The 72,089-nt window shown below is 36.6% G+C and overlaps 5 protein-coding genes across 6 annotated transcripts in view; 2 read left to right on the top strand and 3 right to left on the bottom strand.

Annotated features, from left to right (window-relative positions):
• Positions 1 to 13,063: 13,063 nt before the first annotated feature.
• On the bottom strand, positions 13,064 to 19,083 carry LOC104602908 (rust resistance kinase Lr10-like). The gene is made up of 3 exons (XM_010266770.2): positions 18,120 to 19,083; positions 15,298 to 15,338; positions 13,064 to 14,401 (listed from the first exon to the last, which is right to left on the bottom strand). The coding sequence occupies exons 1-3, from the start codon at positions 18,959 to 18,961 to the stop codon at positions 13,230 to 13,232; spliced, it is 2,055 nt and encodes a 684-aa protein (XP_010265072.1). The 5' UTR covers positions 18,962 to 19,083; the 3' UTR covers positions 13,064 to 13,229.
• Positions 19,084 to 29,340: 10,257 nt separating this feature from the next.
• Positions 29,341 to 38,131, top strand: LOC104602907 (plastidic glucose transporter 4). 2 transcript variants are annotated; one of them, XM_010266768.3, is made up of 15 exons: positions 29,341 to 29,490; positions 29,569 to 29,650; positions 30,176 to 30,437; positions 31,674 to 31,788; positions 31,992 to 32,059; positions 32,681 to 32,813; positions 32,905 to 33,004; positions 33,100 to 33,212; positions 34,613 to 34,706; positions 34,806 to 34,959; positions 35,712 to 35,858; positions 35,981 to 36,054; positions 37,304 to 37,392; positions 37,517 to 37,631; positions 37,713 to 38,131. In XM_010266768.3, the coding sequence occupies exons 3-15, from the start codon at positions 30,182 to 30,184 to the stop codon at positions 37,893 to 37,895; spliced, it is 1,641 nt and encodes a 546-aa protein (XP_010265070.1). In that variant the 5' UTR covers positions 29,341 to 29,490; positions 29,569 to 29,650; positions 30,176 to 30,181; the 3' UTR covers positions 37,896 to 38,131. The 2 variants fall into 2 exon arrangements, with proteins under 2 accessions (XP_010265070.1, XP_010265071.1); XM_010266769.2 differs by lacking the exon at positions 29,341 to 29,490 and having other exon boundaries at positions 29,497 to 29,650.
• A 1,300-nt stretch (positions 38,132 to 39,431) lies between these two features.
• LOC104602906 (uncharacterized) lies at positions 39,432 to 51,747 on the bottom strand. Its single transcript, XM_010266767.3, has 4 exons — positions 51,616 to 51,747; positions 40,612 to 40,672; positions 40,333 to 40,525; positions 39,432 to 40,075 (listed from the first exon to the last, which is right to left on the bottom strand). Exons 1-4 carry the CDS (start codon positions 51,727 to 51,729, stop codon positions 40,033 to 40,035), a joined length of 411 nt encoding a protein of 136 aa, XP_010265069.1. The 5' UTR covers positions 51,730 to 51,747; the 3' UTR covers positions 39,432 to 40,032.
• On the bottom strand, positions 46,664 to 47,623 carry LOC148792103 (uncharacterized). Its single transcript, XM_088903222.1, has 2 exons — positions 47,135 to 47,623; positions 46,664 to 46,832 (listed from the first exon to the last, which is right to left on the bottom strand). Exons 1-2 carry the CDS (start codon positions 47,490 to 47,492, stop codon positions 46,795 to 46,797), a joined length of 396 nt encoding a protein of 131 aa, XP_088759348.1. The 5' UTR covers positions 47,493 to 47,623; the 3' UTR covers positions 46,664 to 46,794.
• Positions 51,748 to 71,464: 19,717 nt separating the features above from the next.
• Positions 71,465 to 72,089, top strand: part of LOC104603102 (glycosyltransferase BC10-like) — a 4,777-nt gene continuing 4,152 nt past the window's right edge. The window contains exon 1 of the mRNA XM_010267050.3: positions 71,465 to 72,089. This exon is cut by the window's right edge and continues 106 nt beyond it. Within this exon, the coding sequence (XP_010265352.2) occupies positions 71,608 to 72,089 (482 nt within the window). The 5' untranslated portion in view covers positions 71,465 to 71,607.

Below are 72,089 nucleotides of genomic sequence, written 5' to 3' on the forward strand. Positions count from 1 at the left end.
CCATTTTCATTCTGCGAACTCAAGCACCGGCGGCTGGCGCCACCATATCTAGATCGTCTCTCTCTCCAACAGTGAGCTCTCTTTCTCTCTCTCTCTCTCTCTCTCTCTCTATCTGGCATTGTTGGTATCTTCTATCTTCTTACTTTCTCAGTTTCTATTTTCACTCTCAGACTCCTAGGTCGGACTTCGGGCTTTTTATGAGAACTGAGCTCAGGCTTAGACCTAAAAAATTTATATTAATGAAGAACAAAAACCCAGCCCGACCCATAAACATGTCTATAAGATAGTATCAATGACAAAATTTTTCAACAATATACAAGGTGGAGCATATGGCTCATAACTTGATATGAAATGTCGCGTTGATATGTAGTCAATTCAATGGGTCGTCTCCTAAGGACAATCTATTTGACTTGTGTAAAGAAGTCATTGTTTAACCCAACTAATGAACTTGTTTCTTACCACGTACAATAGGTTGCAAAAGGCAAGTATTACCTCCTTTTTTAATTTTTTTTAGGATTGTCCTTTCAATTCAGTAGTATAATTATTGAACCACCTTTATATGTTTGTCCATAAAATAAATAATTAATATATTACATATCACCTTATATGCTACATTAATGAAATTTCCGATTAAGTTTGTATTACAGTTATGTATTCAAAATAAATGTTATATTTGTTATTTTATAACATTTTCACATATTCCTAGTTTCTTCTTTAAACTCCATTTTCCATAACTTCCTACTTCGTTGTGATTTAACTATTATGTTATTAAAAAATAACAAAAAAAATGATTTACTGAATCCGGCATGTGTTTCATTTGAAGGGTTTAACTAATTGAGTGGTAGATGCATGAGGATAGAGAGAGGAGATCATGGTGAGAGAATGTCTATCTATCTATCTATCTATTTATCTGATGATGCACGATCCGGTCAGTCCTAGTTGTCGGTAACCTTGCCTCTGATAGAGCAGGAGATGCCTGAAACAGGGAGGAAACAAGAGATTCGGGGGAGGAACCCGGTGGGAATGCTCCGATGCTCAAGTTAGTACTTTTGAGAAGGCAAGGAGAATGAGAGATTCTGAGACCAGAAGGCACAAAAAAATCACTTACCTTTACTCTGGGGGAAAAGGGCCTTTTATAACCACTCTGGTGCACTCACTCCCAAGCCTTTGCCAGGTTAGGTATAACCGCCTCTGTGGGGGGCAGGCATAACCGCCACTGTCTTCTCCGTCAGGGCCGTCTTTGCAACAACTGAGATGGTAGTAGCAGGTGGCCGTTGGAGTGCAGTTGTCACTTGTCAAATCCCTGATCAGTTAGGTGCACTGCCTCAGAGTACGGGCTTCTTTGCCAGGTACGGTTTATTCAGTCACACGACCTGGAGCCGAGGTGTCGGAGTAGTGTACGATATGAAGTCTTGAGTCTAGATAGGAGTGTGGCCCGGACTGACCCGAGGTGGGTTAGTCCGGGCTTCGCCCTTTGCGGGGTTCCTTGCAAGGCTCGAGACTTCTAGGGAGAGCTTGGGTTCCACCTCTTGGGAAGCATGAGTTCCTTTCGGGGAGCTCAGGGGGCCTCTCCTTGGGGAGCTCGGGCTTCTTTTTGGGATATGGTTATGTCGTTGTGTCGAGCTGACGCTCCTGCCAGGTCATACCCGATTGCTTCCACGTGTCGCACAGCCAAGGGGTTGGGCCAAATCTACCTCCATCACTATCTATCTAACCAGGAGAGATACCGAACTGGGTGTGACCTCACGGTGCTCGGACTCAACCGGCCTGGGAGCACCGAGCTCACCCGAACTGGGGGCTTCGTGCTCAACCGAGCTAGGGACTTCGGAGCTGAATGTGCATTCTGCAACAAAATCCGCCAAGGCTTGGGCCTTGATAGCAGTTCGCGGCTTGAACTAGAGGCCGTACTCACTGAGCTCAATGGCCCACTTCGTCAATCGACCAGAGATCTCAAGCCTGAGTAACAGCTGCTTCAGGGGTTTGTCGGTGAGGACGATAATGGTATGGGTTTGGAAGTATGGGCGGAGCTTGCAGGCTGCAATGACCAATAAGTAGGCTAGTTTTTCTATCTTCGGGTATCTCGTCTCTGCTCCCTACAACACTTTACTAACATAGTAGATGGGTTATTGGACCCAATCTACTACCTTTATTAGTACCAAGCTGACCACTTCGTCACTTGCTGAGAGATACAGCTCTAGGACATTGCCCTCTTCGGGTCGGGTCAAAACTGGGATACTGGCAAGGTACCTTTTGAGCTCATCAAACGCGAGCTGGCAACCTGGGTTCCATTTGAACCCTTTGCTTTTCATTGCCTTAAAGAAAGGCAGGCAGCGGTCTGCCGATTTGGACATAAAACGACTTAGGGTGGCTATCCTACCGTTCAACCTCTAAACCTCTTTTACTTTTTGGGGTAGTCTCATATCTAAGATGGCCTTTATTTTGTCCGAGTTGGCCTCAATACCGTGCCGGTTGACGATGTACCCTAAGAATTTACCCGAGGTGACACCGAAGACACACTTGTTTGGGTTTAACTTCATGCTAAATTGGCGCAGAATTTGAAAGACATAATGCAAATCTTGTATTAACTCGTGTGAAAATTGGGTTTTGACAACCATGTCGTCTACATAGCATTCTATTTTACTGCTAATTAAGGGTTTAAACAGCTTATTCACAAGCCTTTGAAAGGTTACCTTAGCGTTTTTCAGTCCGAAGGGCATAACATTGTAGCAGTACAGGCCAAACTCGGTTATGAAGGCGGTTTTTTCCCCGTCGGTCGGGTTCATCCTGATTTGATTGTAGCTCGAGTAGGCATCCAGGAAACTTAGCAACTCGTGCCCTGAGGTCGCGTCTACTAGGCGATCGATCCTGGGGAGGGGGAAGCAATCTTTTGGGCAAGCTTGGTTCAGGTCGGTGTAGTCGACGCACATACGCCACTTGCCGTTGGCCTTTTTCACCAAAACGGGGTTGGTCACACAGCTCGGGTAATGAACTTCCCTTATGAAGTCTACTGCGTGGAACTTTCCGACCTCCTCGTCGACCGCCCTCCATCGTTCAGGGGCTAGGTTGCGTTTCTTCTGTCTAATGGGCCTAAATACAGGGTCAGTATTGAGTTTGTGAGTTATGAGGTCAGGGTCTATGCCGGGCATTTCTGCAATGGACCAAACAAAAATATCTAAGTTACTGAGTAAGAAGCGTATTAGTTTGGATCGCAAGGGCTCTTCCAAGGAAGCGCCGACCTGAAGTGTTCGGGTTGGGTCCTCTGCCGAGACAGAGATGGTGACGGTCTCCTCCGTGGGCGCAGCTCGCTCCTCGTTTGTTCCACGGGTCGCTCCAGCTCGAGGTCGCTGGCCACTTTGGCTTTTCCCTTGAGGGCGGCGACGTAGCATTTGCGGGACTCAAGTTGGTCGCCTCGCACTACCCCAATGCCGAAGTCCGTGGGGAACTTCATGGCTAAATGGTAGGTGGAGACCACAACCCTTAAAGCGTGGGTGATCGCCCGACCTACTATAGCATTGTATGGGGAGGGGGTCGCAACCACCAAGAAGTCATGTTCGAGCCTCACCGTGCTAGGCCACGTGCCGACTTCCACAGGTACTGTAACCTTTCCCAGGGGCCTCACTTCTTCTCCGCTGAAGCCGACCAGTGGGGTGTTCAGGGGCTTCAAATCTTCTTCTTGAAACTGGAGTTTGTCGAAAGCCGCTTTGAAAAGGATGTCAGCTGAACTGCCTGAATCAACGAGGACGCGCCGAACTTTGAAATCATTGATCTTTACCTTTATGACGAGTGCGTCATCGTGGGGGTAGTGAACTTCGCGCGCGTCATCCTCAGTGAAGAGTATGAGGTCTTCTGTCTTTGGTCGCTTTGGGGGATTCTGTTCTTCTCTGGCGGCCTCACGGGTTGATGCCCGAGCTGCTGCCGAAGTGCAACCTGCTACAATCGATCCTCCAACGATCATATGGATCATTCCTCGAACTAGCCTTTCCTCCGGGGGCTGCTTTCGTGACTGCTCTGCTGGGCAGTTATTGGACTCGGGAGCATCCCTACTGTGCTCCCTCTGCCGACCTGCCTTATTGTTATTATTATTATCATTATTCTATACAAAATTCCTTAGGTACCCGCGACGTATGAGTTCCTCTATTTCGTCACGGAGATTCTTACAGTGCTCGGTACTATGACCGTGGTCTCTGTGAAAGCTGTAATATAATTTTTTGTTCCTTTCATTTGGGTTCCCTTTCAGACGGGGTGGCCACTTTATGTACGGGGCATCCTTGATCGTCATCAGGATCCCGATCTGACGCGGGAGCTCGGAACGACTGACTTAGTTTCGCCCCCCGAGCTGAGTCTTTCTTCCTTCTCTTGGTTGGAAGGCTCCCTTTCCCTATTCCTTTTTTCAAACCCGCCCTTAGTTCTTTGATTGATTTCCTCTTCAGTTTTTATGAACCTATCTGCGAGCTTGAGAAACTCAGTTATGGTTGCGGGCTGGTTGACCACCATGTGCCATTTGCATTCCTTGTGCGTCACTCCCCTCTTGGCCGTTGCGAGCTGTACTGCGGGGTCTAGGCGTGGTATCTGTAAGCACGCATCGTTGAATCGCTTGATATAGCCCCAAATGGACTCCCCTTCCTTCTGGATTATACCGAGGACGCTCTCCTCAGTTCGGGGGCACCGTTTGCTGGTGACGAAGTGCGCGGTGAAGACTTGTACGAACTAGGTCCAGCTCCTTATCGACCCGGGAACCAGGTGCGAGCCACTCCCCGAAAGGTGGTAGTGAAGGCCACACACATGCAGGACTCGATGGCCCTCGCTAGGTGCATCTGGGACTGAAAAGCATCTACATGATCACTTTGGTCAAAGGAGCCATCATATTTGTCTAGCGGGGGGAGTTTGAAATCTTTGGGCATGGGGACAGCGAGGAGTTCTGATGACAGGGGGGAAGGGACTGAGAGAATTGGGGTAACCTTTACCTCGTATGAGCTTGCTTCCTCTTACCTCTAAACTCGGGTAGGATGCGGGTGGTAGTTCGGTGAGCTCGTCAGCGCCTCCGCGGCTGCTTGGAAGGCCCGGTGTTGGCACTGCTTGCTTCAGTGTTGCCGAGCTCAACGGCCCCAGGCTGCTGGTGGTAGTCCGCGGCTAAGGCGCCGAACTGGTTTTCCGCGAGCGGGAGCCCAAACTGAGAACGCCGAGCTGGCGCTGGCTTGATAGGTCGGGAGGTTCCCGATCTGTCGGCATGCTGCGAAGCGGGGGTAGTTGGTCTTTCCCTTCTGCCAGGGGATGAGGCTTGGCTTCTGGAGGGGTTCTGAGCCTGGAAAGCTTCTCCCTGGTGAAGGTGCCCGCCCTGAGGAGAGGGCTTGACTTGCTTGACAGCAGGGCGCCGAGGTGGGAGCTGTGGATGGCTCTGAGGCAGTTGGGGGAACTGCTATTGGTAGTGGTACTAAGAGACGTGATGTAGTACCTGTTGCTGGTAGAGTTGGTGTTGCTGAAGCTACTGCATTTGGGCTTGCGTGGCCCGCATGCATTGCATCAAATCATCAAGTTGGTTCTGGCTATTTTCCAGGGGGACAATGGTTGGTTCAGTGAAGGTTGTCTCGACAGAGGGGGGAAGGGGAACATTCACAAGCACCACTGTTCGTGGCACATTCATGCTAGGGATTCCGTCCACCGAGGGGGACGGTGAACTGCCTGATGTAGACAATGGGGGGCTGAGGGTGTTCCCCGACGACATTCAAGTCGGCATTACATCTATCACTGCCGGAAGAAGCCATGAATGCTAAGTTTTCTTTCTTTAGAAAAGAGCTAGAGGTTGGGGGAGGCTTTTTGAAGCGTTGGCACAGACGGCGCCAAATGATGATGCACGATCCGGTCGGTCCTAGCTGCCGGTAACCTTGCCTCTGACGGAGCAGGAGATGCTTGAAACAGGGAGGAAACAAGAGATTCCGGGGGAGGAACCCGATGGGAATGCTCCGATGCTCAAGTTAGTACTCTTGAGAAGGCAAGGAGAATGAGAGATTCTGAGACCAGAAGGCACAAAAATATCACTTACCTTTACTCTGGGGGAAGAGGGCCTTTTATAACCACCCTGGTGCACTCACTCCCAAGCCTCTGACAGGTCAGGTATAACCGCCTCTATGGGGGGTAGGCATAACCGCCATTGTCTTCTCTGTCAGGGCCGTGGCTGCAACAATTGAGATGGCGATAGCAGGTGGCCGTTGGAGTGCAGTTGTCACTTGTTAAATCCACGATCAGTTAGGCGCGCTGCCTCAGAGTACGGGCTTCTTTGTCAGGTACGGTTTATTCAGTCACGCGACCTGGAGCCGAGGTGTCGGAGTGGTGTACGAGATGAAGTCTTGAGTCCGGATAGGAGCGTGGCCCAGACTGTCCCAAGGTGCCGGGGTGTGGCCCGGACTAACCCGAGGTGGGTTAGTCCGGGCTTCGCCCTTTGCGGGGTTCCTTGCAAGGCTTGGGACATCTAGGGAGAGCTCGGGTTCCACCTCTTGGGAAGCGCGGGTTCCTTTTGGGGAGCTCGAGGGGCCTCTCCTTGGGGAGCTCGGGCTTCTTTTTGGGATATGGTTATGTCGTTGTGCCGAGCTGACGCTCCTGCCAGGTCATACCCGATTGCTTCCACGTGTCGCACAGCCAAGGGGTTGGGCCAAATCTATCTCCACCACTATCTATCTATCTATCTATATATATATAAAATTGGTACTATCGTGTTAGCAGTTCTTTTCTTGATTCAAACCCCTCTTCCTAATTTTCTGTTTTTTTTTTATTATTTTTTTATTTTTTTGAATTCCACATAATTACCCATTAAACCAATAAGAAAATCACAAATGTTTAATTATTTCTAACAACCATAAAGAAAGAGGGATTTGCTTTTCTAATGTTTAGCCAATTGGCACCACTTTTCCCCAGTTCCTCCTAAATTGTCTCCAATTCCTATTTATCTCGTAAATTACCTCTTACTCCTATTTATCTCTTAAATTATCTCTAATTTAGTAGAGAGATTCTCTCCTAAATTATCTCTAATTCCTATTTATCATCTCCCCTACTTTTTATCTATATCTATCTAAAGAAAGTTTCAATTAAAAAAAATTCAGAATTATTTAAATGTTATAACAAAATTATATATTAAATTTTAAATATTTATTCAAAACACAAAACATTAATAGATTTAATAATATTCAAATTATTAATAGTTCAATATTGTTACAAAATTCATCATGAAATTATGTAGTAACAATATAAATTATAATTTTATGAATTATTCAAGTTAAATGTTATCCAAATAATAAAAATTTAACATTAAAAAATAACAAATTATTTATATATTTCAATAAATAAAAATCTTAAATGAAAAACATTAAAAATAGCTAAATAATAAAACAAAATATTTAATATTATGTAATAACATTAAAATAAATAAAATTCAAATAATGAAAAATTTTAAATATTTTACATATTATTTAAATAACAAAATATTTAACATGACAAAATTTTAAATAGTTAAAATAACGAAATTATGTAATAAATTTAAAAAAAATTCTTAAAAGTAGAAAAATAATTATAATAGAATTCATAATATTCATATTAATAATAATTTAATATTTTACAAAATTAATAACGAATTATGTAATAAAAGTACAATTATAATTTTATGGATTATTAAATTCAATAAATAATTAATATTTTAAGAATTTAAATAACAATATTATTTCAGTAAATAAATAATATTGTGAATAACTAATTTCACTTATATCAATTAATAATTATAGAAAATAACTATCAACAAAATTTAATTTATTAGTAATAATTTTACAATAATAGTGTATATTAATTATATATTTATTATTTATTTTATTTTTAGTAATTATTTATTGTTTTTATAAATATGCTTTATATAATTATTTATAAATGTATTTTTATTTTTGTTATTTAATAGAAAATTATCAATAATTATTAGAGATTAAATAACTATTATTTAACTTTTGAAATTTAATTTATCACATTTATTATATTTTTGTTATAATTTTATTTTTAGTAATTATATATTTTTTATAATTTATAGATTAATACTTATTAGAGATTAAACTATTAATTAAGATTACACTATTTATTGACTAATTTAGTATATTTTCAGTATTTATTATATTTTTGTAATTATTGTATTTTTATTATAAACTTATTTTCAATGATTGTGTATGTTTGCTATAAATTTTCAATAATTATTAGAAATTAAACTATTATTATTTATTAGAAATTAGACTATAAATTTAGTTGAAATTAGGAGTGTTTAATGATTGATTCAGTTCAGTTGCAGGTTGTTTCGCCAACCAAATCGATCTAGTCAAGTCCTCAATTTGTCACTCGAAACTGATTGACCATTAGTGAAAACCCACGAACTCGGGTTGTATCGATTTGGGTCTATTGTTTAACTTTCGCTTAACAAAGCACAGGTCCCCATCACCATGCCTCTCCTTGCTCCATTATCTCCACCTTGCTTTCTCTTTGACTTTCTCTCCTCTCCCCTTCCCACCACTCCCATTAAGCCATGTCACCAACTACCTAAAAATATTCCTATAATCTATCTCCTAAGGTATTTCATTTAAACCAATAGGAAAGTATCATGTTGCCCCACTTCCTAATCAATTCTTAAAGTGTTATTTCCAAAAGTTAATAAATATGGTTAGTAAATTACCAAAAATTAATAAATATTGTTATTAACTAACTCATTAACAACATTTTATAGAAATTGAAAACTCTTTAACTAATTTCTATAAAATTGAGAATTATATTTAACAATTATCAAAAAGTATAAAATTTTAATTATTGTTATTATTATAATTAATAACCAAATACAATTGGGGGAACAAAATATTATAATGTTAGAAAATGAAATTATTAATTAATTTATATTGAAAGATAAAAGATAAATTAGTGTAATTTTGTTAGTAAACTACCAAATAAAAAATATATTTAATAACAATTTAAAATTTTTTTCAATAAATCCCCATAGTTACACAAATGTAATAAATTTTTCAAAAAGTTTCATAAAACTGCATTTTCATAAGATAACATTTTTGAAATTAAAAGATATAAAGTATTTGAAAGTTTATTTAAAATGCATTAAATAATTATTGAAAATTATTAAAATATTTTGGAAATTTTAAGAAAATTTATTACATTTGATAGATTTTGGAAAATCATTGAAAAATTATGTAATTTTCATTGCAAACTATTGAAAATTATTAAAGATAAATGACTATGGGAAATGGAAAGTTATTATTTGAACAAATAATTACACAAATTATTAAGATAAATTAGTATAATATTGGAAAAGGAAATTATTGGTTTGTTTATATAAGAAATTATAAGATAAATTAGTATAATTCTGTAACTAAACCACTTAAAAAGAAAATAAATTATTTAATAAAAAATTATATAAATTTTCCAAAATTTTTAAAATTACACAAGTACAATAAATTTTCCAAAATTTTTAAAATTACACAAGTACAATAAATTTTCCAAAATTTTTAGAAAATTACATTTTTGAATATTAAAAACAATTTAGTGTACTTTTAGAAATTTACCATGTTGTTGATACTCAATATATCCTTTTGATCATTTCTATCATAAAATTGAATATTGGGTTGACGGGGACTGTGTTTTCAAAACCGGATCAAACCAGATGGTTAGACTGGAAAAATTGGGAACCGGATACCGTTTCACCTTAAAACTATTTTTTGTCCAAAAATTGTTTATTTAGTTAGTGAACCGCTGACCTGGGTGGTTGAACCGTCAACCCAGACAACAGTTCTTGGCCTTTTTTTGTTTTTCTAATTTTTTTGTCAGAGCAGGTCATCCGTTCGGATTCAACAATCAGATTGTTTGACCCAAGAACGGTTCCCTATTCAATCCAATTTTAAAAACCTTGGACAGGGAGTGGGTGACTTGCCTTGAGCTCAGCTTGGTGTGTGGCATGGCTTGGCCCAAGGCCGAACCCATGGACCAGTTTGACCCACAGCACGGCACGGGCCCGTGCGGGCTCAAGCCATGGGCCATGCCGACCCCAAATTATCCTAGAGGAGGGAGGCATGGTCCAGGATGCCTCGTGGCCCAGCACAACACGACACACTTTGTGTGGGCCACATGCAGGTTGTGTCGTGCCGACCCAGTATGACCCAATTTATACCTCTAGTTGAACCCGCCCAATACTAGAGACGGGACAGGGAAATTCGAGGATTCTCCATCCTTGATGAGGAGTGAGGTGCCTTGCCCCTGAACTTGTCCGACATTGAGGAGTGGTTACCTTGCCCTGAATCTGCGTGACATTGGGGACGGGGTGGGGATGGGGTAGAGTGTCTTGACTATGGGGCAGGGAAAGGGATAGGGTGCCCTACCTTGAACCTGCGTGACATTGGGGACGGGGCAGGGATGGGGTAGAATGTCTTGACTATGGGTCAGGGAAAGGGATAGGGTACCCTGCCCTGAACCCACCCCGTTGTCATTCCTATATAATTGTTAATTATTAGTGGAATTAATAAAAATGTTAGATTTTAAAATTAATCAAAATTTCATTTAAAAATAATAAAAAGAATAAAAATTATTAAAATTACAACAAATTATTAAATCTTTCAGATTTTTCCGTGCATCGCACGGGTCCCTGCTAGTTTGAACATGAAGCCAAGGCAAAGTATGACATTAGGGGTGTGACGTGTTAGCAAGCCTAACCTATTCATGAGCTATTTGAACTATCTTGAAGTAGTCGTATTCAAGTCGAGATTGGTTCAAATCGGATTTGAGCTTCGCAATACCCATAATTCATGGAGCGGAGATTTCCTAATAGAGATATGAGTGCAATTCACGGCAGGTATAGAAATCCCATTTGTAACTCATGAGTCTAAAGCTTATAATAAAAGTGTAATTTTTAATATATTTGTATTTATAATACATGTTAAATTTTTAACATTAACTTAATTATAATATAAATAAATAAATTCATAATTGAGTTCCATATATTCAAGTTTCCTAATGTATTTTATTATATAGTACAATTAGTTTATTTATTATTTTTAAGACTAATTTATTTATAACCGGCTTGAGTCAAATTTGAGCTTGAAACCTGAAACTCGATCGAGCTCAATTCAAGTTTTGAGCTCTAAGATTTTGAGTCAAGCCCAAACTCGAACAGCCTGATACTCGGCTCGACTTGGCACGACTGCACCTCTAATCTACATTACATAATGAATATAAAAATAAAAGTAAATGTATATGTACAATATTATCACTTATCAGGTATTGAGTGAGTACCCGAGGCAGGGTATAAAACGTTAAAACCAAAGGTTGTATCCAACAGTACCCCATATTTGTGAAAACTTTGATCCATTTATTTTTCTTTGAAAAAAAGTAATGGTTCATGATCAGTGAATTTACAAATTCGATAAAGAGCGCTTCCAACTTGGTTTTGTTCAACACAATTAATTTTGAGGTCGAAGTAAGAAAAGAGAAAAGTCTACTTGACTCATCCAGCTTTCAAATTTGCCTTTTCTTTTTGTATTTTCTTATTATTAAGTATGTCAAGTTTAGGGTTTTAGTCAAATACGCGCATGGTGCATGCTTCCTTCCATAACTTGGAGATTTTTTATTCCACCACTTCATGGACCAGAAGAGATGAGATTATTTCGACTAAAAATCAACTAATCAACTTGGAGATTACTGCAATTTAATCTTGCAGTTTAGTGATTTGGCAGAGCAATCAGGTGAGCAACAGACTTGGTGGTGTTTGGCAGACCAATCAGGTGGGCAAATACAGGCGCTATGTGGTAAACCAGTGCCTCTCACATGCACCCTGCGCTCTGTCGCCACCACTGATTCGGATTAATTAGCTGAATGTTTTAGTTGTTCAGCGGATTAATTAGCTCCACCGTAAAAGATGGGGAATGATAAGGTTCTACGTCAATAATAAATTCATGAATTTCCACCGTAAAAAAATGCAGGTCTTATATATTTGAATGCTGACATGAAATTTTATCATTGATTCCACAGCCTGTTGAACAGTTAAAGCCTTGAGCTAAACCTTGCCCAGTGGTCTACTATGTAATACCAAGAAAAAAAGAAAAAAAAAATCTTAAACTGTGTTTTCTTTAACAGAAAATTAGAGTGAAGTAGAAATTTGAGAGAAAGTTTTCAAAGAATATAACAAATATAACCTTAAGAATAAGAAATAGAAATGCACTCAATAGAATGATTATGAAGCAACATACCTGAAATATAGGATGTGTTTGGCATAGTGGTGTTTTTGTTGCGTGTTGATTTGATCAATGCAAATTTGCCAAAGAGATCTTTTCTACTAGAAATATTTTGAGTTGATGAATACAAATAGCTATTTATACCTAAAATCCATATTTCTCACAAATTTGTTTGATCAACCCAAAACGCAATGGCAACACATTGCCACTCATGGTTTTTAAAACAGGACTGGACCGGAAAAACCAGGAACCGGTTAGGTGACTGGTTCCGTTTTACCCCAGAATTGTTATTTCCTCAAAACCGTTGATTTGGTCAGCAAACTGTTGACCTGGGCGGTTGAACTGTTCGAACCGTTTAATGGTTTGGCCAGTTTTTTTTTTTTTAATTTTTAATTTTTTTTTGTCAGAATGGGCCGTCCATTCAGTTCGAATGGTTGGACTGTTAGGCCCAGGAACCAGACCCCTGACCGATTCGTTGTTCGTGTCGGTTTTAAAAATCTTGTTGCCACTGTACCAAACACCCCAGTCTTTCTAGTTCCAAGGATATATGCATATTTTAGTTAGGCCACTAGGACTAAGCAAAATGGAAGTATAATTAAGTTCTCTTCTAACCAATCCCCGCTCCCTCCGTTGTGTTGCTGCTTTGAAAACTGCTTCTAATGAAAACAGAAAAAGCAATTTAAGAGAGGAATTGAATAAGGTGGCCCCAATATTTTTTGAAGGCATAGACAGTTGGCAGTCCCCCTCTTCCAAAACAAGGAATCCTCAGAAAATAGACCAAATCAGTACAAAAGATGATGGATTGACAAGGTTAGTTCTTCTTCTACAGAACTTGTAAACAAACTATATTAGTCAATTGTAATCCATACCAATCGCCATGTGTGTATGTTGCCAATTGTTTGATTGTTTACTTTTCTTCTCCCCTCTTTATTGACAAACTGTCATCAAACAAATCAATTTGCCTACAATGTAAATGTCTTGTATGTATCATAAACTGTTAGGTGTGAGTGGTAAGATGCTTATATCACTATGAAAGGAAGAAATTTCCTGTTCAGGCTGCAAACGAGGAGGAGAAAACAGGCAGGGTTTAGGAGGCAGTTCAATGGCTTCCATTCTGCCTGAAAGCATCTCTATAACTCTAGTCATGGAGGGACGATCCCTGGGATTGATCTGTATGCACCATAAACCAACCATAACCATCTTCCTTACAATGTATACTTCCTCTTCTACCACCATATCGATGAGATTCATGTCTTCCTCTTGAACAAGCTTATTATAAATCCAGCCAGGAAAATATGCTTCGCTAGAGGTTTTTATATCTGGGTGAACATTCTTCCTTCCACCAACCATCTCCAGCAGCAACATCCCATAGCTATAAACATCAGACTTGCGAGAAGCTCCACCAAGATTTTTAAGGAAAAGCTCAGGGGCAATATAACCCACAGTCCCTCTAGCCATTGTTAGAGGCACAACACTGTCACTTCGTGAGTATGTTTTTGCTAAGCCAAAGTCAGAAATCTTTGGCTGAAAGTTATGATCTAACAAGATGTTATGGGGTTTTATGTCAAGATGCAGGATTCTGAATTCACAGCCATTGTGCAAATACTCAATACCATGTGCAATGCCCATAGCGATTTGAAGCAGCTTTGCCCATCCTAAGGATCGACTCACCTCTTCCTTGCATATCAAGTCCCCGAGAGACCCATTGGGCATGAACTCATAGACAAGTGCCCTCCTCGTGCCCTCCCAATCCCAACAAAAGCCCAGGAGATTTATGACATTTACATGGTGAATAGTACCAATTGTTGCTACTTCATTAATAAAGTCTTGGCCATTGTCTCTGTATTTCTCCAACATCTTGACAGCAACCAATTGACCATTTGATAGCTTTCCCTTGAAGACACTGCCATAGCCTCCTTCACCTAATTTTTCTCTGAATCCATTGGTGATCTTCTTAATATCAGCATAAGAATATTTTGTAGTTAGGGTTGATTGGTAATTCTTGATAAACTGCTCGACATTCTGTCCACGCCCAAAGCTTCTTTTCCCTCTAAAATGGGATATCTTGAAGTTAACTAAGCCCTCCCTTTTGTACTTGAAAGTGATTACTATCATCATTGCCAGAACTAGCAGAAGGAAAACACTTCCAACAGTCACACCTACAGAGAATTAATCAATTAAAATCTTGTTGAGAAGTTGCATGCATAACAAAAAAAAATTGTATTTTCAGTTAATATATAATATGTAGTAGTTGAGCATTTCAAGCATGGTCATCCTAAAATCCATGGAATTTTCTGTGACTCTGGGATCTGATAGTGGAGTCATTTAGATTTCGTTTGGGTTGGGGATAGAAATGGAAGTGTGGGATGGAATTTCTAGAATGAATAGCCCTCCTAGTCATTCAAAAATCCATGGAAACACAAAATGTATCAGATCCGAACTCTTTCTCTGTATTTAACTCCAATCCAAAAACAGCCCTTGAAAAGAGATCAAACCACGAATTTTCTACATGGCGTTAGCATGGTTGGTGTCCAAATGGAGTCTTGTATCTAGTTATCCATCCTCAATCAATTGGGAGTTTTAACCCCAAAAGCAATTGATATGGGTTAAGCAATCAGATAGTTCAGTTCAGACACTCAACTTATACAAAAAGGGAAAAAAAGATAAGTTCTCAAAAAGGGGAAAAGGAATATGAAACATATAAAAGATCAAATAAAACACATGGGCAACTAAAGACATGCTTCCAAGTATTTTGTAGAAGTTTTAATGTATAATATTTCATATAAGTTAATTATATAGAGGAGCAGGCATTTGAGTCAAGACAGTTTTGGGCTGAGGTGGTCATCCTGCTTGGTCCAATCCTCACAACACTAATGTAAATACATGCATACATACACAAATATAAGTATAATTTTCAAGGTAACAATCAAATAGTAGAAAACAAGGGGAAAATATTTTACAGGAACCAAACCTTTGTTACAAACCAAAATGGATCCATAATTACATTTTTAATTAAACTTGTATGTTGTCTTTGTAAGAGCTTTGATTTACTTACCTAAAATGAGAATCCATCTTCTTGGGTTGTGCCGCTTGTGCCTGCAAGGTGATTGGGAAATGAGATTCTGTATTAGTCCTACTAAATAGTAGAGATAAAAAGGTATTTAAATAGGACAAGAGAAATTCGAACCTACTTGTAGGATGGGATAAGGGCTATAATCTTATTTCCACTACCCAAGTCATATGTGGCATCCACTTTTACCAAAGAAAGTTGTTGAAACCAGTTGCTATTGACTGCATTAATTGAGGGAAAAATTTTTCTTAATAAGGGAATTTGGTGAAATACATCCAAGCTCTCTGACACTTTGAAGGTTGCAAAAATACCTCGTATTATAACATTTTATAATAAGAAAGGAGCTGATGTGGACCACCCTTTTCTCTAAAGGAGGCTTGTTAATTACAAGTTGAAACTTGCCCAATGAATGAAGGTTGAGAGGAGTTAATATTTTGGGGGCGTTCCTTTTTTAAGATTTTGAGAATGAGAAAACTTGCCCATTAATCAAGAAATCCATGTTTTTTTTAAGATTTGTGGAGGGAGCAGGGAAAGTTTATTTTTCTGGGTGTCATTTATCTAAGTAAGTGACACCTATCTCCTACATGGGTAAATAAGTTTCTCACTTGGGGGAAAAGTTGTCAATACTTGAATGGATAAAAATGTCCCTTTAATATTGGATTTTTATGGTTAAAATGGTTATTGCCTTATTTACATGGGAAATAAAAGGACATGTGCAAATGCACTTACCCGAGTAAGTCTTTCCTGGGAAATACTTACCCAAATAAGTTCATTTACTTGGGTAAATAACTTACTAAAAAACGAATAGAGCCTTTGACTCATATGTGTATGAATGTTTCTCATATCCCACTAATCAAATGATCCCACGCAAAAGGTGGTGCATGCCAAATTGAGAAGAAGGTTTAACGAGTTCACATTGGTGCCCCATATATATGCACATCTCAGCATGCATTGGGAATATCTCCTGTACTTGTCATTGGGAGATGTTCACACAGGTAGGATGTTGTGGAGTGCTCATGGGTGCGCTCTATGGGGCATGCATGCGATTCAAGTTTAATTGTAACAAGAAATTGAATTTATCTATCAAAATAACAACAACAACAGCGTGTGTGTGTATGCAAACATGTATTTTATCAATAAATAATGCATAATTATGTTTTATATGTAATATATGAAATATTTTATTTTTAATTTATGTTTTTTAATTCAATTTTAAATTTTTTACATGTAAAAATATTAAAAATTATAATTTGAAGTCAAAAAAAGTTTTTTTTTTGGAAAAAAAGGGACAAGGCACCTTGGGATGCATAGATCTCAAAAAGTTGCCCAAAATAATAATAAAAAAAAAACTGAAGCTTGCATACATAGCTAACATGCGACCCATGACCCAGTCAATGGTCCAACGGTTTAGGTCAAACTGTTTTTTTTTACCTTATTCAGGTTTTACTCAATCGGACCTAGAATCTTGACTGAATGACGATTCAAATAATTCAGCCAACCAAGCTAATGGCGGGTTGAAAACGCTGACAATAACTACAACAATTATAAGAATAATAAATGAAACAAATTAAGTGGACCATCCTTTTATGTGGAATCATTTCATTAGTCAATATGAGGAAACACTCATAGAAGTATATGAGCCAATATCAACCTCATGTGGGGTGTGGTCGTTTTGGACCCTAAACTAATTAAATACCACATAGAAGATGATTCAACATGGTGCTTGTGTATGGTCCAGTGGATTAGAATAAACTAATAGCATACCAGACTCTACAAAACATTACTTATATGCAATGCCGTTGCATTTGTATCAGTATTAGTTCTACCAACTTGTAGCCTTAACATTCCTCTTAGGACAATGATTTTGAGACAGGGACAGGTTTCTTACAACTTGTACAGATACGGTATAAGTTAAACCCGACCCTCACTGATTCATATACTGAATGTCTGAATACCCATGGTGTTTATAATATTAGGTTGTAGTTGTGAGACATGAATTTATGTATTATGTATCAATTTAATAATATTTTGAATGTTATGTGGAAGATAATTGATGGTTTTACGTGCTTTAATCAAATAATTAGATATTTTGATGTTTATTTTATTGTTATATATATAATAGAAAAATTAGACATGGGTTCTGGACCCATCTGTCAATCCCACCTATGTTCATCCTTAAATATAAAGAGGGTTTTGCATTTTTATGTGTGGAAAAGGTTTGAATTCTAAAAATCCATCTCTCTAATCCGCCCCATTGTCCATCTTTAATATCCATTCATCAATTAAGAAGAGACTATTGATACTGAATGCACCACTTTGTATACCAATGCAACAAGCGAAGCCTCTAAATCTGCAACATGGCAGACCGGACTGGGCTGATAGGTTCCAGAGCCTGACCTGCTTTGGTATAAAATTGGCTGCCTCCATTAGCCCATGAAAAGTTGGCTTTTCAAGGGATTTGCAGTCCCCCATTCCAGACATTAATATATTTGGTGTCATGGCGTACCTAGGGCCCCATTTGGTTTGCAGGGGTTTAAAATTCCATTTTCAACTGTTTGGTTGAAGGAATCGGAATTTTAATTCCATTCTTTCCATTTTTATTCTTGTCTGAACCAAATAAATCATGGAAATGGACCATTCCCATTCATTCCAAAGAATTTTATATTCGATTCCAATTGCAAATCAAACGGACCCTAAATTTTTATCCACTCGTGGTCGTGATCGGTCCAACATGAATTGAGAGGATTCAGTATTCATGTATGCAAGAGAAAAACCATTCCAAGAGAGAAAATCTGAGCCGGACTTACTTGTGGTCTGTTTTCTTATCGCATCCTCCTCTACAGAAACAAACTATTCCTTTTGAGCTCTGGTTACCTTCCCTCAAGCTCGCGTCGTATCCGCAGCGTCCACCTGCCTGTTTGCAGTCGTCGCACTCCCCAAATTTGGGCCATAGCAACTGGAACCCATCAGACAATACCTGGAAGAGCGTCTCAGGGTGACTAGATGATTTGTTGAGAAGTTTACTTCTTGATAGGTTGGCTCCTGATACAGGGAACCTCACTAAAGTGCAAGGTTTGGGGATGTCTATGGGATTGCTTTGACGAGTAAAATTATAGTCAAACGTCGTGGTATCGTTAAAGAGATAAAGCATGGAATTCTCTCCGCAACTATAACTCAAAACTTGTTGTTCAAGAAACGCCTCTGGCAGGCCATTGATCCCACTTTGGCACTTAAAGAAGTTGAGCATGGGGCCCCATCCTGGAAACTCAAGCGGCTTAACATCAGCGACTGTGAAGTTTTGAAACGATTCACAGCTGCCGGAACGGAGATCGTTGACTAGTTGCTGGTCGGCAACCGTAATTAGATTATCTGAAGGGAAAATGGCCTTAACTTGGTAAGATCTCTTGGATAGCAAAAGACCTGCGGCATCTGACGAGTCGCATGTGAAAATGTAAGGAGGAAGGCCACAATCAAGCCGACTGTTGCCGAACTGCTTTTGAGAGGAGAAAGGGAAGGTGAACGTAATGTTCCCGCACCTATGTCTGTATGGAGCGCAGGATTCGTAGTAGAAGGAATCGTTCTGAGATCGACTGAAAATGGGGTTGAGGAGGAGTACTATACTACAGAGAAGGGCGATGGAAGACGCCATGACCGATCGATAAAGCTATAGCCGCCAGGACCCAGGAAAGTAAGGACCAGGAGTTAACTGTTTATGTTTCATTATTCATTGTGGCTTGCGCAGCGCCACACGAGATCAAATCAGCCCCCCCAACGTCCCAACCACATCTCCGTCGTGTATGGGGAACAACATACAATTTCAATCAATCACAAGACTTTTGAAGGATTGACTTCAAAATGGAAAAAACAGGGAGAATGACTGTTCAGTTCAGGTCAGAACTTTGTAGCCACACAGATGCATCCTGACCGTGAATTGATGTCAAATTCACGGGCAGTATGCGATTTATAGGGGGGGCTGTCATTCAGAATTTCTAAGATTAGATTGAACAGTTAAAACCCCAAAAAACCTCTCTTTTAGTTGATGTTATACGATGGACCACCATGAAAAAATCAAAGGACTCATGATCTCTAATAGTAATTACCAATCGGGATCCGTGCGATGCACAGGTTTGTTAATCAAAATTGAATCAGAATGAGCTTAATTATATTCTCAATTGAGCTCAGTTCATATCAATTCAAAGTCTGTTGAAAAGATTTTGGAAATTATAAAAGTTATTGCTAATTATGGCAACTTTTGGTATATTTTGATTATTTACTAATAATTAATTATTATAATTATAAATAATTTGGGACAAATTTTGATAATCCCTGGTTAATTCTGGTGAAATCTGGTTAATCCTAGTAATTTTTTAATTCCCATTAAGTTTTTGATAATTTACAATTAACATGGGAGTACAATACACAGATTAGCAAGTTTTAATGCCCGTTTTGGGAGGGCTGAAGTGATACTTTTGAATTTCTGAGGTGGGCCCCAATTTACAACTTATAAGCTATATTGGTGAAAACTCCAAAGAACCTAAAACATTTATCCATCAAGTTGTCCATTAGGCCTGTTCATGGGCCCGGCCAGGCTTTCTATATGTGTCAACACAATACATTCAGGCCTGAGCCCAAGCCCGGCCCTCATATAAAGCCCGAGTCTGACAAAAAATTTGAAAACAGATTTTTTTGTATTATTTGAAAAAAAAAGAATAAAGAAAAAATATTGTATATATATATATATATATATATATTATTTAACATATAGTATCAAGTCAGGCTCAGGCTCGGGCCAAGCATTTTTGAGAAAACCCGAACCTGGCCCGAAAAAAATCGGATTTAGTGCTGTAGGCCTAAGCCTGAACCCGCAGGCCTAAAATTATAACCAAATCCAACTTATAACGGGCTAGCCCATCAAACTACCCAACCCATGAACATGTCTATTGTCCACATTAAACTTCTTTAAACAACTTATTGGGAGTGTTTCAAAGTAGCTGAATCTAATTAGCCCTCCTATATAGGCCCTATATTTTACTATGTTAGTTGGGTCAGGTCGAAGGTAATTCTAGATCGAAGTCTTAAAGGTGCAAACCTCAAATTCAAATTCAAGTGTACTAATTAATTAATTTATTTATAATAGTTTCTGTTACTAGTAATACTAGCGAGGGGCAAGGGCAAATAACACCAAATGGTTGAGAGTAAAAGAATGAAGAAAAAGAATACAAATGATTAAAAAATTAAATGAATTTCTTTTATTACAAAAATCATGTTCATGCACAACTCTTCCCACATGAGAGATTTGACGATGGTTCTATAATCAACTTGTACATAGCCTTGGCTTGAAATAAAGTACATGAGAGAAATTTCTTATTATATAAGGAGGTATTTGATTTACTAAATTGGACTGGTAAACAATTTGATTCCCATATTGCTATTAAGTTCAGGTCATGCCCAATTTCTTCAATAATACTACAATGGGAATACATGGATGCAATCTTTAATGGATTAAAGATAAGGAATACCAAAGCGATATAAAAATATCAAAAAATTTAAGTGATATAGAATGGATACATATCTCACAAGGACGGGAGTTACAGGACATCATACATCACTTACTCCTCAGCTTCTATCTTGGGTTGAACCATTTGATTGTAGGTGCTTTTATCCAAATTTTGAAGGAGTGTTCTCCACCATTAACCACATGCAATTTATTAATGGATTTCATCTTCTTGCAAACCATAGACAACTTATCTAGTGGGCAGAGCCCATCTTTGTTACCCAAGGTTCAAAGTATTGGGATACACTTTGCATATGCATGGAAACGGATGAAAAATTAAGATACGCATGAAAACACATGGAAATGCTATAAATACTCTAATAAGTCATAAATAAACATCAATATCATTAAATATAAGACTCAAATGAGCTATTTATACATAAATATCACGCGTTTTAATGGGTTTTATGAAAAAACATATCATAATCAACAAACGGGAATAAAAACATACCATCTAATAAAGCACTTCATTCAGTTCCAATCTTCCAAGTTCCAACTTCAAATTTTAAATCTATTATAATTTACAAATTTAACATTTAAATCTCAATATGATGTTTACAACTTTACATGAATCACATAAAAATTCAATTATTATATAAATTATCCAATTATAAGTGTTAATGTGTTAGTAAACTAATTTTTAATTGTTATTATGAAATTTTTAATTTTTTAAAATATTTTTTCAATTATTATCTAATACAAATATCCAATTAAAAAATAATAATTGTTTTCATATTTTGAGGCCAAAATTATATTCACATTCAAATTATAGATTATCATGTGAAATATATCAATGCCTTTTATTTTGTATTTTTTTTAAACATTTAAAAAAATTAAATAATTATTTTGCATGTTTCATTCTAAAAAATAAATAATTATTTATTTCTATTCAAATAATAATTTTTCATGTTTTATTCGAAAATTTAAATTAAAATTAAAAAAAGTAAATATGTAACAGAAAAATTGAATGGATTTATGGACATAATAGATGAAATACTTATTTTGCATGTTTCATTCTAAAAACTAAATAATTATTTATTTTTATTCAAAATGATTATTTTGCATGTTTTATTCTAAAAACTAAACTAAAATTTTAAAAAGTAAATGTGTAATAAAAAAATTGAATGGGTTTATGGACATAATAGATCATCCATATATTTACTATAAATATTTATTATTAGAATTTAAATCATTGCAAAAAATTAGAGAAATAAATAACTATTTATAATCTAAAAATAAAAAAATTAAAACAAATTAAAATTTTCACATGATATTTCAATATATTGATGTTAGTCTTAGCTCTATAGCATACTCAACCTATAGGGTTAGATCACATAAAATTGAAGAAATTATCTATATATTATATACTGTTCCAAAAATAAAAAAAAATATTTAGAAGAAATTTCAATTGATCTATGAACATGGTAGATCATCCATAGATCTACAACATATCAATTTGTAGAGGTAGATCACAAGAAAAACAAAAAAAAATTTCATTTCTTTTAGATTTTTTAATATTCTGGAATTTTTTCAAATATTCACAAAGATCTACATATAGGAGCAAAATATGTGAGATTTTTTGCATAAGAATAGCACATCAACAGATGTTTCTAAGCATCCAAACTAAACACACACACACAAAAAGCATTGGCTGAGATTGTAAAAGAAATTGAAAAAACATACATATTTTTGCTCATTTTTTAACAATCTTGAAAAACTTGTTGGATCTTTCAAATGTGTGGATGTTTTGGTGGATTTTGGCTAGATTTCAGATTCTAGGAATGGTATGAAGGTTTCTAGAGGGTTTGGGGAAGAAAGAGGGCTTTTGAAATGGATTTAGAAGCCCTCTTTCAAGTGAAGTTTTTTTTTTTTTTTTTGGTTTCTTGCAACAGTAAAATCGCATTGTATGGGCTGTTACGGTACAGTAGCGTATAGGTCGATACAACACCGAAATAGGTCGATACTCACCAAAACATTACCAATACGGACACGATACACTTTTGACATGACGAAAAGGAATAGTACTAAGGATTTGGTACCATTCCCCATGTCGAAACCTCAAAGATATGATACGTATCGACTAATACAAGTCAATACATAACGAAACTTTGAACCTTGTTGCTACCCTCCATCAAACAAATACTTGTGTAAGAAGTAGGCAGAGAAGATTATGAAAATCCACCACCAAAAAAGAAACATTACATATCAATTGGTTGTCAAGATGACACACACCCATACTAGTTGGGGTTCAATGTTGCTCGACTGAATGTTATGTTCATTATGAAACGCATGAGTATTGTTGATATCTGACATCTCTTCGTCTACCAAAGATGTATGATTGCCTCACAGAACTATTATAAGCTGGTTCTTGAAGAGAATGAATAAAGAACAAAACTTTCCCTCGAAAAATAGAGTTCGGATCTCCTGCACATTCATCCCTACAAATTTTCTTGTATATTAAATTAGAAGGTACCATGTCAGTACTCTTTCATGTGTGAATCTAACATGTGCGAGTGCTATTAACAGACGTTTCAAACCTCCTCCCATCGATCCATCCCATTTTTTAATATATATATATATATATATATATATATATATATATATATATATATATATTAAACATTATAGTAAATTTTAAATCAAATAAAAAACAGGGGTTAAGGGGGGATAAAGCTTTAGACTTCAGAGAACCAAACACTTGAGACGATGATGATCACATCTTTTGCTTGATTGTTAAATATCAACGAAACACCACATGGATCAACAATCAAATATTGAATTGATCTTCTCTATGATTTCAATAAGTAGATAAGCAATAAAAATTTGAAAATATAGGGCATCTATCACCGCTCATAGTTTTTTTGTTAACCATGCTCAACAACCAATGGTTTTCACAATAAAGAAGAATAACAACTCAAATAAGCTATAGATGATCCTCTTAATGACTTTTTTTGGACCCTTATCCCCTATTTTTCTTTTTGGTAGGATTATTCAATTAGTTGGAGAAAGATTTTATGAAAGAGGAGAAGAATAAACCCTTAACCCCTTTTTCTATTTGATTTAAAATTTAATGTAATTTTTAATATATAAAAAATGGAATGGGAGGGCGTTTGAACTTTGAAACATCTGTTAATGGAGTTCACATCAGCACCGCACAAGGGGGGTGCCCCACAACACATCCCAACTATGTACTGGGAACATCTTTTGATTACAAGTATGGGAGATGATCCAAATACACGGCTGGGATGTATTGTGGGGCACTAATGTGAACATGTTAATATCACTCGCACATGCCAAATTCACAAATGAGAGGGTATTGACATGGCACCCTCTAATTTTTTGTACAGGAAAATCTACGAGGATGAATGTGCAGGAGATCTGGATCCTAAAAAATGAAGAGGCCAAATTTGAATGATGCAACCCGAAGTTTAAGCTTGAAGTAGTGTAAAATGTTAATTCGGGCCAAAGAGTTGCACCCCTAGTGGTATGCAACATTAGTCTACTATGCCACCATTTATAAGAATCTCGTCTTTCCTTATCTAGTAAACTCCTTAACTAGGGGTGGATTCGAGCCAAGCTGAGCTAAGCCGAATATCTGGCTATTTGAGCTCGACTGACTAATAAACAATCAAGTTCGAGCTCGGCTTGAGTTAAAAGCTCGGAAATTTGAGCTCAGCTTGACTGCCTCTTATTGCAAGTCTCCCTCATCCGCCGAAGTACACCCTATGTATCTATCTATACTACTTTGAAAAGCATGAATAGCCTCAGTAATATTTTTGGAATTTTTGAGGACAAAATTTATCCTTCCATGTTTAAATTTATTGATAAAAAATGAGGGCAAAAGGGTAATCGACTATTAATATTAAATGAGTTGAAAAGAGATAATTATAAGATACTCAATGCATTCAATTTCCTCTCATTAAATCCAACACGTAAGGTATTAATTTGCATTCACCTTCATTGAATCATATATTTGAGGAATTTTTATTTATTCTCATCATTAAACTCTATTAATTAAATCCATACATAGTAAATTAATAATTCCAATAACATAAAAACATACTTTTAAAATCTAACTGAAAAAAAATAGTGTTTTCATCTAGGCAGTGCTAAGAAATTAAACCATTTTGGGCTAAATGGGCCAATTCATGTTGTCACAATTAAATAATTAAATTGAAAAATAGATAAAATGCAAAAAATATAGAAATTAAAAAAATTGGGAGCATTTTTAACATTATATATTCGACATATTAAACAATAATAAGTATGATAAATAAGAAATTTTTATTAATGATGGAAATGGAATGTAAAATTTAAAACTAATTAGAAATAAAACTATTTTCCTATTCTCTCTCATTAAATCTCATATTAAGGTATATTCTCTTATTAAATCCATAAAATTAATTTTAGTATTATAAAAAATAAATATTTTAAAAAAACTATTTTCTTGCCTCCCAATTATGGGTAAGCAATTCAACCATTTTGGGTCAAATGGGTTAATAAATAATATCATAATTAAATAATAATAAATTAAAATATATAATACAAAAATAAAAAGGATTGGACATATATATAATATTGCATATCCATTATACTAAACAAAAATGCATATGAAATGTAAGAAGTAATTTTATTAATGATGAAAATGGAATGCCAAAGTTAAAATCAACTTATAAAGAAAATGATGTCATAGTCAAATAATAAAAATTTTAAAAATAGAAATATAAATAATAACAAAATAAAAATAGAAAAAAATTAGGAACATATCTAATGCTATATATTCATAAAAATAAATATTGGGTACATCTCTAATAATATACACTCATTATCAATGATGGAATGTAATATAAAATTTACTGTCAACCTAGAAATCAAATTATTTTCCTTTTTGGGTTGTGGATTAGTGGTTTGTGTCAAATGCATTAATCGATGATATGATAGTTAAATAATAAACCTTAAAAAAAATAAAAAAAGTATAAGTAATCAAAAGAATATATGAAAAATTATATATTAATTATGTCAAACAAAAATTAAGCATGGTAAGTAAAAATTATTTATATAATGTAGATGATACATAATTTAAAACAAATCCGAAAGTAAAGCTATTTTCTTATATAAATGGTGGATCAATGATCCGATTTTTCAAATAAACTCATGATGTCATAATTAAATAATAGATATTTAAAAAAATAGATAGAACACAAACAATGAAAAAGTAAAAAATTATCACATTTGGGAACATTTATAATGTTATATATTCATCATAACAAATTAAAATAATTGTTAAAATAAAATTTATTTTTATTTATGCAAAAATGGAATACAAATAATAATAATAATAATAATAATAATAATAATAATAATAATAATAATAATAATAATATTGTAATTTAAAATTTCCACATGCAATGCACGTGCACATTTACTATAAGCATTTGAGTTTATTTTTAATCATATTGTTACGTTTGTTAATTTTCAATTTTTATCTTAATTATGATATATCTAAAATTCAAGTAATTAATATGAAAAAAAAATTATCACGTAAGCATGTGCTTAATTATTAGTACTACTTTAAAAAGTACAAATAACGTCGAAAATATTTTTGGACAAAACTTACCCTTTTATATTTAAATTTATTGATAAAGAATGAGGGAAAATAGGGTAGTTGGTTATTGATATTAATTGAGTTGAAAAGAACTAATTTTAAGATATTCAATGCATTCAATTCTCTCTCATTAAATCAACATTTAAGGTATTAATTTGCATTCACCTTCATTGAATCATATATTTAAGGCTTTTTGTTTTTTCTCATCATTAAATTCTATAATTAAACCCATACATAATATTCAATAACATAAAAACTTATACTTTTAATATCTACGTAGAAAAAAATAGTTTTTTCATCTAGGTGGTGGTAAGAAATTAAACCATTTAGGTCAAACAACCAATCCATGTTACCACAATTAAATAATAAAATTCAAAAATATATAAAATGCAAAAATATAGAAATTAAAAAATGGGAATGTTTTTAACATCATATATTTGACATATTAAACAATAATCAGTATGATAAACAATGTTTTACAAATTGACTTAGAAGCCGACCAGCTTTTGCCTTCGGGTCATAGGTTACTGGTTTTACTATCAAAGTCAAACAAGTTAAACTACTCTACGTCAATACTATATGTGTATATGTAAAAATACATATTTTATCAATAAATAGTATAATTATGTTTTACATATATTATATGTAATATATGTATTATGTTACATTTATTTATGTTTTTAATTTTTTTATATATAAAATATTAAAATTTCAGTTTGGGGCCAAAAAAGGTGTTTTCGGGAAAATAGCAAGGCAAGGCACCTAAGGCTCTTGGGGCGTATAGATCTTGAAAAGTTACTCAAAAAAAAAAAAAGATAACCCCACTTGGACATCGAAGTGCAAGATTATGTTTTCCAAAAGTTTGCACATGATTAAATGTGCAACCTATAACCTAGTTATTGGATCGAATGGAGCAATGGTTGAACCACCCGAATTAAATGGTTTTTAACTAAAAGGGGGAGTTTCAACAAAACCAAAAAGGCCGAGTGACAGTTTGAATGGTTCAATCGGCAAGGTCAGCAACAGGTTGAAAACATTGATGATAAATAAGAAATGTTTTTTTTTTTTTTATTAATGATAGAAATGGAATGTAAAATTTAAAACCAATTGGAAGTAAAACTATTTTTCTATTATCTTTCATTAAATCTCATATCTAAAGTATATTCTCTTATTAAATCCTATATTTAAGATATATTTTTCTCATTATTAAATTCTACTAATTAAATCCACAACATTAATTTTAATAATATAAAAATTAATATTTTAAAAAAATATTAATATTTAGCTCCACTCTAGGGGTAGAATGAATGATGACCGTAGATTAATGTCTGATGGTGCGCGATCTGGTTACTCCTAGCTAGCAGGGGCTATGCTCCTAGCTGGTGCTGGATGAGGTATCTATAAGGAAGAAAGTAAAGGATTCCTGGGGAGCTCGCCCGGCGGGAACACTCCGATGCTTAAGTTAGAACTCGGCGAAAAACTGAGAGAGTTGCGAAGAAATAAATGCTAAGAGTGAAGATGCGCAATTTTTGATTACCCTTTTCCTTGGGAGTTGGAGTCCTTATATACTAATGCTTTGTCAAATCGGGTGTAACCGCCTCTGATTCTCTGCCGCAGCCGTTATTTGCCAGGGCTGAGCAGGTGGGCACAGGTAACTGTCACAGGGTACAGCCCTGTCAGTCGAAAGACGTTTTTGGAGCTGACAGGCACGACGCCGCTTGTTGAGAGACGTGGACGCAGTCCTCTGGATTGGCAGGTGCTGTGCCGTCAGACAAGGGACGTGGGAGTAGTCTGACGGGCACGGTCTTGTCAGATAAGAAGCTTCCCGAAACCCTCGGATCGCTCAATAGCGAACTACTTTGTAGCGAATTGCCTGGTTGCGAACTGCCTCATAGTGAGCTGCCTGGTAGCGAGTTGCCTCGTAGTGAACTACCTTGTAGCGAGCTGTTAAGCTGGGTTTTAGCGAGCTCGTTACGTCGAGTTGTAGCCAGACTATCATGTTGAGCTGTCACTTACGTTAAGTCATGTCCATGTGTCGCTTAGTCAACTAGCTAATAACTAAGAAGTGGCTGCAATTTTAGATTTCTGAGGGAAAGTATAGTCTACTTATCTCTAAAAAAATTCTTAACTATCCCTATGTCACAGTCTCACAGATGTCGTACTCTTGGATTTGGAATTCGGATTTGACCCAGGGATATCGATGGTTTGGGTTTGATACAGGTGGGCCTAACCTAAGCCTGATCCAACTTGATCTAATCCACCCCACCAACTGTTACAAGTTGGGTTGAGCATCTGAATGGATCCAACTTGTTGGGCTTGGGACAATATTAACCTAAGCCTGATCCGACTTGATAGGCTTGAGATAAGAGACACTACACGTGACATGTCAATTTTGGTGCGGACATCATAACCCAAGCCGAACCCGAACCTGGGACTGATCGACATTTCTGAATCCGAACCTGATTGGTTTCTTATCAAACCAAAACAAATGGCAAAACAAAGGGGATAGTTATTATAATAAAAAATCAATTAAGGTTTCTTTCGCAAATAATACAAATCGGAAGGGTGATTATTTAAATCACACACGAACATCGTCCATTCACGGTTCCGCTCACGTGGAGTGTGACATCTTCTAGTTCTACGCTTCCGAATCTCGTCCAAATCCAACTGGTTAGCTCTTTCCTCACTTATCTTATAAATCTCAGGGATATGATCTAGTAGTTACTACCTACTAATATCTACATCTAGTGCTGTAGATCGCCACAACATATTCGGATATCTTCTTCACACAATTTCGAATAGGATAATGGAAACTGGAAAGAACAACAAAATGGTTATAAAACGTTTCAAGGGTTCTAAACTGACGGTCGGGATCCAACTAGTACAGACCTCTCTATAGGCGACGTTCTGTTTAATCAGAGATTAAAACGACAAGAGAAAAACAAAAGGAAGAGAACACTGGAGTTGAGTTTGCTGCTGATGTGTTGGATGATAGTAACCAGCAGAGTCCATTAGGCAGGTAGGCAGGCTCTCGATTTTTCCTCCACAGCGGAATTGTCGAAGTTTCTCTGTTCTTATTATTGCTTCCTCTTTATAGAGTAGGAGAACCGAGACGTAGCGAAGAGAGAAAATTGCAGCAAATATCGGATTGTTGTTTTCTTGTTCGGATCTCGTTACAGGTTTGCTACTATTTTCTGTTTTTGGTGAATTCTGTTTTGTTCAACCGATGAATTTTCTGGTTTAGAGCTTTGAGTTTTTATGTTAATTTCTTTTTTTTTCCTTGCATTACGGTATAGATTTGAAGATCGATGTGATCTTCTGTGTTAACTGTTAAGAGCATTGTCTGTAATTCCAGTCTGACTGGTTTCTGTTTCTTCGTGTTCGTTTCCTGTTCCTATTTCTGCAATCCGGGCTATTCTGTTGGAACTCCTAGCTTTGAAGTTTAAATGCTCATATTGGATGTGTTTATAGTTGTTTCTTAAAGTCGTTGTGTTCAAATTGCATTTTTAATTTTAAGGTAATTTGATTTTTTTTGGTTATTAATGCTGAATTCTCTTGAAGTTGATGTTCAGTAAGATTGCTACAAAATTTCTCGAATTTGTGTTTTGTTTAAGGCAGAGTTGATAAGTTGTTTTATTCCGGCTTTGTTCAGTAGTGTTTTCTGGAATTTGAGTTTTTCTATTGCTAATTAGATTCTCTAGCAGGTAAAAATGCAGGCTTCAGCTTATGCATTTAAGGGGAGTCTAGGGTCCGAGTTTCAACAGCGTAGGGTCTTGTCTACTTTTGGTGGTTTTGGTGAAAGACGTTCATCTAGGAGGATTCTCCGCTTTCCAGATAGAGGATTTTACTGTGGATCACCCCTTGCTTCTGTCTCCGTGGGAGCAGAACTTAGTCGTGCAAGAACGAAAGTACAAACAATTTCAAGGTCATCAGCGAAGGCTAGATCAGTCAAGGCTCAAGCATCTGGTTCGTTAATCATCAGTTTAGTCTAATTTAGTGAATTGGTAAAAGTTGCTTGTTTGGATGCATTATTCCATTCGCTTTTTATTATTTGCATGCTTTGCTGCGCGCATTTTGATGATCTTGAAGGATAGGCCGACTAGTCTTAATTACTTCTGGAACAGCAGGTGTTTTCTCACCAAATATGTCTCACCAATTCATTTGCTTCCTTCATCTAACTATAACAACTTCTTTTAGGTTGAAGTCTGCAATCAATTTGTTGTTTTGACTGCTCATGTTTACATCTTTGTCAATTCCGTATCTGGAGTTTCTCTAGTTGCAGCTTTTTTGAAGGCCTGCGTTGTCTGAGGTCCAAGATATGACATGAAAGGGTATAATTGTTTCATGTGTACCAAATTTGGTTCTGTGCATGAGCATGTGCCTTTGCTGTGTGTGTTCATGCATGCATGTACAAATGATTATCTTATCTAGGGTGACTTGCAGTCCTTGAGTGTTCTTGTCTGGATGTTGCTATCACTAATTGTATGATATCATTGCATCATTTCTTATATTGTTCATTGTTCTAGCTATCTATTTTGGCTGATATTGGCTTGTCTTGATCTACTAGTTGGTCGTCTTTAATTTCTTGTAAAACCTTGATCATCTCTTTTGTCTCAGATAATTTGTAATAACACTTATTCTTCAGTCCTGTATTTTTATTTTGGTGTGATCATCCCTGTTCTTTAAGGGGAATTTGACACTTTTATTGATGGTCTGTCATAGCCACCCTATTAGAGGAGCTGGTCTCTTATTTATTGCCAAATCCTGCAGACAAGAATTTTGTCAAGCTATTTGACCCTCTATTGCTTTAGAGTTGGCCTGATGTTGCATCTCATACATGGATGCAAATTTTCAAGAAATTGCCCTGGAAAACTCAAAAAATATGCAGAGAGTGAAATAGAATTTTGCTGAATTACTTTTGGCAAAATTTGTTAGTGAAATTGGATGAACCAAGGAGCCACTTCCATAGCAGCATATCCATTCCTTTTCCTTCATTTTGATACCTCTGTGAATTTTTGTAAAGGGTTTGCGTTTTTAAGTTTCCTTGTCAAAGTTTCCTATAGTTATAACGAGTTTAACCATGGGGCTTAATATTATGGCTTTAAAGAAGCTTAGACATATAAGCATGGGAATTGTATTTTTGGTCCACTGACTAATTTCTTGCAAGTAGTACTATGTGAAAGTATGGGTGTTCTTTTGCAGATGGAGGCCTTGAGGATGTTGTCCCCACCAAGCCCCTGGGAAAATATTCTGGATCAGTTTTACCCTATGTTGGTTTTGCTTGCTTAGGTGCTATTTTGTTTGGATATCATCTAGGGTAAGTGGTAGTTTAACTATGGAAAAGAGCATACTCTCTTTTGTTTTGCTTCTGCACCCACAAATTCAGGAAATTTCCTTCCACATTGCATTTCCAGCTAAGTTCATATCAAGGTCTTTATTGGTTTACTCTGCTTTCTCATTATTTAATAAGCATGATTATGAGGCTAACCCCAGTATTTTGTTTCCTCCTTTCTGTGGCAGTGTTGTGAATGGGGCACTTGAATACCTATCTAAGGACCTCGGTATTGCTGAGAACACCGTCTTACAAGGTATGCTTTTTGACATGCTTGTTTAAATTTCTGCTACAAAGTTCCTAAATCAGTATGCCAATAACCATTCTCTTTGTTTTTTTTTCTATTTATGAAAATTAAAGCCTCTCCTATTCTGTGTAACTTAGACTGGGCACATCTTGGTGTCAGACAAGAATATAATGAGTTAGACAGAAAGAAACCAACTAACATGTCAAAATCTCTGTACATATTACTCTACATATTAGAAAATATGTTTCCAAATAATCTTTATTAGGTAATACTGGAAGGACATATTTAATTAGGTAGCTGCCAACCTGACATGAATGAAATAATATAGGCAACATGTATCTAAGTACTCCTGGAAAATCAAATAAATGTTTTGAGGTAAACTTTCTTACTGTTGATATGATTTCAATGCTTGACTATGGAATGGACACTTTTCTGCAACATTGATTTTTCCCTCTACATATCTATGTGAAATTTCAAGGTTTTGTCAGATGACAATTAAAGACTCCATTTTGATTCCTTCTTTGTGGTCATTCTTTTTGCTTTTCATTAAATTTCAGAACATCAAGAATGTGATCTTTTAAATTCATTAGATGGCACTTACAAGTTTATACAATATGGCATTTCTTCTAGGATGGGTTGTCAGTACGCTCTTGGCTGGTGCTACTGTTGGTTCATTCACTGGAGGATCATTGGCCGACAAATTTGGTAGAACAAGAACTTTTCAGCTAGATGCTATCCCACTTGCAGTTGGAGCATTTCTCTGGTTTGTTCTTTTATGTTGACTATAAGCTGTGATATTTGGATTCATGAGTGTCAAACTAATGTTTCTGCACCTTTTTGAAATATAAACTCAGTGCAACAGCCCAGAGTGTACAGACAATGATTATTGGTCGCTTACTTGCTGGCATTGGAATTGGTATCTCATCTGCTTTAGTGCCACTTTACATATCGGAGGTAGTAAATGTTACATGTTTAGGTAGTCATTAGAATTGCTTTTGCTGTTTAATACTTAACTGTAGCTATAATATTTTTCTTTCAATTATGGCCAGATTTCACCAACCGAAATTCGTGGTGCTCTTGGATCTGTCAACCAGCTTTTCATTTGTGTTGGAATTCTTGCAGCATTGCTGGCTGGATTGCCCTTAGCAGGGAATCCCATATGGTATGATCTCTCATATTGTTGTATTTTGACACTCCTAGTCTCCTAAACAACTGATAGAATTAGTACTTGATCCAAATTCACATCAACTACAGAAACTTAAAAAATGCATAATAAAAAATAAATAAAGATTTCACATTTCTATACTGCTTATAAGGCACAATTTTGATATATCTACTACTTAGGTGCCAAAAATCAACAGAATTTAATGACAATGTTGGTCCAGCCAAAAAGTTGTGTTTTTGGTACAATGCGAGCTCCTTCAGAAGGATATCCCTGACAATTGGTCATATGACTCATATTTGATTGAAGGCTCTAACAGTTGAAGCTGAATGGATTAAGGTTGATAGGAAACTGAAAATATGTGAGATCTCATCATAAGAAGAGGCGTTCTGGAGATCTGTCTACTCAAATAACCAATTTCTGAAACTTATAGGGCAAATTCATTATCATCATGATCATTTGTTGAGGTTCATTTTTGAAACATTAATTAATAGCTAAGTGCTACAAATAATGAGATCAATGTAACTTTGAATGGTTGATATTCCACAATTGTGAAAGGATTTCTTGATCATAAAATCCAAAATGACAAGTTGGTGAATGAAGAATTCACAAAATGGAAAGAAATTCCATGGCATTCCCCAACAAACTGCATATTTATTGGGTTTGTCCTTGTTGCATCTATAATGTGCCTTGAAAAGAAATACAACACAATTATTTTGATGAGTCAGTTAACTGAGGTTTCAAGCTAAGGGCCAAGAATAGCAATGTTTCTAATTGAAGAATGCTTGATAGAGGGCACCGGCTGGTTTGACAAATTTGCAGTGTATTTACATGGAAACCTAGTTTTAACCTAACTCACCACTATTTTTTCCTGATTGGTACTTACCAATTCACTATTAAGGTGCTTGTCTATCTGAAGAAGGACAAAATTTATCCACACTTGTAACAAGTTGGAACAGGGAGTATTCCTGCTACGGATTTCTTTCCATTGTTAAGTTTGATGCTTTTCTTTACCATATAGAACAGTGGGTACATAAATGACCAGCATACCCTTTACAACTATCACATATTAACATTATGAAATTGCTGAAGATATTGAGCATACTAAAAATGGTTAAATGAAAGGAATGGGTTCTGAAGCTGACTTGCTTTTTTGTAGATAGCAACTAAGTCAAAATTTTAAATGGGTGAAAATAAATTCTGTGTGGTCATTAATAATCATATTTTACCAATGAGGTTGAATTTATTAAAACACTCTGTTTTGTATAATATGTGTGAAGACCTATTATTTTTCTTTACCATGGTAGTTTAAAGAATATTGCTAATTACCATGACCATGAAAAAATTCCATCTCTACCATCTTTTTTCTGTCTCCTCTTATTCTATTGTTCTTTGATTAGGTGGAGGACAATGTTTGGGATGGCAATTGTTCCTTCTGTTCTAATGGCTCTGGGGATGGCTTTTTCTCCAGAAAGTCCCCGGTGGCTTTTTCAGGTTTGGTTCACATATTCAGCTATGAAAGTTTAGGATTTTCATGAATAGATTGTTACCAGTATTTCTTAAGAATTTGAACCTAACATTATCATTCAACAGCAAGGGAAAACTTCTCAAGCTGAGATGTCCATAAGGACACTCTTTGGAAAAGAAAATGTTGCTGAGGTTATGCATGACCTAAGAGAAAGTGGTCGTGGCTCCACAGAACCAGAGGCTGGGTGGTTTGACCTCTTTAGCAGTCGCTATTGGAAGGGTAAATTTCTGTCTTTTGTTTTTCAATCGGGTAATATTCATAATGAAGGAATATAACAAGATTTTATGCTGTCTGATTCAATAATGATAGTCCTTAGCTGTTTCATTCAGCAGGAACAAGCATGTCTTTCTGTGGGTCTACCAGCGTGTATATATATATATATATAATTTCTTAATTAAATAGTATATTAAAGAATACTATGGAGTATGGTTTTTTCATACTTTCATAGTCTTTGATATAGTCATGCCTATTGAACTATATTATAATTTTAATGCTGGTAAATGTTTAATAACTTAATTTAGTATACAATATCTAAGGACTTTGTATTGATCTTGGATTTTTATTGGAATATGTAATTAATACTGTCAAAAGTAAAAGCAAAGAAAAGTACTTATATGGTTTCTTCACCACATGGACTTGTTATCATTCATTTTCCCTTTACAATTTGGTTGATGACAATTCCTATTTCCATTATATTTTTGAAAGTATGTTTTATAGAGTTAACATGTCCAATATAGGGTTGTTCATAAGTGTGAAAATAAGAATTACTTTCTAATTGTCTGGAGCCCTTATGCTTCTAGCCTTTTAATTATAATAAAACATAAAGAACTACTTTTCCATACAATTTTTCTATGCTGACTGAATCTTTTTTGATTATCTCATCATGATTTTTTCCCTATTTGTCATTAATGTTTTGTTCTGGAACATTTAAAGAAAATGAAGTTATTTCTACCAATTGTGTCCTATTGCAGTTGTCAGCGTGGGTTTAGCACTTTTCTTCTTCCAACAATTAGCAGGAATAAATGCTGTTGTATACTATTCCACTTCTGTGTTCCGCAGCGTTGGAATTGCATCTGATGTTGCAGCTAGTGCTCTAGTTGGGGCAGCAAATGTTTTTGGTTAGTGTTTTCTTTTACACTGGTTTCCCCCTTGAGTTCTATGTGGAAACTTGGCATTTGATTCCATGTTTATTGAAGCAGATACTGTATGTGATTTTTTATATTACCGGAATTATTTGCAGGCACAGCTATTGCATCTTCCTTGATGGACAGACAAGGAAGGAAAGGTCTTTTGATGGCTAGCTTTTCTGGAATGGTGGGACAAATCTTCCTTGCATTCATTGATTCTAAACATAGTTGAATAAATACTGCATTGCTTGTTGTATGTTGGGAACCATGATCTATAATTTTGACTTCTGGAAAATCACGCATTAAGATGCTTTCCTCCATACTAGAACCTCTTCCATTGGTCTTCTACCCACCTTCTTTTGGTTTCTCTATTCCATTCAACCTGCCTTGATTGGATGGGGTGGACTTGTGTGAACAAAGCTTGCCAGTAGTTGATTATTCCAGTTGGACTGCAGGAAGTATAACAATAAGTTAATCTTAGTGATGCTAAACCTCTCTAGTCTCTGCATTATATTATACATTCCAAAGTGATCAACGGTGATCAAAATTATAAATAATTAGATGATGGTGGTTAATCTGCCCATTCAGGCAGGGAAGCACTTGAGCTCTGATCAAAGTATGTAAACCAACACAAACTACACAAGCTCAAATTTGGTAGCTGAGGTGACATTGGGTAATGCTCCATGGGTAATGCTCCATTCTGTTGTTCTTTATTCATAAAAAAAAAAGGTTGCCTTTTTGTTCCACAAAAACAACAGAAACATTCCAAAGGGAATGCTACTACTATATAATGGTTTACTTTCCATCTTGATTGATGGGATCTTCTCCCTTTTCTTTTGGCCTTCAGAAAAAAAAAAGAAATTGAAAGAACTATTGATGCTGGGTTCTTAATATTGCATTCAAATACTAACCACTGTTTTTGAGGGTGGAACTTGTACATGCTACACAGGCTTTCTTTTATTATGTTGCTTTCATACTAATGCTTGAATTATCAGGCTCAGCTAGGGAAGCACACAACATGACAAGTGAAAACTTTGGCCTATAAAAATATTTCTATTAACTTGAGACAGCAAATGACCAACATGCTCCTATTTGTTTTACTACATTCCCCTGGATTCTTCCTCAAGGGATTTGTTGGACTGATGATCCATGTTGATTCTTTTAAATTCTAGTTTGGTAAATGAGATACAAAAAACGATAGTCAAAATCTTCTTGTAACAATGTAGCTGTTGTCAAATAGCAACTTCTTTCTTCTTTCCAAGGTGTATTATAAACCTCTATAGTATTTACTATAGTGTTAAGGGCCCTAGCTATATCTAACTGCCTAGTCCTTCGGGTATATTTTCCTTTGGAATATTTGATCACAGATGTAGGACAAGAGGGCATCATCTTGATTAATCACTGACTTTGTTCTGTGATATGTGCATCTTCTCAAGGGTTTATCCATGTTGCTACTTTCATTGTCCTTAAATTGGAATGTGCTGGCACCATACTCTGGAACACTTGCTGTTCTTGGTACAGTCCTGTAAGTCAAAGCCACTTCACTATCTTTTTTCCTGACTGTTAACTAAGTTTTTTACCTATTATATTAAACATATTTTTTCACCTTGACTAACAAATCTGATTTTTCTTTAATTCAATTGAAACAGATATGTATTGTCCTTTTCACTGGGTGCTGGGCCTGTGCCAGCTCTTCTTCTTCCAGAGATATTTCCCTCCAGAATCAGAGCAAAAGCAGTTGCCATGTCGTTGGGCATGCACTGGGTAAGTATTTAACTTCTTTTGTTTTGCTTAATTTACTTGTGATTCTTGCATTAATGAGAAACCTCAATGTCAATTTAACAGATCTCCAACTTTGTCATCGGTCTGTATTTCTTGAGCGTTGTAAACAAATATGGAATCAGCAGTGTGTATTTAGGATTTGCAACTATCTGTGTTCTAGCTGTTTTGTACATAGCTGCCAATGTCGTGGAAACCAAGGGGAGATCACTGGAGGAAATAGAGCGTGCTCTGAACTCTGCAGTTTGATTAGTATCGTGGTTGGTGGTAATAGGAATCAACGAGGCTTGTGGGTACCATTTCTACGGGAGGTAAAATTTTGAATTCTCTGGTGGAGAGAAGTTCATGTCCTTGCATGGGACTTGATTAGCAGCTTCCATGTTCAGTTTTTCGAAGATCCGTGTGTTGGTAAAGTGTATGTAAAAACGGAGAAATGGTACTTGTCACTAGTAAACAGTTTTCGCATAAGATGCAGTATTTGGCCACTTGGTTCTTGATTTATCTTTTAGAATTTCAATCGAAGTAACATAAAACCTCGTTAACGCCCTAACGGGCTTGTTATCAAGTCTCGAGTCTCTTTGACCTGTTTTGTTCATTCAGGGGGTGTCATGGTAAGAGTACTGCGTAGCAGCATAGGACCCACTAGGAGATAAGAATTGACCCTGTAGGCGAGGTTCAAAGTATCGTTACGTATCGGTTGATATGAATCATTCCGGGACCCTTCTGATACAGGGGTGTATTGGGGTCCGATTAGTTTAGGGGATGGAGGGGTCTTAGACAGGCTCCCCTGGACCAGTTTTGAAAAAAATGAAAAAAAAAGTATTGAAATGCCCGATATGCCCCTACCGATATTTTGAACTGGTGTATCGGGTGTATCGATATTTTAAAGGTAAGTTTAACCGTTTAAGTTGGCCAACCCGAACTTAACGACAGTGGCTGGGTTGGCATATTTACATGCATTCCCTGTACTAATCTTGGAGGAAGATTTGACCATTGAGATCTCAATTGCCACCTCTTACAATGTGGTAGCTTTTGTCACGTCTTTTTAGATGTATTCGTTGAAAAACGTTGCACAGGAAAATAGAAATGAAAAGGGTCATGATTTCCCAGGTTATCATGGTTTCATGGCTAGAAAAAGCTTCCAACAGCATCAACCTATGGTTTAATTTTATGTTACTCGATTTTGAAATTGAAAATGTCGAAATATCCTTGAAAGTAGAGACCAACCTTGGGATGTGGCAATCATACACCCTGGGTCAAGTATCCCCCGTAGTTCACACTTCACACTGACATTGGATCGCATGCAAATCCGCTGGCCACTGGGATTTTAGGACGTTTAAGTTCTGTCATCTGTGCCAGTGCCAGGCACATCTCTATACTTCCATAGGGAGAAGGGACTGACGTGCTTGTAACTGGCAAACACTCCGATCATATCTCTATCAACCACATCCATCTTTGGCCATTTACTCCCCATCTTTTGGATCTTTCACCTGCAATGGAATACTACTCGATGCGGTTGCTGGCTGTTGTTGTACACGGATGATCCACTGTAATGACTAGCAAACCTTTCTCGGCCTTTTGGCTAAGATCAAGTATAGACTCCAGTAAACCTTCATAACGGCAACTTCTTGTATTAAAAGCAATTGCTTGACCTACAACATGATCCGCCTCAACATTGGTTGTTCTCTGAAATTTTCGCTTCTCTGTTTCGGTACAAGAGATAGAGCAGTTATTCTTCATTTTTTGCACAAGATATTACCAACAGATGGAAGTTGACATCAGCAATGAGAAATCGAGTACACAGTATGAATGAAATTCAATTAACAAAATAAAATCCAATAGCGTCAACGTAATCAACTTCTACAGTTGGTTTAGAGAATGCCCTTCAGTGCGTGAGTTTCATATCTTTGACATGCAAGAACTCTATACATTGCACAAAGTAGGCACGATGACTGACAAATGGAAGCTCACACTGTTTTCCGAAGTTGGCTAAGAAGAGAACCCGCAAAGACTGCATCAGTAACACACCAACGAGCCAATCAAAGTTTGCCATCTTCAATGTTGAATATCATACCAAGAATCCAAAAGAGTACCCAAATCTTCTCCAGTAGGATGAACACTAGTTAACTGCAAAAGTTGAGGGTTCAAGACTCACAGATAGAAGTGATCTCCATTGTTGCAATGCTGGAACTCATGCTTGTGATGGATGAGATGACCTTGTTCATCTAGGAACTAGTTTTCTTGTATGTAAAGTTCTGTTTACTCTTATCATAATTTCCAATAAAATCACAAAGGAATGCCAAGGTTTTCAGCTCTCAGTGCTTGCCGGATACATCTTTCTAAAGCCGAAAAATTTCAAGTGTCGAGTTGCACTCGTATGGTTGTATTACATGTTAGCTTTCCTTTCCCATCTTTCCTTGGTGTCAAGCCTGGCAACATAAAGCAGGAAAAAAATTAGAAGCTAATGCGATCTAGTTACCTCATGCAGTGAAACCATGAATATATAGTACAAAGGTAACATATGCAAAAAATTGAGATGATTTCCATCCATAAAGCATATATCCAATATAGGACGTGTCCTGACATATTAGTGCAAACATCCATGATTTAATGAACGCATGTAAAGATGCTACCCGTAGAAAACACAAGAATCCCTACATAAAGGAGTTGTATGAGAAATTGATACCCCCAATGCAATTTCTGGCGCTTCTTTGGTGTTGAAGATGCTTCTACTTTGCCTTTCTTGAGTGAAGAAATGTTCTTATTGCCCTCTGACATGGAAACACTGGAATCTTCAAGTGTTATTGCTATATCTTCATCTCTACTATCTTTGGAGTCAAGCTCCTGTTCATAGGCTTTTGCAGCCCCACTTGAGTGTCCTGAAACAATCTTCCACAAGGTAAATAAACCGCCAATGAATTAAAACATAATACACAATGATGGGAAAGAAGAGGCAAGAAGGAACCTTTTGAATTGTTATGAAATTTTGATCTTGCTTTTATTTGTAAACGTCTCCTATGTAGCTCCTACAAAATACAAGGCAACAGTAATAAAAACTAAGACAGTAATTCTCTAAGGAGAAAAAAATATCTAAAACAAGGGGAAGAAAAGAAAGAAAAAAAGGCCTTATGGAAGCATTTTCAGAATTCAAAACGGAAAATGTAGTATGTCTCTAGAAGTGTTTTTCCCCCAAGACATGTGCAGTGGTAGTTTTGTCATTTATTGAAGTGGTATTCAACTACTCCCATGGTTCTTTCATCTTGTAAGTTGGTGATACCTCGGACAAACAGGCCACATAGTCTCAACCAGAGGTCCTACAGTAGGTCAATGACATCACTTATCAGTAAATTACTGACTCTTTCCTTCTGAGTCTGCCTGTTTGCCAGTATTTGGAAAATAGCTAAGGATCCAGAGCACTGTACAGATGGGTTAATCATAACCAATTAGTAGTGGGTGGGTGGGTGGGGGGGGGGGGGGGGGCACGGAAGGGTCAAGAGAGTGACCATAAGATTCTTTATACAGCTGAGCTTCCCAATTATCATGTCAGAGCCCCATTTTATATGCATGGGGAAATATGTCGTGCTTCAGTAAAAATTAAATCCTTATAATAGACCATGGATAAGCATATAAGAGTTGGTCAATGTTGTAAATAGAATTAATCATGATAGGCACACTTGGGGGGGGGGGGGGGGGGTTGCCCCAACATGAATGTTTTTTATTTTCCTCTTTTAAAAACACCATGTCAGAGGCATGGTTCAAAGTATCGATACACCCGTGTATTGGCAGAGGCGTATCAGTACTAAAAACCATGCACGTTTATATTTTTTTAGTTTTTTTTTTCAAAAATTGGTTTTGGGGATTTTTTAAGTATATTTTTTATTAAAAGAAGGGGGTTCCCGAAACACCTTTAAACAGGTGTATCGGGACCCCACAGATACGTATCATATTGAAACTTTGATCCTTGGTCAGAAGGAAAACAAATAGAAATGCTTTCTTGGATGTGTGTTTCAAAAGAGATCCTTTCAAAAACAAAAACATGCTTTCATTTCTAGAAGGCTAATGTTGGTATGTTGTGCATGCATTGAAATATCACATAGATTATAGATCCTCTTATAGGCACTGCTTTAAAGTTCCTATGGATCATATCAATCCACATTTAAATGGACTTGGGTCCAAAATATAAAAATGCCATTACCCAGTGTTGGTTTCCAACTATCTGGCGTCTTAGGAGGGGTTGACTAGATACAGAGGCATGACATTTTTTTACACAAAGTGGCTTCTCTTATACTTGGACCCATGTTCTCATGCTTGTCAAGCCAAGATTCTAGAAGGGGAAAACTCCCAAGGAATAAACTCAACTTTCATTGCCCTAATCCCTAAGAAGAAGGAAGCAAAAATCCCAAAGGATTTCAGACCCATAAGCTTAGTGGGTAGTCTCTATAAAATCATAGCAAAAGTTCTAGCAGGGAGACTAAAGAAGGTTTTGCCCTTGGTAGTCTCACAACAACAAGGAGTCTTTGTAGGGAGACAGATTGTAGACCAGATTTTGGTGGCTAATTAATGCGTTGCAGAAAAGAGGAGGAAAGGGAAGGGTTTGGTGTGTAAGCCTGACAAAGAGAAGGCCTATGACTTTGTGGGTTGGTCCTTCCTCCTGTAAGTCATGGAGAAAATTGGGTTAGGGGAGAGGTGGAGGAAGTGGATGAAGGGATGCTTAAGGTCTGTACAATATTCGATGTTGATTAATGGTGTGGCAAGAGATTACTTTCTAGCAAAAAGGGGGTTGAGACAAGGGGATCCCCTATCTCCATTCCTTTTCACATTAATTGTAGATGTCCTAAGTAGGATGATTTTAAAGGCAGATCACAATAATCTGTTTAGAGGTTGGAGGGTAGGAAGATTGGAGGTTGCAGTAACACATTTGTAGTTCACAGATGATACCATTTTATTTTGTGAGGGAGGCAACCAAGTTTCTATTTGAAATCTGTGAGAAATAATCAATTCCTTTGAATCAGTCTCCACTTTGAAGATAAATTCGGGAAAGAGTTATGTAGCAAGAATAAATTTGGAAGATGAAAATCTGAGGGTGATAGCGGAGACTTTAGGGTGTGAGATCAAGCATTTGCCTTTAGAGTACTTAGGATTACCCTTGGGAGGAAACCCTAGATCAGAGGCTTTCTAGAAACCAGTGGTGGAGAGATTCACAAAGAAATTGGCTGTGGAAGAGAAATTACTTATCCATTGGTGGAAGGATAACTTTAATAAGAGCAACATTAGCAAACCTTCTAGTTTATTTCTTGCCCACCTTCCTTTGGAGTTCTGGTGAGGGTAGCAAGGGAGTTAGAGAAACTTATGAGCGACTTTCTTTGGGAGCTTGGGGAATGAAAAGAGAGACCATTTAGTAAAGTGGGAACATGTTTGCAAGACAAAAGAAAAGGGAGGTCTAGGGCTGGGGAATTTAATTCAAAGAAATACTTCATTGCTAGGAAAATGGTTTTGGAGGTTTTCATTGGAAAGGGACAGGCTGTGGCACAAGGTTTTTGAAAGCATTCATGGGCTAATGAATAATGGTTAGGATGCAAAGGTCGCTCCAACATCAACCTTGAACTCTCCTTGGAAAGCAATTCAAGAGGTATATCCAAATTTTTTCAACTTCATTAGATTTGATGTGGGTTGTGGTTCTAGGGTTCTGTTTTGGGAAGATCTTTGGCTGGGTGACTCTCCTTTTTGTTCCCTTTTCTTCGATCTTTACTTGATTTCTAATTATAAGCAGAGACCTATCTCAAGTTTCATCACCTTCTCTCAATCCAGTGTGAGTTGGGACTTTGGTTTTAGGGATAACGAATGTGAAAGCTTACTACAATTGTTTGACAATTCAGCTTTTCTAGTTCTACCTTTGGAGGACACTAGAGTTTGGTCCACCTCTTCTGATGGTTCCTTTTCCTGTACTTCCTTTTTCAATTCCCTTGTGCAACCTTTATTTATTTATTTATTTTTTTTTGGGGGGGGGAGTCCAGTGAAAGAGATTTAGAGTAAGCCCATTCCACCCAAAATTCGAGCTCTTTGTTGGGAGGTGTTCCTTGCTGATAAAACTCAGATTAGATGTTCGTATATGTTCAGATCAGAAGAAAGAGAAGGAGAAAGAAAAGAAAAAGAAGGAGAAAAGTCACAGCCGAACTAGAGAGAAAATCTCAAAACCTCTAGTCGGCCCTTCTTTTATTTATACTCTTGTAAGATTAAGTGAGAGCCACATCAGCAGAGAAGTACATATATAACTAAACATAAAAGGATTGTACTACCCTTGTACAGTCGACTCTAACACTCCCCCTCAAGCTGGTGAGTATATGTCATATAGTCCCAGCTTGTTACATGTGTAGTCCACTCTTCCCCGATTCAACCCTTTGGTAAACAGATCTACCCATTGATTTCCTGTGTTCACATAGGCTGTACTTATAACTCCACTAAGTACCTTCTCACGTACAAAGTGGCAATCCACTTCTATGTGCTTCGTCCTTTCGTGAAACACTGGATTAGAGGAGATATGAACTGCAGCTTGATTATCACAGTATAGCTTCATAGGAGTGTCAATCGAGTATCCCATCTCCTCTAGTAGATGCTTCAACCACACTAGTTCGCATGTTGTGTGAGCCATAGCCCTATATTCAGCCTCTGCACTATTTCTTGCTACCATTGTCTGCTTCTTACTCTTCCATGTCACTAAGTTCCCACCAAGAAAAGTGCAATACCCTGTAGTGGACCTTCTGTCAGATATGGACCTGGCCCAATTAGCATCCGTGTATCCCTCTATCTCAAGACTTCCTCCACTCTTATACAACAAACCACGACCTAGAGCACCCTTCAAATACCTCACAATCCTTAGGATTGCTTCCCAGTGTGGGATTCTCGGATTTTGCATAAATTGACTCACTACACTGACTGCAAATGAGATATCAGGTCGAGTGATGGTTAGGTAATTAAGCTTACCCACCAGCCTTCTGTACCTTCCCGGATCCTCAAACTCCTCACCTGTATCACTACCCAATCTAGCATTCAGTTCCATAGGTGTTTTAGCTGGTCTGGCACCCAACAACCCTGTTTCCTCTAGCAAATCAAGAACATATTTCCTCTGGCACAGATTAATACCATTCTTGGACCTTGCAACCTCTATCCCTAGGAAGTATCATAATTTGCCAAGATCCTTTGTCTAGAAGTGATCATGCAAGTAAGTCTTCAACCTGTCAATTCCTGGTTTGTCACTGCCTGTGATAACAATGTCATCTACATATACCACCAAGAGAATCTTCCCAGCATTTGATTCATAGCTGAATACGGAATGGTCAACCTGACACTGTTTCATTCCAAACTTCTTCACCACTTCACTAAATCTCCCAAACCATGCACGGGGAGATTGTTTAAGTCCATAAATAGCCTTCTCAAGTCTACATACCTTCTCACCCTCCCCCTGAGCAACAAACCCTGGTGGTTGCTCCATGTACACCTCCTCAAGAAGATCACCATGTAAAAAGGCATTCTTGATGTCAAGCTGAAACAAGGGCCAATCAAACATAGCAGCAAGAGAAATCAAAACACGAATTGACCCAATTTTGGCAACCGGAGAGAAAGTGTCTATGTAATCAATACCATACTGCTGTGAATAACCGTTGGCAACTACCCGAGATTTCAACCGTTCAACACTTCCATCAGGTAAGTGTTTAACCGTGTACACACACTTACAGCCGACCACATGCTTACCAGGAGGAAGAGTAGTGAGGTCCCACGTATGAGTACGAGCCAGGGCCGAGAGTTCTTCTTCCATTGCTTGGCACCACCCTAGAGAATTGAGGGCTTCCTGGACATCCTTGGGAACAGAGATAGAGGATAACATAGAAACAAACTATTGATGGGAAGCCGAAAGGTGAGATACAGAAACATAATTGGAAATGGGATGGAGAGTGCAACTGCGTTTACCTTTCTGCAAAGCAATAGGAAGATCAAGGTCAAAACTTGGAGTTGGGGCTGGGGTGGGATCAACTGCCGGATCTGTCAACGGTGACGAAGCTAGGGGAGGAGCCGATGCCTGACGATGTGTATACACTTGCTGGTGGTCCTCTCTCAGGTAGTTGCACTAGAGGCGAAGACTGGGTCACGACTGGAACAAGAGGAACGGGATCCTCAACAGGAACTGGAAGAGGGGGTGATGGCAACAGAGGAGAAGAAGTATCCGACCTAGAGAAGGAACAAACTAAAAAAATGTAACATCAGAACACACAAAATAACACCGAGAATGAGGGTTATAACACTTATACCCTTTTTGAGTCCTGGAATAGCCAAGAAAGACACACTTAGTGGATCTAGCATCTAACTTGTCCATTCCAGGCCCAAGATTATGAATGAAACACACGCATCCAAAAACTCTGGGATTAAGGGGAAAAGGAGATAACGTGGGAAACAGAACAGAGAAAGGGGACTGACCTTCAAGGATAGACATGGGCATGCGGTTAATAAGAAAGCAAGATGTGAGTACAGCATCACTCCAAAAGGGTTTGAGGACATTCATCTGATGTAAGAGGGACCGAGTAGTTTCCAAAAGGTGACGGTTTTTTATTACAGCCACCCCATTTTGTTGAGGGGTGTAGATACATGAGGTTTGATGGATAATGCCATGTTGTTCCAAATATTATTGAAAGTGTGTGGAAAAATACTCGCGGCCATTATCAGAACGAAGAATTTTAATATGTACACCAAATTGATTGCAAATTTCAGCATAAAATTTCTGGAAGATAGAAAACAATTACTCTTTTCTTTTATAAGGTAAAACCATGTCATCCTTGAATAATCATCAACAAAAATTACAAAGTACTTGTAACCATTATAAGACACTACTCTGTTTGGACCCCAGATGTCCGAATGGATTAAAGAAAAAGGACTCGATGTACGACTATCAACTCTAGGACTAAAGGAGACATAATGATGTTTCCCAAACTGACACGACTCACAATTTAAATTAGAAAGACGACGCAACGACGAAACAAGTAACTGAAGAGCTCTAAGAGACAAATGACCAAGTCTGCAGTGCCACTGATGAGGGGAGAGAGACGACTGAAGAGTTGTTGCCGAACCACCTCCATCAAGATAATATAGTCCACCAGCTTCATGCCCTCCACCAATCTTCATCCCCATCTTGAGATCCTGAAACACACAAGAGGAAGGGTAAAAAGTTATTGAGCAATTAAGAGACTGAGTCAATTTACTAACAGACATCAGGTTAAAGGGAAACTTGGGAACATATAAAACTGAGGAGAGGAATAATGAGTCAGTGTCAACATTACCAACACCACATATGGCTGATGTAGAGCCATTGGCAAGAGTAACAAATTGGGAAGTGGAGTACGGAGAAATGGATGAAAACACACCTGGAGTTCCAGTCATATGATCGGAAGCTACAGAATCTATAATCCAACGGGAAGATGTGGATGCTAGACAAGTCGTACCTGTGTGTGCAAGGGTAGCTGCATTCTGTTGAGATGTACCCTGAATGAACCACTCATACTCATCCCGTGAAACACTCACCATCTCCTTTTTGGAAGTATCTGTAGATGTAGTGGGGATTTGATCAGTGACTTGAGATTCTTGTCTTGAGCTACCACCATTTACAACTGCATGATTTGCCCAGTTTGAAGGTGGGCCATGGAGATCGTAGCAAAAGTTGATAGTATGTCCCTCCATACCACAATGAGTACACCTTCTCTGAGTATTACCACGTCCCATACCACGGGCTCCCCCTGAGTCTCGTCCTCCAACACAACCACCACCACGATTATACATTCCACCACCACCACGACAATACATGGGTTCACCACCACTACCACGACCATGCTTACCTCCTCTACCACCATGACCTCCTCCTCTCGTAACATAGTGGAAGTCTCTATGGGTCCAACTGAAATCCTCCGAAGACGAGCAAACACTTCCTCAAGAGAGGGAAGAGCAGATCCACCTAATATCTGTGCCCTTACGGGTTCATACTCAGATTTCAGCCCTACTAAAAATTTGGTAACATCCAACTGCTCTCTTTGTTGTTGCTGAACTTTGACATCAGGTGTAAGAGGATGATAAACATTCAACTCATTTCGTAAATTTCTCATACTGGCATAATAGTCCTCAAGACTCTGATTCCCTTGTTGCAAATTGAAGTACTCTTGGTACAGTTGGTAAACCCTAGTAGTGTTATCTTGTCCAGAATATAGTTTCCTTGCATGATCCTAGACTTCCTTGGTTGTATCTAAAAACATGAAGTTCACACTAATTTTGGACTCCATGTTGTTCCATAGCCAAGTCATAATTTGAGCATCCTCCTACTCCCATTCATCATATCCCGGAGACTCAATTGAGGGTTTATCTTCCCTCACATGTTTCACTTTCTTTTTGGCTTTCAAGAAAACTTCAACAAACTTAGCCCAAGGGACATAATTCTCACCATTCAGTTTTATAGAGGTCATCTACACATTCAAATAATCAGAAGGCACCATCACACTTGATTTGTATTCACTGCTGTCTCCCATGATTGCACAAAAAAACAGTGGGAGGTTGTACCATTAAATTGTTACTCTACTGCCCTAATAAATCACCACACTCCACACAAATGACTGAACACCACTAGGGTTCCTAGTACCAGGTTTCAGCAGCAACACTCACAACTATTCACCACTGTTTCAGCAATAATATTCACAACTGTTCACCACTTTTAGCAACAGCACTACTGTTGTTGTTTACTGTCAGCACTAGAAATCCTCACAACACACCTCACGAATAATATTTTCAGTTTTGCAACATATAAAATAAACTTGCTACATACCACAACTTAGTTTGAAGATCATGTACCTGTCAAGTAGAGGGTACCAAGTCTGCATTGTCACCATCACAAAACCAGCCCTCTTCGAATTGCGAGTAGAGGGTTTTCTACCAACCACACAAAACCACAACGATTGCACTCATTGGAGGGATGAAAACCCTCAAAAGGAGAAAACGACTAGTCCTTTTCTTCCTTTCTGGAAAACTCTCTAAATATCAATGAGGATTCTGCAAAACCCTAGAGAGGAATGCGCAGAACAGAGAGAAAAGGAGACAACTGATCTGAACTGATTATCATGGCTCTGATACCATGATAAAACTCAGATTAGATGTTCGTAATATGTTCAGATCAGAAGAAAGAGAAGGAAAAGAGAGAGAGAAGGAGAAGGAGGAGAAAGAGAAGAAAAAGAAGGAGAAAAGTCACAGTCGAACTAGAGAGAAAATCTCAAAACCTCTAGTCGGCCCTTCTTTTATTTATACTCTTCTAAGATATACAAGGATTACCATTGTGCCCTCACTTAAGTGAGAGCCACATCAGCAGAGCAGTACATATATAACTAAACATAAAAGGACTGTATTACCCTTGTACAGCCGGCTCTAACACTTGCAAAGGTGAACACTTGTGAAATGCTTCACAAGAGGAGGCCACATATTTGCCTTTCCCCTCGTGTGTGTTGTCTTTGTTATGCAAATGGTGAATCCCTTTCTCATTTACTGATTCGTTGTCCTTACATGCTCTTTGTTCGGGAGTCTTTTTGCTCTCTTTTTGGTTGCAGGTGGAGCTCCCCACAAGATGTAGTGAGACTCTTCAACTCAAATTTCCTAAGGCAGTAGACAAAAAAGCGAAGGACAATGTGGAAATCGGTGAGGGCAGCTATGATGTGGACAATTTTGGAGGAAAGAAATGCAAGAATATTCAATGGAAAGTGCAGATCAAAAGAAGAGTTGGTGGAAACCATAAAGATAAAGGTTGCTAATTGGGTAAAAATACTTGAGCTGTTTCATAGCTTCTCAGTGGCTGATATATTGTGGGTTGGAAAGAAGTGGCCTTTTCATCTAAGAAGAAAGAAAAGATGGGGATGGAATGGAAGCCCCCGGCTTCAAATAAGTTAAAGCTGAATTTTGATGGGAGCTCCATAGGGAATCTGGGATTGGTGGGAATAGGGGGTGTGTGACTGTGTTCAGAGATTCAGCAAACAAAGTGCTGGCTATGTATTCAGGGCCCATAGAGGTTGGAAACGCAATAAAGACTGAGCTACTTGCACTTATGCAGGGGTTAAAACTTGTCAAACAAGCAGATTTTAAAAACTTGGAGGTTGAAGGGGACTCAAAACTGGTGATTTCTTGGTCCAACTTCAGAGGTAATGCTCCCTGGATTTATAGACATTCCTTGTGAGAGATTGAAAGTTTAGCAAGGGAGCTCAGGTCCACTTTCACTTGGATCAGAAGGACTGCAAATGGGATGGCTGACTCGCTAGAAAAACAAGGAGTTTACAGACAACATCTTTTCTGTGAAGTTTTGTAAATCTTTTTGTAGCTCTGACTCTGATTTCCTGCTGGATGTAATCAGTTTTTCATTTTTCCTCAAATTAATAAAATTTATCCTTCTTAACTGATAAAAAAATAATGTTTTCTTGAACCATTAAGGCACTGAGTTTTCTTGAAACTACAATAAGGAAACGATTCATATTGGTGAACAGCCCGTCCATGAACAGATATTGAATTCAGCATCACTAGCAGGGGCTTGAAGCAAAGGGGATGACCCCCTAAGGTTTTCTATTATTGGTTATGCACATGTTGATCTTATAGCATAACTAAGTGTTGGACATGATGTTGGAGTTTAACTGACACACTTGGATGGTCTGTAGTTGTCAAGAACATGTGGTGAAGAACATATATGTATTGTTACTCAGAGGATGGTGTAATCAAAAAGGCTAGCAAGAACTTGGAAGAAAGAAGTACTAACTGGAGAACACATTGAACGATCTAGGACTGATCTACAATTGGTTGATAGGGAGCTTTGCAACTTGAAGACCTGGCTTGCAACAAAATTGGTCATTATGGTATTTTATTATTTAGATCATAATCATATTTTTCAATTAGACCATCTTCACCCCCCTTTCAGTCATGTGCATTTTTTATTGATATAAAGAACGTTATTGGAATAAAGAAAGAAAGGCAAACCCTACAACCCCATTGACTGCCAATCAAAAATGGGAAGACTCTTCCCTAATACATGAAAAAGGGACTCCTGTACAAATCCACTAAAGACACACCACTTCTATCAAATTAAAGATCATCAACCATAGAAATGGCCAATTTGGCATCCATTTGAATGAGATATTCAATCTATTTCCCAATGATTGGACCTCTATCAAAAAAAGCTATATAAACACATAAACCTCAAGAATTGCCAGACATCCAATTAACTAGTACCTAGTAGTTGCCATCCACAAGAAGGATTTCATAATCTGGAGATACAAAGATTTTGAGCCCTTGAATGAGTGCTAGGTCCTTAGCTCTGACAACATTTCCCATGCCATCCTCCCTGGAAAGATATCCCCTAGAACCTCTCACGATTCCTGGTTCCAGATTATCAAGGGAACAACCATCAAATTTCTCTTTTCCCATAAGAAAAAACTAATACCTCCGCTACAGTTTATTGTATTGCAACTATTGGTCTTGTATACACCCAACTTGTGTGTCAGACTATACAGAATTCTTTTAGCAAGATACTAACTAGAAAATAGTATGTGTTTATCAAAAAACTACTGTAGTATAAATTTCTGAAATCCTTGTGCACTGCTGCCCTCTATCATAAAGCTCATAAATCATCATAACGAAAGAATAGCCATAAAAGGAACTTTCTAATTTCTTGATTTGTTCCCCCTCGACCCTCGTCAGGCAAAAGAAATTCGTTCAAAAATCATTATAACCATTTAATTCATGATACAATTTTCGGCCCAGAAGAAACAAAACTCTAACCCATTCAACAAAGCATAGAAGAAGCAGCGAACCTTCATGTCTTCCTCCTTACAAATCCCAAATTAACCAAATAATTTATCTAACTTTGAACAGTCTTTCAATAGTTAAGTGGTGAGAGTAGAGAACAGAAGCGTACTTTGAACTTATCAAGCTGCTCTTTCGTGACGCTTGCAGACTGGAAATTAGGTTGCAAAGCCGGCGTTACTGCTATTGCTGCTTCCCTCCTTTCCTCCTCCTCCTCCGCTTCCATCTCTTCTGTTTTCCGGCCCTAACACAGTAACACCTCGTTCACTCGTTGGGTAGTAGAAAATATATAAATCTTTGTTTGTTTCAAATTCGCTTTTTACACCTATGCCCTAGTTGTTCTGGAATTTTTAAATATTACCCTTACAAAATTCCCACCCTTCTTGTAAATATACTAACAATGGAGGTTGCGCGGCGTAAATGTACTAGTTCCTCCCAAATTTGCCCCGATAGCCTGTATCATGCCTCAGACAAAGAATCATGGCGGAGATGGCAACACTGTTCACGCACGAAATATTCTTTAGGCTGCGTTTGGTAGAGGTGTAAAATCGAACCGGGGAAAACTTTGCACCCGGTTCGATTTTGCATACATTTGATAAACATGTAATTACATTTTATCTTTTAATTACATCGATAATTGATGTAATAAATACATCAAAGTTTTTGATGTATTAATTACATCGCTCGTGCTCTCTCTCTCTTCCTCCGACGAGAACAGAGAAGCTAGAGAGGCTATAAGCTTTTTCTCTCTTCCTTCGACAAGAACAGAGAGGCAGCCATCTCTGGAAGCTTTCGCTCTCTCCTCCTTTTCTCTTCCTCCGACGAGAACAGAGAACGAGAACATGACCTGCGACGAGAACGAGAACAGACTGCAATCTCTCGGTTGCAGTGGACTTTTACCTCGGTTTCCTTGTATTCATTGTAGTTCCGTTCACAGCACCATCCACAACCATTGTTTCCGCTCCCCCCCTCCCCTCTCTCTTCCCCTCTCCATCTTCTTCTGTTCAGCAGCTTGTTGGCTTCTCTGTTCTCTCTCCCTTCCTTCTTCTTCTTCTTCCTTGTCATCCTCGTACATTCTAACCGTTACACCAGGTGAGTGCAAAAGATAATTGGTGCAAGTTTAAAGTATCCGAAACACAAGTTGTATGGAAGGATAATTTTGAGAGACGTATCGAGATACACTTTGAAAATGTATAGATATAGATGAAAAATCAAGATACACATGTATATACTAGAAAATCCAAAAAAAAATCCTTAAGAATATGAACAATAATAAAAATGAGTTTTATGTGAGTATAACTAATTTATTTAAACATAAAAACCATTCTTTAGTGATTTATATAAAGTATCCGGATATAATTAGTAACCATTGGAAATAATAGAAGAACCAAAATGTTTGTATATATATTAATATTTATTAGTTAATACTTTTTTTGAAACAATTTATTAGTTAATATTTATTATATATAGAATTAGATAATATTTATTATGTTTACAAATTAATATATACCTTAACTTTTAATAAATCAATATAACTTGTATTCATCTTATTATTATATAAATATTAATAATCAAATTTATAGCATTTGTTGGGAAACATTCACCAAGGCAAGATAGATTACTTTAAGTATAAAAAAACATGTCTTTTTAATAAGTAATTAATGTTGACATAATTGTTAATTAATTATTGTTATAAGCAAATGATTTGGGTTCGAAACTTGTTACATTTGGTTTGTGATTTTTAACAAGTTATTTCACTTAAATAACATTTAATGACATTATTAAATGATGTAATCAAAGGTAACTTAAATGAGCATTTAATTAAATTATATTAGCATTTAGTGACGTCCCAAACTTTAAGACTTAATTAAAATTGATATTAATGAGAGAGAAGAGATAATTTAAATTTAAATTTGATATTAATGAGAGAGAGAGATGAGTAAATTAAATTTAAATTTAAAAAGAAGAAGGAAATTAAATTTGACTGATACGTAATGCGTATCGGTCCGTATTAGCTTTGTATCGGGCCGTTTCGGGTATGTAATTAGACATGTTCCGTGTATCAGAACTCTTCCAAAATGATACGTATCGGCTGATACGAAATTTAAAACCTTGAATTGGTGGTCTTCCAAACAAACATCAGTGTAAAACTTTTACATGACCGGTTCGTCTTTTATACTTATCTGATGGGCCATTTTTCAAATACATCAGTGTAATTTTGTATTTACACCTCTACCAAATACAGCCTTAAGGAAAATTCCCGATCAGTACCCTGTGCATGGGCTCAAGTGATAATTTAATCCCCGAACTTTAAAATGCGACAATTCAGTATCTGAATCTTCAAAGTGTAATGATCCAGTACCAAAATTTTCAAAATTTGACAATCTAGTATCTACCATTAACTAGTCTGTTAATTAGCCGTTAAGTGACATTTGAAAAGTAAAAAATGCCTTTTGAATTCCATCTAATTCTCTTTATCAACCATCCAAACGACGACAACAAATTAAACAGTTCCAAATCCTATCCTCTTCTATTCAAAAAAGTTGGTGACTTTTTAGAAGAATCTAAAATTTGAAATTGTTCATTTTATTGTCAATGGTTGAATGATTGATAAAGATGAAAATTTCAAATGCTCTGAAACTATTGTTTATGAGAGTTATGATGGGAATGTCAAAAAATTATTTGCAGCTTATGGTCTACAGCCAATATAAATTGGTTAGGATTTAATCTGCATATCAATCCACTGAATTGGAGATGCATTTTTTGATGGTTTGTAAATTCATGTGGTGAAAAATGGTTTTTACAGCTTAAAGACTATTTTGGTGGGTCAGTTGGTGGGACTGACATCACCTCAACAATCTCTATTAAGCGTTTGGTTGAGAATTTGGAGAATTCAGGTAATCATGTGATGCCTGCAGTAGTTGAAGAGGTTGTATCTCCTGCTAGCGCCAGAGTTTTGTAGGAGTTTGGTTGATTGTAAGAAGAGTTGGATTGGCAAAGAAAAGAGGGTTGTTGATCCAATGTGGGAGCATATGAGAAGAAGTGGGGCTAAATCACTAATGTTCGATTGGAATTCAGGTAATCACTTGTGCAGGTTATTTCTTGTGAAGTTACAATCACATCTGGTCGATCTTATCATAGTTTGAAATTTAATATCACATATGGGCAAGAAGATAAACATAAAATAAATTAAAGAACATGTTTTTTTTTTGAAGAGACCCCAAATAAAGAGCAAAATTGATCTTCCAAAACTTGAGAGAGAATCAGGCAAGAGTCAAATAGAGGACTGAATTTTCTAATGAGTACGTAGTTTAACAAAGGGATGATGTAAATGAGTAAAAAGACTTCTATTTTGTTGATTACCGGTAGATCAAAGAGCTTTATATGACCAAATATACTGAATTTGCCTAGGTATTGACTAGTCACCGACAACTGTTTAAATTTTGATATAATGGTGCAATATACAAGTTAATAAAGACTAAATGTGCAATAAAAGATATGATATGGACATATAGTATATAGTTTTTGTTTTACAAAAATTACAAAAAAAAAAAGGAAAGTTGGATAGGAGGAGCTAGGGAGAAATAACATTTTCTGTTAACATAGAATTAAGTACTGAAGAGGGGTTTTCAATAAAATTATTAATCATCACCATCGTCATTATCATTTAAGCCTTGTCCAAACTAGATGTGATCAGCTACATGAATCTTGTTCTGGTATTCCATTATATTTAATGCCATGCCATATCTATCGATAAATTATAGGCCCTTAAATCATTTTACACTTTCAACCTCTGTCCTTTTTAGTCTGTCCCTAGCTCTTTTACCCCCTTAAACTTGTAACAGATCACTTATTTTCACTGGTGCCCTAGATGGTCTTCGTTGAGCATGCCCAAACAATGTTAATATATTTTCCCTCATTTTATCTCCTACGTTTGAATAAATACTCTTAAGTAATGTTTTCAAACACCAAATACTATAATCATTTAAGAATACTTTGACTAAATTAGAATTTCAGAATGATGCTCCTAATATCTGTTCTACCCACTAGGCCATGGTCCAAATGGTCCAATCCATGTCTGATTATGAGCGGGTCTAAACTTTATATATATATATATATGTGCTCCTAAGACTGAATTACTAAAAAACCCTAATTGAAGCATCTAATCTCTTCGATTCTTAGAGCGGTGGACAAGCAGAAAGTGAAAACCTCACGCTATTATCTTATGGAAATTTAAATCTCAGTTGCCATATTTTTATTTTAGGTAATTTGTATGCTAGATTTGTTCTCTCCGTTTGGTAGAGCACTTCCTTTGTTTTTATTTAGTGTTTTTTTAGATTCCTATCTATAAGTTTTATAATAGAAAGCAAGAACAGAAAAGGTAAGGAATGAAAAATGAAAAGTGCTATATTTTCTATCATGAAATGAAATCTTATGGATCATTTGATCCATCCTTCTAGTAAATAAATGGTTTATGATTTTGTATTTCTTCATCTTCATTCTTTAGTTATTCAATTTCTTTAATATCATCCTTCCCCTATCCTAATTAATATTTGTACTTGCAGCCAATCTATTGTTGGGTGTGGGTCCAGCCCATAAGAGGGGCCCACCCCATCTTTTCATGCTCCCAAAAAGGAGCTCTATCGTGTAAGCCAAAAAGGCTTCCACCTTTTTGATTTAGCTAACATTCGTAACCACCCAAGTAAAGAAGAGAGAAGAAAAGCAGAGGGAATCGAGGGTTTTTCTAGGTTGAGTTTTGTGAAGAAGAGAAGAAAGATCCAGTTTCTATTCCATTCAAGGTCAAGTTTGGATATGTTTTCAAGCCTGTTTTTGATGTGATTAAGTGCTGTTCAAGGAGTCAAGAATCTTATTCCATTTCAGATTGGTTATCTCTTCTTTTCTTCTCAGTTTCATATTTACAGCAACTTACATTTGGTGATGTTAATGCTGTACTTGTGAGCCAAGGATTATTTTTTGATATCTGTAAGCCTTTATTTGCTACTAGAGAGGACTGTTGTACTCATTAATTTCTGAATTAGTGAAAGACTTTTACAAACCATTTAGTTCCTATGGTTTTCCCCCAATTTTGGGGTTTTTCACATAAAAATTCTGGTTTGCTATTGTGTGGTAGTTGCTATTTATATTTTCTGTTATTTGGCTGAATTGTTTATCTATTGTCATTGTTGTTGACAAATTCACTTTAACACACAAACTTAGGGGAAATTTTCCTTTTGCCCCGGGATTGCTTTTCATATTCATTTCTACTACTGTAGTGTATCTTTCTCAACAGTGGTATCAGAGCTAGTTGGTTTAAATTAATTGTTTGTGTTGATATAAATGGAAGAATCCTTGAGTGTTATGATAAAATTGACCACATCGAACTATGCCATTTGGAAACCCAGAATGGAGGACATTCTTTATTACAAAGATTTGTATCTATCCATAAGAGGTGATGAAACAAAGCCAAGTGATAGGCAAGTGATGAATGGGGAATTATGCATAGGAAAACTATAGGCCAAATTCGACAATGGATCAAACCATAGTATTTTTCACCATGTTGCACAAGAAACTAGGGTTGATGTTATATGGAAAAAAATTAGTCTATGTATGAAAGGAAAATGGGTTTAAATAAGGCTACATTGACTAGAAAAATATGCACACTTGAGATATAAAGATGGGACTAATATGTTTGAACATTTGAGTGGTTTTCAAGCTTTGATAAATCAATTGACTACTATGAAATTGAATTTGGATGATGAAGTGCATACCTTGTTATTACTTAGTTCCTTGCCTAACAGTTGAGAAACCTTAGTGGTTTCAGTCAATAACTCAACCCCTAATGGCATAAACCATGGACACAGTCAAAGATGCCTTGTTGAATAAAGAGTCCAGGAGGAAAGAACAAGGAACTTACTCAGAATCTCAAGCTCTTATGACAATAAAGAAAGAAAGATAGAGAAGAACTGAAGAAGTAAGAGTAGAGGTCCTTGTAACAAATATGAAAAATCTAGTGGAAGATTCAGGTCCAAGAAAAATATTATTTGTTATCATTGTAATAAACCAGGACATTACAAGAATGAATGTAGGATTTGAAAAAGAGAACAAGCCAAAGGAAAAGGTGAAGGCAAGAAAGAAGAAAGATATACTACAACAATTGCAGCCGAGGGTGATGTCATTATTGTTTGTGATGATAACTATGTCAACTTTGCATGCCCAGACAGTGATTGGGTTATAGATTCGGGTGCTTCCTTTTATGTTACTCCCCATTGTGAATTTTTCACATTTTATACTATAAGTGATTTTTGACATGTTCGTATGGGGAATGCTGGTGCATCCATGATTATTGGTATGGGAGATATTTGTCTAGATAGCAATACCGGTTGCAAATTAATTTTGAAAAATGTTAAACATGTTCCTGAAATCTACTTAAATCTTATTTCCATTGGCAGGAAGCTCAATTGGGGTTCACTCATTGTGGCAAAGGGAAAGAAGCACAATACCCTTTATGTGATGCAAGCAAAGTTGAGCAAATGAGAGGTGAATGCAGTTCATGATTCATCTATTGATTTTTGGCATCGGAGGCTTGGACATTTGAGTGAAAAAGGGCTTCAGATACTTTCTAGAGAAAATATTCTTTTTGATGTGAAAAGTATGCCTCTTGAAACTTGTGTACATTGCTTAGCTAACAAAGAGAGTAGAGTTGCAATTCATAAATTTCCTCAATCTACAAAGCCTCATATTTTAGATTTAGTTCACACTGATGTTTGCTATATGAAAGATAGATCACTTGGTGGTGTATTATATTTCATGACATTCATAGATGACCACTCTAGAAAAGTGTGGACTTTTGCCTTGAAATCTAAGGATCAACCATTATATGTTTTTAGTATTTTCATGTAAAAGTTGAAAGAGAAATAGGAAAAAATTTGAAGTGCATCTAAGTTGATAATAGTGGTGAATATAGGGGTCATTTTGAAAAATATTTAAAAATTCATGGTATAAGACTTGAGAAAAATGTTCCTAAGACTTCTCAACACAATGGAGTAGCAGAGAGAATGAATAGAACAATTACTGACAGAATTAGATGTATCATCCCTCATGCTAAGTTACCCAAATCCTTTTGGGGTGAGGCTATGAGAACTGCAGTTGATCTCATCAACCTTTTCCTTTTAGTTCCTTTGAATGGAGATACTCTAGACAAAGGTGAGCGGCCAATGAAATACTTGGGTTTACCCCTTGGAGATAACCCTAAATCCGCTAGTTTTTGGTCTTCAGTAGTGGAAATGATAGAGAAACGTTTGGTGGCATGGAAAATGAACTATATCTCATCAGGGGGGGGGGGAGAATAACCTAATTAAATCCATTTTAGCAAACCTCCTAGTGTACTACATGTCGGTGTTTAGGATGCCACAAGGGACAGTGAGGAAAATTAAAAAAATCATGAGGGATTTTCTCTAGGAGTTGGGGAAAAAAAGAAGAATCATTTGGTTAGATGGGAAAAGGAGAGGAAATTGAAAGAGGAAAGGGGTTTGGGATTAGGAAATGTTAGACTGAAGAATCAAGTTTTGGTTAGAAAATGGCTTTGGAGGTTTCCAAATGAAAATGAAAAATTATGGCATAGAGTGGTTACAAGAATTCATGGCATGTTGAGCAACGGATGGGATGCTGGATGTCTCCATAGGGCTAACTTGGTTGCTCCCCGGAAGGCCATCAAGGATATTCCGTTAGGTGAGAAATTTCCTTTTTTTTTTGTGATCTGCCTAGGTTCAAGGGTAAGCCCATTTCAAATTTCCTAAGTCAACCATCTCACCTTCTAGGGTTGAATGGGAACTTTGCATTTAATAGGAACCTTAGAGAGTCTAAACTTCTTGCAGTGTCTGAGTTATTAGGATTGTTGGATTCAGTTTTCTTGGGAGAAGGTGGGTTAGATTCTAGAATTTGGGGTCTTAATTCAAAGGGTCTTTTTCTTGTAAATCCTTTTTTATACACTCGATGGTTGCCACACAATCTTCTCTTCATTTTCCAGTCAAAGAAATTTGGTGCCCTCCTATTTCCCCTAAAATCAATGCTTTTTGTTGGGAAGTTTTTCATGGTTGTATTAATGCCTTTGATGTACTTCAAAGGATAAGACCAAATTGGTGTTTATCCCCTAATTGGTGTGTCCTGTGTAAATTAAGTGGTGAGACTGTTTTCCACCTTCTTATATCTTGCCCTTTTGTTAGTTTTATTTGGAATTGTTTTACTTCTCTTTTTGGATGCATGTGGTCTTCTCCTGATAGGGCGGAAGGCTTATTCAACCCTAATGGTATCAGTGGTAAGACAAGGAGGGGAAAGATTCTTTAGAGGTGTACTAGAGTAGTAATACTTTGGACCATCTAGAAGGAAAGAAATGATAGAATATTTTAGAGTAAAGAAAAATGCAAGGAAGCTTTAGTTGAAACAATAACATTGAGGGTGGCACATTGGGTAAAAAGTTTGAAGCTATTTTCAGCCTTTAAGGTCAAAGACTAGGGGTGATCATTTCAGCTTGCCTCGGCCCGGCCTGCACAAGCTTGGCTCGGAAATTCTGGGCTTGGGCCTGGCTTTTGTGTTCAAGCCTGGTCCGGGCCCAAGCCCACATCAGGCCCGTAAATTTTAGGGTTGGGCTTGAGCTTAATACTTCAAGCCCGACCTACATATATTTAAACTTACACATTTTGTGTATAATGTATACATGTTATTTTACATTATATATATATTATATATATAAATATTATAACACGACATGTATAATTTATATTATAATATTTTATATTATATAATGTATAAAATAAGTTTATATGCATTTTATGTCATTTAATATATAGATATATAATGTTTTATATGCGAGTGACATTGGCCCAAAATCAGGCCCGTATAGACCTAGGTTAGGGCTTATGTTTCAGGCCCGGGCCTAAGCTATAGCCCTTATCATAAGTGCAAAGCCCGACCCATAGTCACCCTTATCAAAGACTTTCAGGGTTTGGGGACTTATTGTTGCTTCATCATCTACAAGACGACAATTTGTTGAGACTTGGTCCCCTCCGACAGATGGTTGGAAAAAGCTAAACTTTTATGGGAACTGTGTGGATAATCCAGGCCTTTTAGGTATTGGGGGGCCATTAGAGACGAAAATGGTTTCATTATTGTCTTGTACTCCGGTCCTGTGGAAGTGGGTGATGTGGCAAGGGTAGAGTTTTTAGATGAAGCATATGGGGTTGAGAAGGCTAAAGATTTGGGGATTAATAGACTGATCATCGAGGGAGACTAAAAAACTATGATAAAATGGTTACAGAAAGGGGAAGTGGTGACATGGCAGTTGAAGAATGATTTCAGAAGATTTAAATGGATGTCAAGGAGCATGTCAATTCAGGTGGGATGGGTAAGGAGATTTGTCAATAGTTTAGTAGATAGCATAGTAAAGTAAGGGGGTTCAAAGAACATATATGTTTTGGGCACATTTGTAATTTTGTAGTAGGTCATCTTACTACGTTAATTTCTTTTGCAACTTCTTGTTGTATCCTAAAGCATTTTAATCAATAAAATTTTTCAAAATATTGATAAAAAGAGAGAGTTTGGACAGGGAAAGTCATATCATACAGTCATTTGAAAGTGTTCAAATGTAAGGCATTTGTTCATATTCCTAGAGATGAAAGATCCAAATTTGATGATAAGGCTAAATAATGCATTTTCTTAGACTATGGGCATGAAGAGTTTAGGTACAGGTTATGAGATCCAGTAGACAAAAAAGTGATCAGAAGCAAAGATGTATTTCTTGAGGATCAAACAATTGAAATATATAAAAAATTAAGAAACCAGTTGATAGTGATCACAGGGGAGTTGTATCAAATGAATAAGATGATGTAGTTAGTGATGAAACTCTTATAAATGAAAACACAGAGGACGTATAGAATGAATAGGTACCTTGAGCCTCTTCACCACAAGTTCAACCTAGAAGATCCACCAGAGAGAGAAGACCTTCCACTAGGTATCCTCCACATGAGTATGTGATGTTGACAGATGGGGGGGAGCCAGGGACTTATCAAGATACTATGTCACATGACAAGAAAGATGAGTAGCTGAAAGCAATGCAAGAGGAATTAAAATCCTTACATGAAAATCACACCTATGACTTGGTGAAATTACCAAAGGGAAAATGGCACTCAAAAATAGATGTGTTTACAAATTGAAATCTGATGAGGGTGGCTCACAACTAAAATACAAGGCAAGGTTGGTTGTGAAGGGTTTTAGTCAGAAAAAGGGTGTCGACTTTGAAGAGATATTTTCTCCTGTGGTGAGAATGTCTTCTATTCAAGTTGTACTTGGACTAGCTACAAGTCTAAATTTGGAAGTTGAACAACTTGATGTGACGACTGTCTTCCTTTATGATGATTTGGAAGAAGAAATTTGTATGGAGCAACTAGAGGGATTCAAAGAAAAAGGCAAAGAACATTTGGTGTGCAGGTTAAAGAAAAGCTTGTATAGGTTGAAACAAGCACCAAGGCACTAGTACAATAAATTTGACTCCTTTATGGTTGATCATGGGTACAGTAGGACCACTTTAGATCATTTTATATTTGTAAAGAAATTTTCTGATGGTGATTTCATTATTCTCTTGTTTTATGTTGATGATATGTTAATAGTTGGTTATGATTCTAATAAAGATTGACAGGTTGGAAAAGGAGCTTGGCAAGTCTTTTGCAATGAAGGATTCTGATGGTGATTTCATTATTCTCTTGTTTTATGTTGATGATATGTTAATAGTTGGTCATGATTTTAACAAAGATTGACATGTTGAAAAAGGAGCTTGGCAAGTCTTTTGCAATGAAGGATTTAGGGCCGGTTAGATAGATTCTTGGTATGAAGATCTCTCAAGATAGACAAAAAGGAAAGTTATGGTTATCCTAAGAAAAATATGTTGAGAAGGTTCTTGAGAAATTTAACATGAGCAATGCAAAACCAGTTACTACTCCACTTGTAAGTCATTTCAAGCTCAACACTAAACAATATCCTACAAGTGAGAACAACAAAGTAGAAATGAAGAAAGTACCTTATGCATAAGCAGTCGGAAGTTTAATGTATGCTATGGTGTACACGAGGCTAAACATTGCTCATGTTGTTGGTATAGTTAGTAGGTTTCTCTCTAACCTCGGCAAAGAATGTTGGATAGTAGTAAGATGGATATTCTGATATCTCAGATGTACTTCTCAGATATGCTTATGTTTTGGGAATGGTAAAGTCATGTTGGACGGGTATACAGATGCAGACATGGTTGGTGATATTGACTCCCCAAAGTTCACTTTGGGATGGATACTTAATGACTTTTGTAGGGGGAACAATTTTATGACAATCCAAACTTCCACCATAGAGGTAGAATACATTGCAGCTACAGAAGCTTGTAAGGAGATCCTATGGTTGAAGAAATTCTTACAAGAATTAGGCATGAAGCAAGAAAAATATGTTCTTTATTGTGATAGTTAGAGTGCTATCCATCTTTCTAAAAATCCAACTTTCCACTCAAAATCCAAACACATTGATGTAAGGTACCATTGGATTCGGAATATGTTGAATATGAAGTTAAATATTGAGAAGATCCATTACTAATGAGAATGATGCATATATGTTAACAAAGTCCTTGCCTAGAGACAAGTTTGAATTTTGCAAAAAAGTTGCGGGCTTGGTGAAGCCCCCCATATGAGTTTAAGGAGGAGAATTATTGGGTGTGGGTCCAACCCATATGAGGGCCCACCCCACCTTTTCATGCTCCCAAAAAGGAGTTGTATTGTGTAAGCCAAAAAGGCTTCCACCTTTTTGGTTTAACTAACATTCGTAACCACCGAAGTGAAGAAGAGAGAAGAAAAATAGAGGGAACCAAGGGTTTTTCTAGGTTTTGAATTTTGTGAATAAGAGAAGAAAAAGCTGGTTTCTATTTCATTCATGGCCAAGTTTGGATGGTTTTCAACCCCGTTCTTGATGTGATTAAGTGTTGTTCAAGGAGTCAAGAATCTCACTCTAGTTTAGATTGGTTATTTCTTATTTTCTTCTCGATTTCATATTTATTGCAACTTGGTGAGATCCAAACATTCGTTTTTGTTGAATCCACTTTACACTTGGTGCTGTTAATGTTGTATTTGTGAGCCAAAGATTATTTCTTTGATGTTTATAAACCTCTAATTGCTACTAAAAAGGATTGTTGTACCCATTAATTTCTAAATTAGTGAAAAACTTTTATGGACCATAGGTTCCATGGTTTTTGTTTTGTTTTTTTTTTCAATTTTGAGGTTTTTCACGTAAAAATTATGGTGTACTATTGTGTGGTGGTTGCTACTTATATTTATCTGTTGTTATTGTTATTGACAAACCCATTTTAACACACAAACTTAGGGAAACTTTTCTACTGTCCTAAAATTTCTTTTCACACTCATTTCTACTAATGTAATGTATCTTCTCCAACATCTATTTTGCATGAGGGCATTGGAGTCCTAAAATCTAAAGGGTCCCCTTCGAAATCTCATTTTCAGCCAGTGATTACATGTAAATCCACTTCTTTTATTTTCCGTACAACCTTTATTTGATAGTCAAAAAATTGTTCTATGACTATACATATATTTTCTAATTACTTCTTTTTATTAATTAAATTGAGTTTGAATATCTGATTTTAGGCATTTATGATTCGTTAGGTTCAGAATCAAACTTAAATATTTAAATATACATTATAAAACAAAATACCCATATAGCCCCACCCCATATGATTCCATCCCATAGAAGCCCTAATTGAAAACATAAGCCCTAAACAAATGATGGTTAATCCTATTAACCAATATTGTTGGCACAAGTTTCTTGTGCTGACAGTTCATTGTTTATCAAATATTAAATTGTCTTCTGTTTTACAAAACACTTGAACATTTTTATTTTGATTTTAGATTTATTTGTTGCACGTTTATTACTCAAAATTGGGACTCTGTGAATCATCATGTACCCTTCGTTGCAAGAAATTTTTGACAAATCAGTAGTTACTTGGAATATGTTTACTTCTTGCCATTTATCATCAATTATTTCTACTTTAATATTTATCATGAACTTATGGATTGGAATGTGCCAATCCACCTATGAGCAGGTTTTCTAAAACAGATGATGCTTTTCATCTGTGCCGATCGAGATATATATGACAGGTTATACACATTTCCATTCTGGCTTTTCCATCAGCAACAGGAAAGGAAAGAAGAGGACAGCCCCTCGATCTAAAGCATCTATACCTGAAAGCTTGTTCTGTTTCACTACCAATTGGTTTCCATGGATTTAATTCCCTTGTGACGTTCTCACCTTGGACCATGTGCTTCTATTTAGCCAAAGTGGATTCAGCTTTGGCTGGAGTTGGATCCCGGCCAGCTACATTTCCTAGCGAGTTGAGATCTTCTACCAATGAAATACGTTTCAACCCTCTACCAATTAATTTGATCTAACACCGCACATCTTACTATGAAACTGGGATCCATCATAAATGTTGGACCCGCATATGAGATGTGCAGTGTGAGATGATATTATTGATAGAGAGTTGGCACATGCTTTATTGGCAGATCATCCGAACTCTATATTTCCATTTTCATCATATAGTTGGACCAAAGTAGGCTCATAGGTCAGTTTAGTGCATAAGTGGGTACTTGCACCTCTTATGGGCCTAGACTAGGGGTGAGCATTTGGTTTATTCGGTTAAAAACCGAACCGAATAAACCAAAATTTTAAAAATCAAACTAAAAAAATAAAAACTGAACCGAAATCAAAATTTTCGGTTTGGTTTTCGATTATTTTGGTTAAAACCAAATTTTAATAATATATACTTTATTATATATATTATATATTATAAAATATATATTATGAAATCGAATTTTAGTATATTATATATTAATATATAAATATATTATATATAATAAAAAATTTGATTAATTCTGTTAACTGAAATTCTAATTCCAAAAACCGAAATAACCAAACCGATTTAACCAAAAACCGAAACTGAAATTTTCGATTAAATTATTCGATTTTAACGGAATTATGCTCACCCCTAGCCTAGACACAAAACCTAAGGCGCAAGCCTCAAAATTTGGGATTGGGCTACGCTAGGCTCGAAATGATCACCACTTGCTTGCAAAGTTATTTTTTTATTGGTTTGAAATTCTACCGTATCCCATCGCATTGCTGATTTGCTGTGTAAGTTGCAATATCCCTATGAAATTGAAGGCTGGGAAAACTAGTATTGGTTGTTGACTCCAATCTCCATGCCTTCACAATGTTCGTGTTAGTCATGCTTTGAATTTCAAAATGCTTTTAAAATCTTAAGGCTGTGTTTGGTTGCAATGCAGATAAATTTGCACTGTCGCAAAACTATGGCACTGCACATAATTTGAGTGTATGTAAATTTTGACCTATTTTTATTTCAAATTTTAGTTTATTTTGTTTTATTACAGTACAAATGAAGTAAACTAAGACAGAGGGCAAAATAAAGTAAAACCCAAAATAAAGTTAAATGAGAATTTGCATTTTTCATTTGCACTCTTGTGCATTTATAATAGTACAAATAAATTAGTATTGTAACCAAACACAGCCTAAAGATTTGATCGGCATGCCGTGAATTTAAAAATTCCTGACCTCTTCTTGCTTTAAAAAGCAGCTTTGAAACTAATACCTCTTGTTTTCAACTTTTCGCTAGAGTCTCTCACGTTGCCCAGAAGAGAAAAGAGAAGAAAAAAAGCGCTTTTAAGCTAATAAATACATTCTCTTGTATGCCATACTTCTCCTGGTGCATGTTTATGTGGCACCTAATTAAGCAAAGAATAAATACATGTGAGCAATATTATAACCAACACCAACAGCTTGCATTTTTGAATTTTCAGTCTGTGTGCCATTTGCAAGAGGATGATCTGAACATGCATTCTATTTGATATGTGAAAGAAGTGATTATATTCCCTGTCCAAGGCTCAAAATATTCTTATTGTGCATTGTATCCGTAAGATTGAGTGTAAATATATATTGTGATGCGCATTTTTTTATAGCATATTGTGATACACTTTGGATATGTATGGAATGGTGGATAGATATGAATATGCTTGGATAAATGAGGAAAATTCTTTGAAATTTCATAAATACATCAATAAAACTAAATCTAAGGTTTAAATGAGTATGAATAAGGTATAAACAAATAAGAAATGCACACTTTAATTCTTTATATGAAGATTGCTTACAAAAAAGAATAAAGAGATACATTCCAATCAACAATATTGGGTAAATTGTTACTTATATAAGATTTTCTATATAGATAATAAATTTTATTTTTTCAAATAATCAATATATATGTTTTATTTATTGTTTTATTGTGGACTAAATTATTAATTAATAACTTAAAGAAACTTATAAATCTAGTTAAAATACATAAGGTCCATTGGAACTTCTAAGATGCATATAATATGTAATTCAAAATTTTCAATTAGCATTCACTAAACACTAATATAATTATTTGATTATTTTATTTATGTAAATTATCAAGCATTAAGAAAAAAATATCATTATTGACATAAATTATTGTTTGATCAATGAGTTCGATAAACCATTAATAGAATTCATTTAAGATATATAAAAAAATGTTTTTTGTAATTTTTAGACGTTTTTTTAGAAAAAATGCATAAACCTACTAAACATCACAAAAATGATTTTAAAATCCTAATAGAGTGTTGATATTCGTCCATCCCACCAATGTAATCAGTGTCAACTGGATAGCTTTCGTACGTGCTCACTTGGAAGAATGTGATCACTTTTTCCACGTTAAGTTTTTTGGCAGCTTCTTTTCGTTTTGACCAGATTCTGATCTTAATTTCCAATCTCAAGCAATGCTTTTTTCTATTATTATTAATATGTCTTGGTGTGACTCAAGCAATGAATTTAGTACCTTTGAATTGGTCAGTATATTTGATGGGACTCAAACCCTGTGTTGTAACGAAGAATATTCAGTTTTGACTAAGTTGTTTCCATTTGCCGGAAATGACTTCATCATCCAACTGAAATGGATTAATACCCAGCTGAAATGGGAAAGCTTTGCCTGTTTGAAAAAAAAAAAAAAAAAGCAGCCAGCTTAATTCTTTTTTTTTTCCCGAATAGCCAAAGACCAAATTAAGTTTACTTTGCTGAAATACCAAAATTAGCTCCAACGTTATAGTTGCTTGGTATTATTGTTTCTGCTTAAAATTTGCAGAACGAAGATCTCCGAGCGAAAGAAGATTTTAGTTTTACGTTCTTTTAATTTTTACTCTTTACTAAAAGGGGAAGTCAATTTGTTTAATATAATCTCCATAGTCCCTACACGTACACGGATGCTAAAATGTAAAATCCTTATGGTCGTTGGTCATTCCTACCATCACGGCGGGAATTTCACCCCCAATTCCCAAACACAAGCAAGCAATTCGTATCGGCCATGATATTAATAATTTAATATTAATTCCCCTCTAGAATCGGATTTGGTCCAATCCGATCCAATCCAATATAAAATCATTACAGATGGATCAAGTCCAATTTAATCTGATGAATATTCTGAATCATTTTGGAGTAGTCTAGTTTAATGTTTGAACCATCCAATCTGTTCAAATAATAAATTGGTTTTAATTTAAATCTGGTCCATTGACACCTGTATCCTTATTTTCTATCAGTGGACCGGATACTAGTTCATTCCCCACCCAATCCAGATCCAATATAAATATTATAGATGGACCAGGTCCGATCCAATAAATACTTTAGACCATTAAATCTGTACTGGTCCAATTCAGCATGGAATGAGGTCAAACTTGCTTGCTTGGAGTACACACATTCCTAGGATGGCAAATTCACATCTGATTGTCTAAGTTGTATGCTACCACGAATCAGGCCAGACAGGAGGAGGTTAATTAACTAAGATAAATTTGAAAACAAAAGAAGGGTTAATCTTGGATCTTCTCACTGATAAGATTTTTTTATTTTTTATTTTGCTTGAAAAAGAAAGAGAAAGGAAAAGAAAAAAAAATATCGAGAGATCCAGAGGAGAGAGTGATGGTATATAAAACCGGGACCCAATCACCTGACCAGTTCTGTTTCATTCCAAAATTGCTTTTTGACTAAAACCGTTAATTTGGTCAATAAATCATTGATTTAGACAGTCAAACCATCGACTTGAACAATGATTTTTGGCTGCTTTTTTATTTTTTTTTAATTTTTAATTTTTTTATTAGAGCGAATTGTCTGTTTGAATTAGACAGTAAGACCATCGACCTTGAAACTGGACCCCATAACGGTACCCTGTCGGATCCGGTTTTAAAACCTCGCCTTTTGAAGTTTATAATTTTGGGGATGTCTAGTTCTATTATAGTAATATTTAATAAACATTTTGTATGGTACTTTTTTTTTCAAATTATTTATTAGGATTTTTGGACAGTTTGGTGTCATTAAGTGCCACATGTGATAAACAGTAAAAAAATATGCGTTACCGTTAGGGGAAATATCATAAATAACGTTTTCTCCCAACTCATGGCTTTCATTAATCCGGTAAAAACGTTTTATTGAGAAAATGTAACGGATGGCTTGTTCTCACATAACTCAAGAAAAGTTTTCTTAATAAAAAGCTTAGCCAAACAAAAAAGTAAATGCCTATTTGGCGCTGAACTGACACCAAGTATTTGATGAATGAAACACCATCAAAATCATTTTTAATTTGAATTATATGTGCCAATGGATTCATTAATTTCTGGAGGTTTCTTGAATAGAAAATCAGTTTCATATTACAAGTATCAGCATGGTTACCAAATAAATCTATGCTTATGCTTGCTCAAGAGTGAGATTATTGCCGTCGTACCAGATTGAGCACAACCCACAGACTCAGCTATTAGAATAATAATACTCAACTGATTTTGGCCTAAAAAGAGTGTTTCCACTTTCCATCATCACTCCCATCTAGTAAGTGGGGTTGGCAGAATTCCTCTCCATTTTTGGAAGACTTTTTAGTTGAAAACAACAAGAACTAGTTGAAGTGTTGAACCCTTGACATGCATCCAGTATTCCAGTTACTGTGCTTGTCCGGTCTGTGTGTTATGGTAAATGAAAAGGACAATAACCTTTTTCCTATACAGGGGCAAAAAGAAGAATTTGTTTGTGTTGGGCGATCAGACAAGGTCTGAAGCAACGTACTCGCGCATATTTGCAGAAGAAAGAGCCTCAAGTAAACAAAGCTCAGCTCCCTTAGATTTAAGCAGTGTGATTAGGGTTTTGTGTTTTGTTAAGGTTACCTACATTATTATTTTTATTTTTTAATTCTGGGTCTAAGTGCCTCGTTATGGTACCTTGTGACCTCTACTAATGCTATAATTTCTCAACAGGTCTTGAGTTTAGATCCCTTTTTTAAACATTAGATTCCTATGATACTAGCCCATCACCCACAACCACAAAGCTGCTCATCTAAGCAAACGCCATACGTTGCTACTACTTGCTAGCTGAGTATACCTTATTGCAACTTCATAGCGTGCAATGGATAGGACCGTCAATCGGTTGGAGTTGGGTTTGGTTCAGTAGAACTACTTTCAAACCGATTATTAATTGGGTCAAAATCATAGACTCAAAACCGTTTCAATAGCTTAGATTATACTGGAAACTATATTTGTTTATTTAAATAATAATAGTAATAATTTAAAATTTAAAATTTAAAATTTGATAATATAATCTTAATAAAAATGATAGAAAATATTAAATTATTTATACAGGGCCAATGGAATGTGGACACGTGGCATCCTTAGATGGCGATGTGCGGCACAAGTGAAAGTGTATCCTAGCCATCTGCCTATAACTAACTCTAGGCAGGTGCAAGTATAAATAAATGGCATCATTCCCTATGTAATTTATCTTGGCATTTACTTCTCTCAACTCTCTACCTTCCTTTCCTAGTGACTTCGTCTGAGCCCTTGCATCTAGGCCTCGTCCTGCCTTGCTTATCGTGCCCTTGCTAACTTGACCGTCGGAGTCTCCTCCCCTGGGATGACACACGGGACCTCTTATGTGTTTCTTCCTTCACAGGTTGGATTTATAGGCCCTTGGCTCTTTCAGCCCTCGGACTCTTCAACCAGCCCTCACCTCGGAAGTAAATTGACATTGTTGCCCTTGGCCCATTCCGGGCAGCAGCATATATCATTTATTTTCTATCAAATTTATCATTTTAAACATAAAATATAATAAAAATTATAAAAACATTAAAATAAAATAATTGGTTCAGGACAGATAAGAATCGAAACTAACCGAATTATTAATCGGAATAAAACCATGAAATCAGAACCATTATAATTGGTTTGATGAGATAGGCTTGAGCCATTGGCAGCACTAGCAATGGAGATGATTGTTCATTGTTCTATAGTTTGGAAATTATTTTCCAAAACCCTAATTCTTATGTCTTGGCCTCTTGGGGCACAGGACTATAGATGGGCCGGGAGCCCACCCACCACAGATATGCTGGGCTACAAATCAGTGCTGGGTTGTTCTCATATCCATCCAATTGCAAAAATATTTTACACTACTTCACTGGCATTAATCCACAATCTACGCTTTTTTAAGTCCTGTATCGGTTTAAATTCCGGTGGCGGTGGGTTTTGGGTTTGGCGTTTCGCACTGGTTGTGGTTGTGTAGGATCTTCGGATATAGACTCCGAGTTAATGCGATGTGACGCAATCAATCCAAAAATCATTCCGTTCCATGTGCTCCCTTCTTCCAAACTTTGAACGTTCTTCATGTAATGTGTACTTTTGACTTAGATTTGATACAGGCATACAGCAATTGTAGTTTCAATCTTAAATTGCCATTGGCAACCTTTCCTTGCTTCACTGTTACTGCTTAGCAGATTCAATAAAACCATAGACTTTACATCTTTGATTTCATGTACTCGAGTCCTATTTTAAGCAAAGCTATCTAAAATATATATATATATATATATATATATATCTAGCTACCTTCATCCTTCAAACCCTCCTCTTGTTTCTCTGTGTTTAACTGTCTGTATCTGTGATAGGCTGATAGCGAAGGAACGAACAGAACGATGGGGAATGAACAACATTCACCTCCACTGATCCCCAAATTTCTGAATACCCACGTACAACCATACCATGTTTTACATTTCTTCTTCTTTGTCATCGGTCTTTCTATTGGAACCATAGCCAGTTTGTACATCAAAAATTTGTATTTCAGTTTACAGGCCAACCTGTTGTTGTCCACTAGTCCTTCGTTGCATTCATCACAACCACCAACCCTACCTCCAAAATGTCCACCGGGGACCCTCTCGTCATTGTCGCTGCCAATTTTACCTCCTCCGACCAACAGAACACAGAACGAGAGTACCGTTGCAGTGAATGATCAGGAAAAGCCATCTCTCATGCACGGTATGGATGACGAGGAGCTCTTTTGGAGGGCATCCATGGTTCCGCGGATCCCAGTATTCCCATACAGTCTCACACCTAGGGTTGCTTTCATGTTCTTAACGAAAGGTCATTTGCCATTAGCGCCGTTGTGGGAGAAATTCTT

Source organism: Nelumbo nucifera, chromosome 4, assembly GCF_055504915.1.
Source record: "Nelumbo nucifera cultivar China Antique chromosome 4, China Antique-T2T, whole genome shotgun sequence".
NCBI classification, from domain to species: domain Eukaryota; kingdom Viridiplantae; phylum Streptophyta; class Magnoliopsida; order Proteales; family Nelumbonaceae; genus Nelumbo; species Nelumbo nucifera.

Bases quoted from the DNA above. Each gene is read 5' to 3' on its own strand.
- LOC104602907 (XM_010266768.3), top strand. From the start codon at position 30,182: ATGCAGGCTTCAGCTTATGCATTTAAGGGGAGTCTAGGGTCCGAGTTT. The intron at 33,213-34,612 runs GTATGATCTCTC...TTCTTTGATTAG, and splicing joins TTAGCAGGGAATCCCATATG to GTGGAGGACAATGTTTGGGA. The intron at 37,632-37,712 runs GTAAGTATTTAA...TCAATTTAACAG, and splicing joins TGTCGTTGGGCATGCACTGG to ATCTCCAACTTTGTCATCGG.
- LOC104602908 (XM_010266770.2), bottom strand. From the start codon at position 18,961: ATGGCGTCTTCCATCGCCCTTCTCTGTAGTATAGTACTCCTCCTCAAC. The intron at 15,339-18,119 runs GTAAGTCCGGCT...ATCACCTTGCAG, and splicing joins GATAAGAAAACAGACCACAA to GCACAAGCGGCACAACCCAA. The intron at 14,402-15,297 runs GTAAGTAAATCA...AATTCTCTGTAG, and splicing joins AAGATGGATTCTCATTTTAG to GTGTGACTGTTGGAAGTGTT.
- LOC148792103 (XM_088903222.1), bottom strand. From the start codon at position 47,492: ATGTATTGTCGTGGTGGTGGTGGAATGTATAATCGTGGTGGTGGTTGT. The intron at 46,833-47,134 runs GTACGACTTGTC...TGTGTGTTTCAG, and splicing joins AGCTACCCTTGCACACACAG to GATCTCAAGATGGGGATGAA.
- LOC104602906 (XM_010266767.3), bottom strand. From the start codon at position 51,729: ATGGAAGCGGAGGAGGAGGAGGAAAGGAGGGAAGCAGCAATAGCAGTA. The intron at 40,673-51,615 runs GTACGCTTCTGT...TGTATTTTGTAG, and splicing joins AGCAGCTTGATAAGTTCAAA to GAGCTACATAGGAGACGTTT. The intron at 40,076-40,332 runs GTATCAATTTCT...TTATGTTGCCAG, and splicing joins CGCCAGAAATTGCATTGGGG to GCTTGACACCAAGGAAAGAT.